Genomic DNA, 72,089 nt, shown 5'->3' with positions numbered 1-72,089 from the left:
CTTAATTAAGAACGGCTTTGTGATGAGGTTCACATTGCTGAATTTTGAAATCGAAATCTCTCCCCTGGAAAATTTTCCCATGTCGCCAGGAACTAACTACAAGAAATATAGATCAACCTTGATAAAATTCCCCTTAAACTTCGTCCTAGTTATGTTAAAAGATTCGTCTCCGAAACTCCTCCAGCACGAAAAAATTCTCTCCTTGAAGTATCGCCTTAGAATATTTAACGCCACAGAAATGTTAAAGTACAATCCTTGAATACCTCTTTAAATTCTTAATTTTTAATAGATTCTTTTGAATTCCTTTGAATCAAGAAGAGGAAGAAAAAGAATTTGGAATGAAAATGATCTAAAAAAGGTCAGAAACACCAAGAGGCAAAAGAGGAGAAGGATCTTAGACTTTTAGAGCTTTCCAAAGCCTTGAATGCAGTTCTTAAAAATCTTTAACACGTTTTAATTAAAAACACTGGCCTTGAAGAGCACTTATGAATGGTCAAGAGCCTCGCAATAATAACTTTTAGTCAGACAAACAGACTGCCGCTTAATAAAACACGAACTAAATCATTGCATTTAAGTTAAATCTTTTCCGGGCAAAAATATGCACAAAACGCGGCGAATTGTAAACTACATGGAGCACTTGCAAGATGTCGTCCATTAATTCACTCGTACAAACTTTAAATCACCTGGGATTATTTTATTTTGCCCACTTTTTCTGTTTCGCTGGACGTGTACCCTGCAGAATCTTGTTTAAAACCGCTAAAGCTATACTATTTTCTTCCATTTCTAAAGGTAGAAAAAGCCCACTCGACAAAAGTAACGATAATCGGGAAAAATTTACTCTCTCGATAAGCGATCTTAAATAGAGTGGATCTACTCAAGTTGTTCCTTTTAATATTTGTGCCAAATGGATTTTTAAGCCTTTTACGAGTAAACTTCCACTAGATTTTGCAACTAAAGACAACTCGGTACGCTTTTAGTAGTATAAAACTTAAGCTCTTAACTTTACAAAATGTAAATAAACCTTAAAAAAGTAATCGGGATTTGTTTCTAAAAGTTGTAACGCTCGCCATATTATGTTTAATGTTGTTGGGATAGCACGACAGAAAACAACATAAAAGTGGAGACCTCGACTCACGAGGACACTTTTGATGTTTTACGACTAAAGGTAGTTTAAGCTATAAACTATAAAGTTATAGATGTAACAAGACATGCAAAGTTTGGACGCAATCCTATTACGTGGGGATTCAGCAAACACCATTATTGATGGATTATATCGGTTGAAGCATGCTGCGGCGAATGCGGGGGGCAAAAGTCTAGACAATTCTTTCTCCAAAGTAAGTGAGAAACAATTTAGTACCCAATCGAAGATTGTTATAAACCGCGACATCTTCATTTTCATCGCGTTTTAAAGAGATTGAAATGTTGCCGCTGTGTATGCAATATTGCGGAATAAAGATTGAAAAGTCGTAAAAATTGCGACAACGTAAACGTGTGCATTGATCGACGATTTTTCGATACAATTCCACTCGAAGTCGCCGCTTGCATTACAATTTTATTGCATATTAAATTGTGATTCTTAAGAACCGCCGTTCAACAGTCTTAAAGGAGGTCATTTTATTGTTGGTAAGCGAGTTTTCCGCAAAATAAAATGTTGCGATTTCTCGACAGTTTCATTATTTTGCTAACAAAAGATTTTGCATTCGAACATTTCACCGTCACGTAAACCACCAAGCTTTTAGATTTCAATATCACGATTTAAGATTACTAAGATTGAGAAACAAGCCAAAAGAGGGGTTGAGCTGGAATAGTAAAACAAGATATGAAGAATCGCATACGATTTTCAGTAGGGGAATTTGATTTCACTCAGCTCGTATTCGGAAACCAGACTTTTGATTCGGCTCATATTCAAAAGAATTGATCCTTAAACTCGTAGAAATCGATTGACGTAGGTTTGACATCGCTATCTCTTTTCGTTCTCGGGTTAGAAAAGGACCAGACAGGCGGACAGACAGACGGACAAAACCATCACATAAGGGGAATTTTTTTCTTTCGAAAAATTCTCCTACAAACGCTATCGATCGACATAAACGTGTACCCTCAACCAAAAAATGCATTAAATCAACAATAAATTCCTGGAATAGATAATTTTTTTTAGAAACCCTAAACCAAAGCTAAAATAAGACAAAATCTTTCAAAAAATCTTAACCCCTGGCAATTTTGTGAATGGTCTTGTATTATTATTATGAAAAGCTGGACAAAGTTCAAAGTAGTGGAAGGATTTTTGTATTCATATTGCAGTCAACAAATGGGTAAGGAGTGTTTGAAAGAGACAGAATTTTCGACTTGTTCAAAGTTGTGTTTTTAAAATTTCGATGCTAAAGGCTTTAGAAGAGATTTTCAAGATTTTAAAGAAGCAAATAGACAGAAACAGACAGAGAAATTAAAAGCAGAAAAGGGAAATTGCTATAAATCACACATATTTCGTTGTCCGCAATCAATCAAATAAATCCTTACGGCAATAAAGACCAATATTTGTTTGGGAAAACACTTTAGAACCATGACATTTTTTTCAACTTTTAAATTCTATTTTACTTACTTCAAAAAACTAAACCAAAACCTTAATGCTCTCGTTACACGTGCCGACACCAATTATATCAAATGTTGCCATATACAGAGTGTTTTTTGCAGGGTTTTTTTGGGGTCTTTAGTTAAATGTTTCTGGTAGGATTTTAAAAATTTGTACTTATTACTCTGAAGGCCGAATCGATGTAAACTATTTTCAAAATTGTTGCACTTCCGGAAATAGCGGAAGTAGTTTGTAACTTCGTTATTTTAAATAGCAATCCCTAGTTTTTATTGCATTTTTGGGTTCTACGTGAAATTTCAGTTCGTTTGATACCCCCATATCGAGATCTAACATTTATGGTTTTTAAGTTATTTTGACTTTAAGAAAAAAACTGTTGAGTAGGACCGCACCTAGAAATCCAAATTAAAAAAATTGCAGACTCCGTTTTTTTAAATGAAATGACCATTTTCTTACTATTGCATTAGATAGAGAATCGAAATTGGCCTATTTTGATATTACGATCTCCATAAGTACACTAAAAGAGAGCCCTATTCTTTCTCTATGCACTGGAAAAAATGAATTACCATAACTAGAACAGTTTTCAAGTAATCAATTATCAAAGTATCGTCTGGATCCGCCATTTTTGTTGTTAAAGTCAAAACAACTTAAAAACCATAAATGGTAGATATCGACATATGGGTATCAAAAGAACTAAAATTTCACGTAGAATCCAAAAATGAAATCAAAAATAGAGGTTGCCGTTTTAAATAACAAAGTTACTAGCCACTTTCGAAAGTGCGACCATTTTGAAAATATTTTACATCGATTCGGCCTTGAGAGTAACTCCTAAGTACAAATTTTCAAAAACTTACTTTATTTCACTTTAACTTTAACAAAAGCTCCCAGAAAAACACCTTGTATAAAAATGTTGATTGATTAATTATTCAGGATCTTGGCCTGCAGTTCCCATTTTGGGAAGAGGGGCGAGGAGGTAGTTAAAACTAGTTAAATTCGAATTAACTTTGCATTAGATAATAATAATAACTGGAAAACTATTAGCATTACAAAAAAATGTATAGAACACTTTTTGATTAGAATTAATTGTCACATGTGGTGAACTTGGAATACAAAATTTCCACCAGATGGGGTGGCAACCACCTCCGGCGTAAAGGCGCCCTTTGGCATGATATAGATTTTGATCCTAGGCTATTCTCTACCTACTGTCAAAATTTCATGTTAATCGATTCTTTCAATCTGGCGACGGCCCTGCCCCTGTCTACTAATGAGTCGTCTAATTTCGCATGTAATTAATTAAAAATGTCGGAAATAAAAAAATAACGATCTTCGTCGTAGAAATGTTTTTAATTTTTGCTTTTCCAAAAAGGGCCTACCCTAAAACCTAACCAAAGACTCTTATGGTTGCTGAGAAAAAAATAAGAAGAAATGCAAATTTTACCATTTTTTTGAGAGTGGCTGCCGAAACACGTTGAACCCTCGGTTTATTTGGAAAAAGTGCTTGTTTTGAACCCCTCTACCAATTTTTGTTACATATCTATATGTAACACCCTGTATAGTTTAAAAGTAATCGATTTTTGAGTTAGGTATGATTACGCTCTACCGACGTACCACAACCCCAATGCAATTTTAATCAAAGTAGAGAATTGAAAATACATTTTTTGTCGACTCCCCATATAAAAAGAAGCGAAAATGGCTTAAGTAAATTGAAAACACTGGGGAATGGTGGAGATATGATTTTCGTGAATCGCCCCGTATATTTGTTTTTTATTTGAAGATCAAGCACATTTGACAATGTAAATGAATGACTTTTGTACTAAAATTTGGTGTTAATTTCGTGCTACCATTGAATAAGATTACTTATTCAATGGTGCTACCTAAAAGAAAAATTGATGCACACTAAACTTTTCTTTTGAGTAGTCTCACACATTTTGGGATATATCTCCATTAATTATTAACTTGAATCTGGTAAGGGAAGGAGGTTGATCGGATTCTCTTCATAATTGGTTATTATTAAACATTCGTGCCATTAGAAAAAGGTCTCCTTGACGAAAAAGTACATTAAAATAATCATTTTTAACAAGTGTTTGTCGACATAATTTTTGATTAAAATATTACTTCTGCGCCAGATCATTTCAATTTAAATTTTAATTAAATTCCATTATTGTTTTATATTAAAATTATGAAGCAACAAAATTTTTTTGGCGAAAAAAACGAAGGATATGCCGCCGTTCCGCCGCTGAAAACGTGAACGTTTCTTTGTGTTTAATTTTAATTAACTGCTCGTGGCGCAAGTTGAACCGAAACTCTTACAGCTTCCATTTCGTCGATTGTTAGGATCTTGCCCATTTTTCCGCCAATCATTAATCATACAAAGTACACGCAAACCAATAATTTAGCCTGTTGTAATTAGGAATGTGTTTTTTTTTTGTGTGTGTGTATGTAAACTGTAAAATTACGAGCACGCCGAGGTGGCAAGTGTGGGAGGGCGGAGGGAGATATAAAACTATTTGAAACGGAAGTTCAGCTGAGGTGAACTATTGAGTAACATTCGTACTAAATGTATCAAACTCCGCCTTTTACATGTTCGCCCTAAATCTAAATATGAGCTTTCTAAGCTCAAAGCATTTTGGAAAACACTTTTACTACTTGCTCTAGCCACTTGTGTCCCTTTATTGTAAATTTATACAAGGATGAACGCCTCGAAATCTTGTTGTGGTCAGCAGAGATGCATTTGCGCATAAAATTTTCTTGGGGAATTTTTAATTTCGTCAATATTTCCGTCAAAGTTAATGATGCATGAAAGGGCGAGCGGAAGGTGAGAAATATGATCGCGCAGGAAGCATACCCTCGAAAGTTCTGAGCGATATATGTGTATACTTCAAACATTATATTATGTATGTGTACGCTAATACATCTCGCAAATGTTTCCGTTGATGACTAATCTTGTGGATGTTTGATAATGGATGGCTCCCTGAATGTGCAATGGGCACATAATGGCTTGCTTTGATATTGTAACTAGAAATTAACAACGATTACTGTCATATATCAGTTGGTACAATACTGAGGATGGATGTGCATCCGGTCATGCCACGCATTTACTTCTGGTACTGTTACTGCCGGATCGAAGGACCAATCCATCCTTCTCGTGCACGCGATATAATTTCATAAACAAACACAACGACCCTTAGTCAATAATAATTTTCTTAATTCATTTGAATTTAATTGTTGACGTTTTGACGTGTATATCGCCCGTTGTAATTACACTCGAACGAATACCTCCCTAATCGCACAAAACGAATTTTTTTTCATTCGGAATTAACTGTTTGTTTAAAAGCGAAACTTTCGAAAACAATTAAAAGTTTTAAATTCATTATTAGATAAATTTACGGTCGAGCGCATAAACAGTACGTATTACATACCGCATCCCAAAACTTGAAGAAGTGGCGTGCGAGTTACTCACAGTTTCATCCGCTTAATTACGTTATTTTGAGCTTAATTGTAATAATTACGTTAAATTAAACCAGTGCGTTTTGTGTTCGCTTCGCAATTCCCAACTTTAAAACTTGCCCGAGGTTTGCAGTTTTCTGCTTATTCTCGCTAGAAAAAATTCATCCCTAATTAGGAAATCCGTCAAATTTAAATAATATAATCGACTGCTCGCAAACTTCTTAATTTAAACTAATCTACGTTTCCAAAGTGCTTCGCTATTTAAAAAGTAATCCGATTTGAGATTATTATTTAAATTGTTGTTCGCGATTTTTGCGTGGACATTTTATGCTATGGTTAGGATTGTCAAATATCCTTTATGTCCTGTTCGCCTTGGGCCATTCCACCCGAGGGAAAATTCACTAGACAGGTAACGTGCATAAAAAAATTCCCATGCCACCGAAAGTCAAAAGATACCCTGACATACTAGACATTTAATTGAAATGTGTATCTCTAACCAACATTTCTCTTGTGTTACCCTCCAGTGCAAGAATTTTCTTTGAAATGCCCTTATTTTTAAAAATTCATCATATTTTACTATCCATTCTGAAAATAGTGTTATTGTAAACTACGTAATGGGGACGTTTTTATAGGTAAACAGCACCTACAACAATGAGGGGTCGCCCTGTATGATTAAATCTCATTTTAAGGTTAAATGTGGTCGCTAATTTAGATTGAACACAATGTTTTGTTGTATTATATTTCGATTGCTTTTATGTTAAAAAAGATGAGGAGCATCTGGAAGTAATTGCGTTGTGTTATTTAAAAAGTTTATCTCATTCCACATTCGGTCTTGCGATAAGGAGATCGTTATCGCTGCGTAAATACAAGTTAATTTGTAGAAAAGCAGGTGTTCGCCGAAAATAATACAGGTGCGAGTTTATCGAAGATACATATTTGTTTGCATGCAGTGAGGGATCGGGCCGTCTTTTCTAGTGAATTTGATTGGTACATGTTGAGAGAATGATCAAGAAGCAGCATCATTTTCCAGCTGCGGGCTATTGAACGTGAGTAATTTTCAAAAAAACTCACGTTTCCGGTCGAACTTTTACTTTAGCGTATTACCTGTTCACTTTCACCTTTCACTTCGCTCACGTTTTAAGTGCCCGTAGTCGGAAAACGACGCCTTTGTCCGAAAAGTGTAGAAAATTTCATGAGCTTTCGATTTTGATAAGAAAATTGTTTCTTGCGACCCATCAATTTAGAGGTATATCCGAAAAACCGCCTTGGTGCCTTTCTTTCTTGCTGCTTTATTGATTGAGTTTATAGTCTAGGCGATAAAGACATCTAACTGGACATTTTGAGGTGGAAAAGAAATGGTGGAATATGCTCAGTTAGGTTCAGGTTCAGGTTCAGTTAGTAAAATATTTCATCTAGCCCTGAAGGTCGCGATATATTTGCAAAAAACCGCAAAAAAAACACGAAAATGATGATTTTCGCCTCCTTTTATGAATGTCCTAGGCTAAGAGGTACACCTAGGCTAACTTCTGAGTATCTACCTTGTAAGAAATTTCACGAGCAGCATTTTCAGCTAAAAATATTTCATCTAGCCCTAAAGGTCGCGATATATTTGCAAAAAGCCACGAAAATTGATGATTTTCGCCTCTTTTATGAATTTCCAAGGCCAAGGGGTACACCTAGGCTAACTTCTGAGTATTTACCTTGTATGAAATTTCCCGAGAAATATTTTCAGCTAAAAATATTTCACATAGACCTCATAGATCGCGAGATATCAGCCAAAAAGAGCGAAAACACGGTTTTTGGGGGATGGTGGGGTGGCTGGAGCCTTTAGCACAGGGTCTGGAGGGTGGGATTTTTAATATGTTGTTTTTGACACCTAACTGAACATATTCCACCATTTTTTTCTTTTCCACCTCAAAATGTCCAGTTTGCCAATTTTACAGTCTCTATCGCCTAGCTAGACTATTAGTCAAATAAATTTATTTTATTTGTCAAGGATCAGCTGAGTTTAAATGAGCCCAAATTACCACCTCAGGATATAAGATCCCTCCAGGTTTTAGTCATATCCAGGATTTATGTCGGTGTTAATTAAACATTTACCTATGAAATAATTTTGGAATTGTGAAAAGTGATCTAAGGCTGCTGAGTCTTAAAATAATAAAAACTTGAATGTATGCAATAATCGAGATTTTCGCCATGGCCGAGGTTGGGACCTAAAATCCTAGGGGAAAACCATTATTATAAAGATTTAATTCACTCATACGGACTATAATTCGTTCCTTCCCTCTTTTTCGGACCCCTCTTCTACTTGCTTCCTTCACGGGTGCTTTAATTCCTCTTCCCTTTTTTTCCCACTCCTCCTTTCTCAAGACCTTTTTAAGGTCCATTTCTTCTGGGAAGTACCCCTTTTCTTCCCCACCTCTTTTTACACCTCATAAACCTTTTCACTTCACATTTTCCTTTATCAGAATTTTTTACTTTAACACTTCTTTCGCCCCACTCCCTTTCACGCTTCTTTCCCTTACTAACACGCTTTTGTCGAGCTCTTTTTGTTGTTAAGTCTCCTTCCTCCTTTACCCGTTTCTTCGTGCCTATTCTTTCACGCTTTCCCTCAAACCTACTTATATTTGGGGGTTTACCGCTTGACTCTTTCAGAAAACTCTTTCATGCTCTTTACTTCTTCACGTCCCCATCTCAACAACCAAATTCTTACTTGTGACCTCCAACGGCTTTATTAGAGGTTTTTTTTCGTCGCGCCTCTTCCTTTCACATTCTTTTTCTCGTAATATATCCTTCATTATTCAAGCCTCTTCGTTCATCTTTTCACTCCTCTCTCAAGCTTTCCTCCACGTTTCCCTCAACTCAATTTTTTCATCTATTCCTCCTTTTAACAGCTTTATTTCGTACGTTCCTTGCACATTTGCCTGCATGCATTCCATGTTCCACTCTTCGTTTCTCTGATCACCCTTCCCGCCTCTTCGTTTTCTGAGTGCCTCAATAAAGTTCTGTCTTTAAACCTTTGGGGTGCCTCCAAGCCGGTTCTTTATTACCTCATTTGCTATGTTATATGCGTTTCCATTTTGGTTCGATCTTCTTCAAAAGTATTTAGATGGGCCAATAACGTAGCCCGTTGCGTCAGTAACTACGGACCTTAATTTAAGGGCCAATTAATTATTCTGGAATTGAAATTGGGAAGTCCTTGTAAATTTCAACTTAAAACAATCATATTTCCATCAACACGTTCAGCCTCAAGAACTCTCGTGACGGCCTTTGATAAACCATTTAAAGTGCCAAAAGGTATTGGGTGTGTCTGGGGAGTATGGACTACCTTCCAGTACACGAAGATTAATGAACATTTAATCTTTCCCTAGAACTATCATAATGCCGTGATATACTGGGATACCCCCCAGGACCCCGGTGCTACACTCTGGTGATACCTATAGTCACTTGCAAAAATTATGACGTGGGGGGGGGGGGGGTATAGACAGCCCCTAGTATATGACGACATTATTCTAGGGAAAAATTCAATGTTAATTTCCATACAATTATCATATGATCTTTGTATACGAGAGAGTAATCCATCTCCCCTCCATAAACCACCAGTTCTACGTCCTTCCCCAAAAGGATTACTGCCCTAAACTACCTACTGCTATTCTTGCTAACAAACTACGTGCTGGGGAATGTCCTACACAAATACTGGGGGGTGGGTCAACAAAATTCCTAGTGTGATAAACCGATGCGACGACTATGTCACTTTCACTTTGATGTCATAACTAAACTGTACTGCCTTGATATCACGACAAATGTTAAAATAGTCGCCATTTTGTAAAAAAGAAGTCTGTCTGTCTGTTTTATACTGTCATCTTTGGATTTGAAACATTTTTGCCAAATTTCATTAAAATAACGTTATAAGTTATACATACAAAATGTAGTCGACATCTTGCCTTTTGATTGTTTTCTTGGTCCGGAATTAATGGGAACTTTGCATATGTTAAAATTGACACTCTTCACAACAAAATGCAAAAAGAAGCATTTTATTGTTTTATATTACATTACAATGTGTATTTCGTGTCAAATCAAGATACTTTGTGTTAAGAAAACAAGCAACTACAGAATATTAAAAGCGCTCAGCAGCAACAGTTAGCCAGGCACAAAGGACGGGACCAAATATATTAACCAAGAAAAAATTGGCGAGAAAGCTCTTCGCAGATTACTTGTAAGGGGGTTGGTTTTTTTTAATGTTTAAAATTACGAGACCAAAGAGTGTTTCTGCCAGATGTTGAAAGACATTAGCCGGTGCATTAGATATTTTTTTTCTCGAATAAGAAATTATATGCAAATTAATGGGGACGGCTTTTATCTTTCGGGAAAACACGTATATAAGAGTGCATTAAAGGGATTGAATATCCCTTTAGAAGGACGGAGAAAGGGAGAAATAGAAAAAAAGGAAGTTTTATATCAAAACATTCTAATGCAATCATTTGTATTCTACATCTGGAAAAGTTAAAAAGTATCACTGTAGTTTAAGGGATTTGCGTACTTGCCGAGACAAAAGTTATTTGCTACGCTAGCGTTCGTTGCTTGAAGAGGGTAGTCGGGGGAGGAGGTGGTGGATGTGTAATGAGAAAAGCAAGGGCTCGTCACTACGCCAGCCGTGCCGAGACTGCCATTTAATGAGCATGAAATCCAAATGGTAATTTGATTTGGACTTAATTAACGCGGTACTCTACGGAAGTAGGCTGTTACGAGGTCTTATACGATATGACTGAGCTTCCTTCTGGAGAAAATTTTCTTGGCTTCATATTTAAAACGTGTTTATTCGGCCTTCCTCCCGCCGATGATAGTCTGACGTTTTTAGTGCACGCCGAAATTACCTCGGCTTTAATCTGAAAAGTTGCGGCGAATGTCGTTTTTTTTTTGCTGAAATTGCTGACACAGTAATCTACCCGTGATTTAGTTGCTGATATGTTAATAGCTTGTAATTTCCTAAGTTATTGGGAAAGTTGGAATTGACGCGAGGACTCTTTGGAAAGCTTAATTTGACGCGAAGGTTTTTACTAAACGTCGGCCCATATTTCTACCCCGGCCCCCCTTCGCTCCTCATCGCGGCGTAATACAAATCAGATTTACGCACGACTTCATTGTAAACTTTTTTCCGAGAACGAAATAACTCCCCCGAAAAAGATGATAAATTTTTTGTTCACAAACAAACTGCACAAATATACCGAAAGTGTTTACATAGATAAATATTTGTCGTCACTCTTTTATTCCCGTTTTTTATTGAGCCGTTTTTTCGTGAAAGCAAAAAATAATAATACACGTTTGCTTTTGGACGGCGAGAAACGGAAATCATTGTTAAAGGGAGAGGGTGTGGCGACCTAGCCTTTTGCACGACAAAATTCTAGTGGTCTGGTTTGGTAGACGTCCATTAAACAAATAAAAAAATGACACAAAAAGCAATTCATTACGTGTTGGAGTATCGATCAATTTCAGACAGGAAATAGCGCGTTAAGTTAATTCCGTTAACTATCCGGTGTGCCACAAGGATCTAATCTTTGGCGTAATTTCTTTTTGTTGTTTAGAAATTATTTATGCGATGAACTAGTACATTTTGAATCATATTCTTTGTGCATTACAGATTTCGATTCCTTGAGGTGTGCCGTAAAAATTTGTAAAAGAATGAATTTAAACAAAATTACCGATTAATCGATTTTAATTCTCTAATGGTCTACGAAAATCCAGGATTGAAACCGGCAAGGTCGTGGAGTTTGCAGAAACTATTAACGTGATAACCGATTGTGCCGCTTGACCTTACATTCCAAGGAACTGGAACTGGAATTCAGAATTTGGAGATTTAATTCCAACTAATTGGAAAGGTATAATTAAGGATTAACATTTAAAAGAGTTACAGAAAACCCGTCCGTTTGAGCTGCGCCTTACTTCAAAAGAAGCGTGCATAAAAATCTTGAAGTTTGACATCGATCCCATATTTTTCCAATATCGGGGAAAGGAGTAATTAATTAAAAAGGGTTACGCGTACGAAATGGGTATTCCTGTTACCCCATACCCGAAATGGACGTTTCGATAAATAGAAAACGCACAAGGAATTTGGATCTTTTGCCTTTTTACCAAGAGTTTTGAGTAACGTAACTAATAATTTTGAATAATTTGTATTTGGAGGATACGCTGTCCAATTAATGAGGCAATTTTGTTTTGCAATTTGATATTGAGAAAAAACTAGTATTTCTTTTGGTACCTGAATTGATTTTGCTGTTATTACCACCCTCGTATCTTCTCAATTTCATACGGGGTGAGTTAAAAGAGAAATTGAGTGGCGCTCAACCCTATTGGTAAGTGGTAACGGAATTAAGAAGATCATAATATGCCCAGCACGAACTACCCCTGTGGAAGATCTCAAGCTCTTATTGTGTGTTCCGGCCCTGAGTTAGGTAGCCGTTTATGTGGCAGGTAACTCAGCGCCAAGGAGTAACTATGACTCTCTTAATAACATTGTAGCACGATATATTTATCGAGAAGAAGGAGGACTATGGTTGGTAGAAATTAATACCTTTCAATGAAGACCTTTCATTAGATTACCATAAAGTATGTTCACCCCCGCCCTACCCCCTTCAAAAGTTTTACTTGACACCACTAAAGTTATGCACGTTTTACTTTAAAAAATCGGACTTAATTACGAATTTAACATAAGGAAATCATATGAATTTCATCATGAATTTAAGTGTAATTCCGCAGAAATTCAAAGATATCAGAGAAGATACCAAAAAAATTTAAAATATGAACACCAATGAGAATTTCACACAGCGCGATTAGTAAAAATTTAATAGACATTTAATGGGAAATAGAGGTGGAGTATAAATTATGATAAAAAATCAAAGAACTTCATCAGGAACGATTTTAAGATATGCAATTGTAAGAATTTGCAATATTCTAGTTGCAAGTTCTGAAAAAATGGTACACAAAAAGACCATAATCTAATTTCTACCAGAATTTTAATTAAAGGGCATGTCAGAAATGATTACTTGATCAAAATCAAAGTCTAAAGCTAAGAAAAGAACCCATTTTACTTTAACCAAGACAAGAACCACTCACAAGGTCACTATTTAGTATGCAACAGGGAAAGTCCCGATTTTTTAACCGCCACGAGTTTGCACTCTACAAAACAATCATTTTAGGTTAATTTTTACCACCCGCATGTTAGTCACAAGTATGGAATTGCGGTAAAAAATGGCCGCCCACTTTTTTAACGGAAAGAAGTTTGGAAGCACTAGGACGATATGCGATATGCTTGTCTTTACTAGAAGCGTCTAACGTTAAAATTTCAAAAAATCTCCATAAATATAAGAAACATGACATTGCGTAGTTTCCACATGCGCACATCTAATTTGTTACAATATGCGACATGCTTGCCTTTACTATAAGAATCTTTGGTTCAAATTTAAAAAAAAATATCCGCAGTTTGCGCATGCACACATTAATCGTCACGATATTTCTTGGTTGAGGTGCCAGAGCGATAAGCTACCGAATGCAAAAAGAACGAACTTAATTAGGTCTTCGGACGGAAGTACGGAGAAAGTCTCCATAATAGTACCTTCTAACATTTGGTTGGTTGGCTGGAAAATGCGCTAAAAATCATCGTTCATGTATGCTTGTGGATTTAGACTATAGCTATCAGTTGAGGTATTTGGCAAAAAACCAGTGTTCTATTGTCTGCACGTACCGCATAGTAAACGAATATTGATCGATTCCAATCGATTTATCAATGGAATCTCGACCAATGGCGAAATTAATTTGCAGGGTTAAATCTTATTGTGACTAATGCACTTAATTGAAAGTTCTCCACTAGAAACCGGGGCCAGCGTAGTTTAAACAAGTGATAAATTGAGGAGTAGTAATCGAAAAGTCGAACTCAAATCCTGACTAGACAGTTCTTGCAAAAAAAGGCGAAAGCAGCAACTCCGATATGATTCAATTTTAATTGTCTCGCTTTCTCGCAAAAGGGTCCAAAATCTAAACGATAATAATTATGCAAATGAACTATCCGAAGGTTCACATTTCGATATTCGCAATTTTTGACACTAAAAGATAAGAGGCAATTCAATCCCTCGTCTTCTCATAGTACACAGTCGACAGTTTTACCCTACACACTCACTATATACAAGGAAAAGCGATGACGAGGCAAAATCCCTCTAGTGCGAGAAGGGGCGAAATCGTCAAGCCCTTAACAGGTAATTATTCAATGTTCTTTAACAAAGCGGAGTGTCCGATGAGGTTCTTTTAACTGACGAAGCGACGGTGAATGAGACCGGTAATTGAGGAATTAATATTTGAAAGCTATCCAAGTTGACGGCGACGACGGAAGGGCGAAAAGAGGGCTGCGTAAATAGTTAACGAAGGGAGCGACTGTAATACTTACAATGCTACCAACTGTAACACGCCGGAAATTTAGGTCAAAAGAAAAGAAACTGCTAAACAACTTTTAAATGCTCAGCGCGCTTATTTACTTATACATAACGAGGGTAAAACTTTCCCCCAAACTTATTTAATGTTCATACACTTTCCCTTTTAAAAAAGACAAAAAAAACTCACCTTTGGATGTGCTCTTCGTGGAAATGCTACTTTGGGGTCAATCTGTAACAAGAAACAGAAGGGTTAGAGGACATTTAGTCAAATAAATAAAAAGAGGGGTTAGTTTAATTATTCACTCTGTTTACGAGAGGTAATAAACGAATTGCTTGAATTATTCTCTTCTATTTCCTTCCGTCTTCGAGTTCTAACAGCGGTATTATGGGCAATCAAAAGTCGGCATTCGAGCCACGCACAATTACGACGCTCGCACGACACGCGCGCCCCCTTCGCGCGCGACACATACACTTATAGTTAAGAAAAGGGCCCCCTTTACAACCCCCCTTGAACGAATTTATTGTTCCTTCGATTTACTTTACAAGATATTTCGAAAGGTTACATCTCCGTTTTACAGCGGATCAGTTTCGACAGTATAAAAGGAGTCGAGGAATTTTTCCGAAAGTCATTTTACGCGGTCGCCTTTCGTACATAACTCGATGCATTATTAATCCGGGTTAATGAAGAATCGTAGTTCGTCGGACATTTTGAATACAAATGGTAAGACTAAATATTAAATTTATGAAGTTCTCCAGCAACACGTCATAGATTAACAAATATAATATATATATTTGGGTAAAGCGCGGCAATAATAATCAGTATCGTAGCGTACCTATTTACTCCAATTTTCTAGAATACTCTGGAACAATGCAGTCAAATATCGAATGAAATTTGTGAGTCTTTTCCTATCATGATTTGATTTCAGGTATATAATGAATTTATTTCCAGGAGTCGGAAGACGAATATAAAAAAAATGTTATTTTAAATGTATTTTAAGTGGACGGGTTTTTAATAATATTGGCGATCTATGTTTTACGCGCCAGTCTGGCGGTCTGTAATCCAATCTTAATGTGTTTAAGCCCCAGTGACACCAACAAAATTAAGCCTCGCTTAAAGTTAAGTCGAACTTAAAATTAATGGCAATGATTATTACGACAATCCTTGCTATGGTATTTAAGTTATGCTTAACTTTAAGGGATACTTAATTTTGAAGGTGCAATAGGCCCTCTGTGACCAAAACGGCAAGATTAGGCTTACTCATGAGTTCTAAGAGCTGCGTGAGAAGCGATGAATTTGTCTTTTAAAACGGCCGTTGGTTTTGATTGATGGCCTTTACGCACGCATGATTCGTTGGGATATAAGAAGCCAACTGGATAATGGCTAAAAAATGGCCGCTTAGCGCCATGTCGGTAGGCTTAGTAAAATCGCAAGAAGAGGGACGCGTTCCGGAGATATAACAGTAAGGTATTCTGTTTTGGTCCACGAGAACATCACGTACGTGGTCCGAAATAAATAAAAGTTAAGCAGTCGGATGAAAACTACGTTTTTCGTATGACCCGCGATTTTCATTTGCGCGAATAACCCGCAACATTCACCAGAAACGACATTATACTGGGGTAAAACGTGCCACTCGCTTCTTGGATTGGTTCAGAAAGGATTACAGTAAAAGTAGACGTTTTAATGCTCAAACATTCCGAAAGGGTAATTGTAAAACCAATTCCCCCTTCCGGGTTCCATTAATATTGTCCGCTCTAATGCACCATTCCCTCGAGAAGTGCCCTACCAATTTGTACCGTGGGAAAACGATCGATTCGCGAAAACACCATAAGTAAAGTAAAGCAATTTTTTGATTTGTATAAAAAATAACGATCGGTTCTCTTTAAGAAATTGCGTTAAATTTTTATTGACAGTAACCAGAAAGTTCTTAAAAGAATCGATCTTTGTAAATTGGGTTGAATGGAGGCGCATTGTAATATGTTTGAAACCATTTAAAAAGCCTCTTGATATGTTGCTCTCCCTTGAATTAAATCTCAGATTCAGTATGAAAAATTTAACATGAAATTTGGATCGATTTTTATTTGATCAATATACAGGCTGTTTCACGCAAGCAGTGACCTCAAAGTATGTAGACTTCCATTAATAATTTAAATCGGAAAATTTGTATATCAACATAGTTTTTTATGATCTATCGAAAGAAAATGTTATGAAGATCTGTTCTGTTTAAAATAAGAAAGTTGCTATCCACATCCGGTAAACCGGAAGTGAAATGTTCATGATAATATTTTCCTTCGATAGATCATAAAAAACTATGTTCGTATGCAAATATTCAGATTTAACTTATTAATGGGAGTATGAATCCTTTTAGGTAACGGTTTGCGTGAAACAGCCTGTATACAATATGTTTGAGAGAACCACCTCAATATTTCTTTCATTTGGCGATATACGAAAAATTTGTCAAATATAATTTTATAGGTGACATTACGATCTATCTGATCGCATATTCAAACTTCCAGCATCGCTTCCGGTGTCACCGAAAATCGATGCAACTTTTGTTTTTCAAATGCAATGCCTACGTTTTTTTACTATATTTGAAACGAGCAAACCTTCTAGCGGGAGGGGATCAGGAGAATATGACCCAAGTAGAAAACCCCGTTTTGAAAGTGTTCCTGATACAATTAATTCCGCGTTGGGGTAGCGAATTTGTGGTACTAAGAACGTACATAGTATGGAGCGACACTCGAATAGTGTGTGTGCTAATTTTTGAAACACTGTTTTGAAAACTCCCCTTACATGCTCCGTTTGTGTTTTCATTTGTGTGTTCCCCGTTAAACTGAAGAGCGAATCGATCTCAAACATTCGTGAGCCGATTTGCAAGAGTTCTAAGTGGTATTGAATATGAGCCGGATTCTCCTCCTGAAAATGGTAAGTTTACCTATTGCTTTTATTTATTTTTTTGAATTTAATGTCACAATTTAATGTGACATGGCAACATATAATTAATAATTGTAATTCCTAATTAGAATTAATTTAATTTTGGCGAAAAAAGTTTTAGTTTTTTACTTTGACATTTTTTTTCTCAATTTTTTTATATTAAAACAGAAAAATAAGGTCTTTCGAATACCTTAATAAAAATTGTTGGTCGCTCCAAAATTTTTATTCAAAAACCGGTCCGTTATTTTTCGTTTCCGTATTACCAACGTACACACGTACATACAGACAGAAAGTTGCTTAAAATTATGTAAAACGTCGACATTTGATGTCTAACTCCTGCCAGGTAGCTTAAAATTACTGCTACACCTTTTGTAGGGTAAAAATGACTTTCTGACATTTAGGATTCCTATATTTATGTTAAAAAAAATTGAAGTGTAATTAAAAATTAGTTGCAACAGAAATTTAAGTGGATGATCCATTTAATTCCTTTTTTGGGATGTAGAATAAATAGGGTGAAGTTTTTTTTGCAAAAACTACGATTTCAAAATGTTTCAAAATGCATGAAACTTTTTTTTGGAGAAGCTACGTAACACAGCTAACTTCTTACACCATCCATTTGAGGAAAAGTGATGCAGTAAAACATTAAGCAGTACATTTTCTGAATTTGGTTAGGATGGATTTCCTGACTTTTATATAAATGACTATTACCTGAAATCGTATTTTAATATAAAATTTCAATTTTCATAGAACTTTTGATTCATGTCAATCTGTCAGTGATGACAGGGGACATTTAGCAATGTGACAGGTGCGGGCGCAAAAATAACAGGTGCGGCCGGTAAAGTGACAGGTGGCAGGTCATAATTTATTTATAAAAATAGCTATGAAATACTATATCGTCATGTACATTGAAAAAATTCCGTTAAATTTTTGTAATTGTTTCACGAATTTTCGTTGTAAATATGATACATTTTGAGTTTCAGGATAGATCAGTGGCGGCTTGTCAATAAGTGCTGCAGAGCTGCAGAACCGCCAAAAAATATGACAGAAAGCAGAAATAATCATACAAATATCTAACATAAAACACAAATCTTGAATAAGAAATAATTAATTTGAACGGGAAAATAAAACATATAATTACGCTAATGCGGCAAGTCAAATAAATACTAGAAGCGTTGTAACTACCCGTATCTTTAGTGATGATTATAACTTAGACGTTCAACTTGGAGGATCTGGCAGTATTTTGACTTGCTGTTCGTTCTACTCCGCTTGTAATCGGTCACTTTCATAATATCGTTAAGTAAAGGAGAACCGTGCTGCACGGAGTGCAGATCGTAGCTTCTTAAGCGCACTTTTCAAATTCACGTTTTCCTTTTGATTTGCAGTTATCACTGTAACTGACAACTGTAGTTCATTTACCTACTTCAGCTCGTTCGGCTCGGCGACCGCGTATTGTAGTATTACATGACTATATATATAAATTATTTTTTTTCCATATATGCCATTTATTTTCTTAAATCGCCTACTCTGCAGCACACCCAATCATACATCTCACCAGCCGCCACTGGGATAGATCCGTTTGAATTTTGAATATTATTGGCAATGTATGGTGTCGAAACTTAGATTAAATTGTCACATATGGCGCATCATTCAAATTTCAATGCCTCTTTTGTCCTTCATTCTTTTACCGCACCGCGATAACACGAGTGGATCTCAAATTCAGTCTTTTTAATTAGCTATATATAAAGTTCCAGTCTTTAGCTATTCATACAGTATACGTTTTTTGAATTTCGGGGATTTTGGAAAACAACAGGGATTGGTTGAAAAAAGAACTTTAACCAATGGAAATTATTTAATGGCCGCTTTAATTAACAATTCGACATTGTGGCGCGTTCAAAATTTTACTAATTATCTAAGACGGGATTACCTTTGGGTAGCTTAGATTCAAGGCGACCAAATTTGGTCCTAAAAATTCCTGATTTGGCTTTGAAATGGGCGGATTTAAGTTTTCGTCAGTGTCAAATTCAAATCAACCGAAAGCACCAATTTAAATATGTGTCATATTGCACACTAAACTGTAAATATTTTATTGGCGAAAGTAAACTTCGTGACTCTTTCGGGGAACTACCATTAATCTGCTGAACTGATCACGAAGTATAGATTTCTACTTTCACCCAAACTATTCCTGAAAATTTTGAACCCGATTTTATTTGCCAATTTCAGCAATAAATGGTAACGCTGCGTTAATTTTCACCATCAAAACTACATCTGTCCAAAGTTTTTACAGTATTTTTACGACCCTCCCAGACAAACACCACAATTTACCCTAATTCAATGAAACGATTCCTTTTCGCTCTGGTACCAAGCTCTTTGTTACAATAAGGATCCTTTGGAGAACATGTATTTAATTATTTGGTGTTGAGGTACAGAAGCTGCTTAATTTTCGCGATTTTCGTTGCGCTATCGCAAACCATTTCACGTTCAACTTCCGAGGCCCTGCTAAAAAAGTAAAGCAGCAATAAACCTAAAAGGTTTTGATTTTAATCCCTGAAAGAGAACCGCTGCCACAATCCTCGATTATTTATCATTACGTGTTACATTCTCAAGCAGCAAAATGTTGTCGGTCAAGTTACAAGTATATAAAAAATTCAACGCCATCTCCAGGGATATTTTATATATGATTCTATCTATTTGTTCCTTGTTATTTTTCGTGCTCGGATCGGAAATTGGCAATGGGATTTCTTTTGAACGGCTCCACTTCCCCACGGTTGTTTGAACATTTGTTTGAGGTGTGACCTCGTCTCATTTAAACGCGCGACGCCCAAATTGACGTTTCGATTTCGGCCGGCCTTCGATTTTCTATTATCGAAAGTGAGTGCTCTAAATACTGTCACTCCGCCTCCTCCCTCGCGAAAAACTTTCGGACAAAAAAAAGGGAAACTTTTTTATCATAGAGAACATTAAAACATTTTGTAGGGAGTGTTAGAGAAAAAAACTTTTCTTTTATGTCATCCGACATTGGAAATTGATTGCTTCCATCCAGTACTAGAATGAAATACTTAAAACTTATCTTTAGTTTTGATATAAACCATTCAGATGTCAGCGAAACAAACTTTTTCCCTTTTAGAGGTCTTCGAGGGTCGGATCGTAACAATCGGGCGGAAGGTAAGTAATAAAAGGTTTGTTTCAAATTACTTTTTTCAAAGTTTCGCATAACATATTTTTAAGTTTTCATTATAAGTTAATCATACTGGATTTGATGCGGAGATGATGGAAAAGTTTGCGATCGCATTTTGCATTATGAAGTATAGTATAAGTTTCGGTGATGGGCTGCTGAAGTTGTGTTAGAGATAAATGCGACTTATTAGAATAAATTTCGATCGAAACTAATTTAAACTTGTCTTAATTTTTTACCTCACAAACTAAAGCGGTCACCAAAAATAAAAATATTGTTCAAGAAAAACTGGAACCCCCATCCAACATAATTTCTTCCAAAAGAGTTTCCTTAACTTTAGAAACGAGTTACAAATCGAGCTGTTACCAGTTTGCAGCCTTGCATATGATTGTTATCTTGTTTTACAACAGTCGTTGTACCGGGAAAATACCAATTGGGCCTAGGTGTTAATGGGATTAATGAGTATTGAAGTTTGAATGCGCCTAATTGGGTAAGAATTGTTAATGACCGACGTTTTAATAAGTTGCAGTGAACGTTATCAAAAACGGTCGTCTTCGGATGCGCTGTAATTTTTCCAGGAGGTTGCAGGTTGTTCCATATTTTTCCGATAACTACAGAATTTGGTTAGCTTTCGTACTGAATACAGCGAAGAGCTGGATTTCCCGTATTCCACTTCCCTAAGAGCCCGTATGTACACATTAATAACAGAAATTAAAGAGAAATTTAAGACAAGATTAATTGAATGTAATTTTTCCGAGATTTTAATAGAACTAACTTACCAACAGAAATTCGGGAAGAGTTAGAAGAATTAAAGAGAAATTTAGAAAGTATTTAATAAAAACTCTTGTTGAATTCATTCTAGTCTAGGCGATAGAGACTGTAAAATTGGCAAACTGGACATTTTGAGGTGGAAAAGAAAAAAATGGTGGAATATGTTCAGTTAGGTGTCAAAAACAACATATTAAAAATCCCACCCTCCAGACTCTGTGCTAACGGCTCCAGCCACCCCACCATCCCCAAAAAACCGTGTTTTCGCTCTTTTTGGCTGATATCTCGCGATCTATGAGGTCTATATGAAATATTTTTAGCTGAAAATATTTCTCGGGAAATTTCATACAAGGTAGATACTCAGAAGTTAGCCTAGGTGTACCTCTCAGCCTAGGAAATTCATAAAAGCGGCGAAAATCATCAATTTTCGTGGCTTTTTGCAAATATATCGCGACCTTTAGGGCTAGATGAAATATTTTTAGCTGAAAATGCTCCTCGTGAAATTTTTTACAAGGTAGATACTCAGAGGTTAGCCTAGGTGTACCTCTTAGCCTAGAAAATTCATAAAAGGAGGCGAAAATCTTCATTTTCATGTTTTTTTTTGCGGTTTTTTGCAAAAATATCGCAACCGTCACGGCTAGATGAAAATGCTCTTCGTAAAGTCATCTTTCACCTTCAACTTTCATGTGTGAGGAAATATTCATGGTAAAACAAAGTATTTCTATGTACCATTTATTCACGTAAAAACAGTATTTTCATATTAAAATATTCACACATTCATTTATACCTCAACGTAATCATTATCCTTATACTGATCCAAATCAATTCGTACTTTAACTGTTGAACTAGTAGCCCAATCTTGGAACTGTTTGAAATTATGGATTCTACAGGCCACATTCTATAAGAAAATTTTTTTTCCGGGTCGATCTGAGACAATTTTTTTTTCGGGGCTCAAAAAAAGGCAGTGTATAACCTTCCTTTTTTACCAAAAATCGACTACACCAAAATTTCTCGGGAAAACACTTTTTCTTATTAATTTTGGTGCGTAGAATCCAAAACAATTCGTACTTTTTCGATCAGACTTCTCAATCAAAAGTTATAGACTAGAAACCAATTTCGAAAGAAAATTCAAAGGGCTGTAACTTTTGAACTAGTAGCCCAATCTTGGAACTGTTTGAAATTATGGATTCTACAGGCCACATTCTATAAGAAAATTTTTTTTCCGGGTCGATCTGAGACAATTTTTCTTTCGGGGCTCAAAAAAAGGCAGTGTATAACCTTCCTTTTTTACCAAAAATCGACTACACCAAAATTTCTCGGGAAAACACTTTTTCTTATTAATTTGGGTGCGTAGAATCCAAATCAATTCGTACTTTTTCGATCAGACTTCTCAATCAAAAGTTATAGACTAGAAACCAATTTCGAAAAAAAATTCAAAGGGCTGTAACTTTTGAACTAGTAGCCCAATCTTGGAACTGTTTGAAATTATGGATTCTACAGGCCACATTCTATAAGAAAATTTTTTTTCCGGGTCGATCTGAGACAATTTTTTTTTCGGGGCTCAAAAAAAGGCAGTGTATAACCTTCCTTTTTTACCAAAAATCGACTACACCAAAATTTCTCGGGAAAACACTTTTTCTTATTAATTTTGGTGCGTAGAATCCAAAACAATTCGTACTTTTTCGATCAGACTTCTCAATCAAAAGTTATAGACTAGAAACCAATTTCGAAAGAAAATTCAAAGGGCTGTAACTTTTGAACTAGTAGCCCAATCTTGGAACTGTTTGAAATTATGGATTCTACAGGCCACATTCTATAAGAAAATTTTTTTTCCGGGTCGATCTGAGACAATTTTTTTTTCGGGGCTCAAAAAAAGGCAGTGTATAACCTTCCTTTTTTACCAAAAATCGACTACACCAAAATTTCTCGGGAAAACACTTTTTCTTATTAATTTGGGTGCGTAGAATCCAAATCAATTCGTACTTTTTCGATCAGACTTCTCAATCAAAAGTTATAGACTAGAAACCAATTTGAAAAAAAATTCAAAGGGCTAGTAGCCCAATCTTGGAACTGTTATTGATTGAAAAGGAATTACTATAACACAATAATTAAAAATCAATTTAATAAGAATTCATTTGCAGATCAAATGGGAACCAAGAGAAGAGAAATTTGGAACAAACTTAATTAAAAAATTATCACAAATGAAAGTGTAGAATTTAAGAATTGAACGGAACTCAAAGACAATTCACGACGAGTTTAAAAGGCTTTCCGAAGTAATTTAAAAAATGTACGATTTTCAACAAATTGAAAAACAAGTTTAACATCAAGTCGATTGCAGTTAATAAAATCTCATGATGAAGTGAAGTGGAATTCAGGTGTCTTAAAGAAGAAAAATTCAAAATATGAATTCCAATGAAGCTATTTGATAGAGATGCCCTTGGTAGAAATTCAAATTACGTTTAAATGAAATTCATTAGCGAATTCAAGGGAATTTTTAAGAATGTGAAGAGGATTTTAAAAAGCGTTCGAGATATTTTGCGTCATTTAAAATGTGTTTATGAAAAATACTGGAGAATAAATAAGGAATTTTGGAAGAGTTTAATAAAAATTGAAAATTAATTCATGAGCAAATAACAATATCATCAAGAGGGATTTTCTACGAATACCGGTGGAGTTCAGGGCGATCCAAATTTCTTTCTTATGGAGGCACCCTTTATTTTGATATTCTATATATATTTTGGCAAAATCTTTGATAGATTACTTTTTTTAATGTAGAATCCATCGCGATACAAAGTTTTTATACAGGGTTTTTGGTTTGCATTGTATACACTAAATACTTTCATTACAGAAATCTACTGGTTTCCATGATGAACAAAGAGAAATGACTGGATTTAATTAACACGACAATTTCTTGGTTATCTGTATTATTTATTTGTATGTTTATTTTATTCACATATGTTTTCATGTTCTTTGTTTTTTGTTATTTTTAATATCGCTTTTTTAAATCCCAATTACTGGAAAACAATCTTTATCTTTACCTGTTCCGAGTCCTGAATTTTGACATTTGATTCTCTATTAGTAAAGCCTAAATCTGAGAGTTTTTGGTTCGTAGATTTGTGGTTCAAATCTTTATTTTTAAACATTGAAACCCAAAATGACATTTAACTTCAAATTCCTGTTCTAACGGTATCCAAAAATCCAGGATTTTAACCGGCATAAAGAACAAAAGGGAATTGCTGGACTGCCGAATTTGGAGATTTCATTACGACTATTTGTTATTTTAATAATTAATTACTCGAATGGGTTACAGTAACAATCGCCGATTAAGTCGAGATTACATCCGTTAGGTGCGCGCTTAAAAAACTTGAAATCTGCCACCGGCCCCACATTTTTCCAATGTGGTGGAAAGGCGTAACTAATTAAAAACAGTTTTAATTTGTTTAAACGTATCGAAGGTACAAGGATGGGAATTACAGATGTCGCTACCCGAAATGGATGTGTAGATAAATAGAAAACGGACTATGAATTTGCATGTTTTTGCATTTGCATTTTTGCAAGCTTGTAAGTACCGAAATTTTGAACTTTGCCATAAATTTACTTTTTCAACCGTACCGCATTTAAATATTTTTGCCATTTGCATTAAGTTATTCATTGGATTTGGCTTTTAGCGAATTTTTTGCTACCGCTCCGATAATTTCAAGGTAAGCGTTTTGTTTCTTTCAGTTTCACTAATTATAAGGGCAGGGGGGGGGGGATAGTGTTCGCTTTCCCGCATTTCGCTGAAAACCATATCGCTTAATACTGTGCGGTCAAAAATGAGTTGCTGTCGAGTCACCTTTGGAACTTTTGTTTACATAGGATATCGTATTTAACTTGAACTTCCAAAGGCGACTCGACAGCAACTTATTTTTGATCGCCCGTTACAGAGAGTGTGGGATGTAGGTACCGCATGATATCGAAATGGTTCTTATTATGTGAGACAATGGTTATTCCTACGTAAAGATACAATTTCCAAACGAGCCCTTGGGGCATTTTTTAAAACTCGCCCACTCCCAACAACATTGAAAAGCATCATAGTCTCCCTCTAAATCAACGTTTTGATGTAAAATTCTTTCAAGCGGTTTCTCTCTTTCGTGGAAATTCTCATAAATAGAAAATGCACTCGGCCATTATAAAAGAAATTTCTTTTTAAATATGTAACTCGGACCATTCGAGTCAAAGTAAACATTTCTCGCAAATAAATACAAGGCGCCCCCGATCTTCCTTTCGTGTACGGCCCCCCGCCCTCGTAAACGTTCTTTAATCAAAGGGAATGGTTTTAAATCAGCTTAGCGAGTGTCCTGGGCTTTGTGCCTTGCTACGTTTGAACCCATCTCGTAGGTCCCGTCCTCATGAATAAGGACTATAAGTCAACATATGGAAGTATAAATCTTTTTTTTTTCTTTTCCCTTTTCGTAAAAATAACGAGAACCTCGGCGTTATTCGTAAATTAGGACGGGATCTTTTTCGAACTTTTTTTTAATAATATGTATGGAAAAGGCGTTAACACTTCCTTTGAGCGAAACTCTCGCTAAAGGACTTACAGCTTGAACGAATAAAGAACTCTAATCACACACGATCACACAAAGTAGTTCGACTCTCGTGCTTTTGCCTAACAAAGGGGGTTTGTGCAAAGAAAGAATTCTTAAATCTACAAAATGAGAGAAACGGAGATGGATCCCCGTCATAAAGTGATGATAAAACCCTGGGTAAAACTGTATACTTACCGAGTCGTAAATTTTTAAGTAGGAACGTATTGCGACCGAAACGGATTTAAATTAAAGTGAAATTCTAATATGCAAACGGAAAATACGTAAATATCGCGCGCTCGTTTTCGAAAACCGCGCCGAAAATAATAGGGGGTGGATAATCGAAACTGGAAAACTTAACATTGCGCCCGTTTTAAGCTGTCAAAATTTTAACGGAGAGAGAGAGATGGATCCCCGTCATAAAGTGATGATAAAACCCTGGGTAAAACTGTATACTTACCGAGTCGTAAATTTTTAAGTAGGAAGACGTATTGCGACCGAAACGGATTTATTAAAGTGATTCTAATATGCAAACGGAAAATACGTATATCGCGCGCTCGTTTTCGAAAACCGCGCCGAAAATAATAGGGGGTGGATAATCGAATGGAAAACTTAACATTGCGCCCGTTTTAAGCTGTAAAATTTTACCGGAGAGTTTATCTTTTCTTTTAATGACAACTAAGTGTTGAGAAACGACGTCTTACTCGTTTTAGTTTCCCCGCAGCTCTAAATTTTATTATTAATTTTAAAAGCAGCCGCGTGGAAATGGAAGATAACCTAAATTGCGTCGGAAGGTATTATAATACCAAGTTCGGTGGAACACACTGTTAATAATGTGTCTTATTGTTTAAAAACTAGAATATAATTCGATTAACGGTTCTGTGACTTCATCGCTGATTAAGATTATGTCTTTCTACTGACTCAAACGATGCCAAATTAACAACACTCTGTATTAAAATATCTAATTTTATTTATTTTATAGGTACCATTATGTTAAATTGACATTTTAATATGTTTGAATGAGTAAGCCGTTCTTTAACCAAGGATAGATAAAGTGATCACTTTAACCATAAGGGTAGATAAAGGGAAACAAATGGTTGTGCATTCTAATGACATCTGTCATTCTTATTTCAAATGCACGATATAAAATGACGTTCAGAATATCTGACAATTCTATTTCTATGGAAACGATCGTGACGGTAGAACCTAAGCTTGCTATTTTTGACGCCTTTAAATTAAATTCAGAATTGTCAGAAGCGTTACAATGATTTATATGGCTTCTGCTATGAAATAAAGTTTTCTATTATACACGACGATAAATGGAAATTAACCATCTCGTGGAAGTTGATTAACATTTTTCACTCAATGGTTAAAATAACCCTTTATGGTATTGTATAATAAATAACTATTTCTTAGTCTTAGTCTTAAATCTGAAACAGGCAATGTGAGCTTGAGATTTGAAGGTTGAAATTTGACTATGGAATATGAAGTCTGAAATTTACTGTTTGAAACTTGATAACTGATTCTTTAATTTTGAAGCGTGAGGTTTACATTCTGAAATTTAGCACTTCAAATCAGTATAAGAGTTTTGTTTAAGACCTTAATTTTGAAGCTGCATTGAAATTTAATTAAAATCTCTCTCGAAGTCTTCCTAAATTCTAAAATTTTCTTGAATTTCTCCTAAATATTTCTGCTAAAAAATTCTTCTAGGATTTGTAATAAATTTGTTTTGGGGATTTCAGTACCTGTTCTATGTATTTTAATTGAGTCTTCCTAAATTCATGTTTTTATTTCTATTCTCCTAAATTTAGTCCCGTTCATCCCGTCGAAGTCTTCTTAAATTCCTTTATTAACTTTTACAATTTGCTTCAACTCCTAAGTACCTCATTTATTTCTGGTGAAGTGGTCTTCAAAAAACATTTTAAATGACTGACAAATATCTCTCACGCAATTTGAAAGCCTCTTTCCTTAAAAAAAGTTCTTCATTATTTCCTTGAAAGTCCCTTCTCAATTTCTCCTGCAATCCTCTTGAATTCTTTCTGAAACGCCAACGAATTAACTTATCTTGAATTTATTTTTATCAAATTCATCTCCACCAAATTACTACACTAAAATTCATATTTTGAATTCTTATTCTTTGATACCATTGAATTATACTTTAAACTCTTCGTGAATTATCTTTAGAGTTCCATTCAATTCTTGAATTCCACAATTTAATTAAGTTTTTATTCCAAATTTCGCAGATTTTTAGAGCCATTTTGCATACTAAAATCGTTTATTTTGTATTTTTCTGCAATTGTTGTAAATTATGCATCTTGAGGTCCTCCATCATCCTTTTGGTTCCTATTTGATCTTCAATTGAATTCCTATTAAATTAACTTTGAATTGTATTTCGATTTTTTTTTAACCTCAAAGAATTGATATTGAATTCCTATTGTGCTTTTCGTGAATGCATCTTCAATTCCTGAATACCTGCCGAACAGCCCCTTATTTTCATCATCAGGTGGTCTTCAATTCCTTCAGAATCCCACTTAAATTCTTCATAAACGGCTTCTTGAAAAAATAAAACGTAGTAAATAAAAGTGTTCATGTAAATTCCTTTTGAATTCTTCTTAAATTCCTCTTAATTTAGATTTATTTTGAATGAATTTCTTTAGTAATCTTATGGAATACTCTTTGGAATCCATTCTAAATTATTTTCATTTTTTCATGAATTCTTCCTAAATATGAATTTCTTCCAATTATATTCTAAATCCTTTGGAATTCGTCCAGATCCTTTCTTATACATACTCCTTTGAATAGCACTTTCATTCATCTTCAATTGTTTTTCAAGAATTCCTTTTACATTACTAATAAATAGAATTCCCTGTCTATTCGTCTTTTTGAAACCACGTTCATTGCCTTCCTTTGGAGTTCCATTCCTAAACTTTCATTGAATTCTTTATGAATTCCTAAGTTGCATATTATCGTTCCCGCTTTTATGCATTTCAGTGAAGAAGAAAAACGCATCCTACACCACTGGAAATCTAGGTAAACGTAGCTTTAATTTTTTCTTTTGTAATAATTTATTAGCATAGGATGTAGGGTAATTATTTTGTATTACTTGATTGCCGATTTATTAGGATGTTTGAATTTGCAAGGGCTTACAAAAAGTTTATAAAGTCAGTTAACAGTTGAGGTAAGGGACATATTTAATGGTAGGGGACTTTGTTTATTAATTAGGGATGTTATATAATATGTAATGCTTTCTCATGTACGTAGAAGTTTAATTTAGAACTCAATTAAGGTTATAGGAATCGCGACTTTATGACAATTAATTTTTTATCCTGTTCTGATTTCAGGGGTTAGATTGATTACTTGTTAAGGAAGGATTGAGAATTAGTACAAGGTATCAATACAATTTGGAGCACATTGTAGTTTTTTACATAGTGACTTTTTTTAACGAAAAATCGTATGGAAAGTGGTACTTTTTTTTTCACGATTAGTCCTGTCTATGAACAATAGCATCCATTTTTTAGTGACAGTTAATCGCGAGTGTCAATAAAATTATTCAATTGTGGGTTATTATGGATCACTATGCAAAAAAATGTCGTGTACAACACGTGTTGAAAGTGTCTTTTTCCATGAATTTGCTTGATTAACTCGGGCTTCGCCCTCATTAATCAAACTGCAAATTCATGAAAAAAAGTATCACTTTCAAAACTAGTTGTACAAATAACTATTTTGATACGTGGGTCGTTACAGTGGATCTTTCCACAGGTAGGTGGCTTTCATTTGAAATTAATGTACACGGTGTTTAAATAATTTATGGTCTCTAGGAAATTGTGTGCGTGTTACATGTATTTTATATTTTCACCATTCGCAGGAAGGTGGTTTTGGAATTCAAGTACGATTTTGTTCTCGACTTGTACGATGGGTCGGGTCGTTTGTTATTAGGGGGCGTAATAGCCTCTCCTGATTTCATTAAAACTACTTTTCATTTTTCTTGATTACCTTCAATTCATCCTAATTAATTTCTTTTAATGATCGATCCTGAAACCATTTAAAAATTATATAATTAATCCGCAATTTCTTTTGCCATAGTCATGAACGAATTCCTATTAATTCCTGTCGGAATTGGCAGATATTCATCTTGAAGCTGAGATGTCTGCTTTCAAATTTCAAACAAGAAGTTCCGTTACCGTATATTGAGACACCGTTTAAGCTACCGTTGCCAGATACCGAGCCACAATTCAATAGCGTTCCCATGAAAAAACAATCGGTTTATTATTCAACAATGTATTCAGTCTTCAATGTCAGCAATTATAACAATGGTAGTCTGTATAGGGAGGAAATGGTGGATAGATTTAGTTTTTGCCGAGTTAGCTTTTTAGAGCTCCCACAGGTTCATTTTTGTCTTTGAGTTCACTTTGCTTTGGGTAGTTAGTTAGTGTGGAGCTCATTGTAACAGAAAGGTAATGTACTTAGTTGTAATTGATTTATATTGTAGATTATGTTGCCTTTAGCTAGTTGTAATGCAGGGTAAAGTGATTCTTGAATTTGGTGTAATTTGCTTTCATGTAAAAGTGGTTCCTGTTTGATTTGTTGAAGATTGGCCAGTTATCAATTTTCATGTGTTTGTTTTGAACCCATTTAGATTGATTAGCGACTTCAATTCTTTGTGTACGAATCAGCCTTTTTTGAGTGTAATTAACCGTTTCGCCCTTGCAGAGGTATATGCCGGAGTGATAAAGATACTTAGCGGCATGTATTTCGAACGACAACTTTAGTCTAAGGTTACCGTATCCAGGATCTTAGATACCTGCTAGATTGGAGGAGGTCTGGCTAATTAATGATGTTTATTTTATGCACTTTATGTAAAGAGACTTCGGAATGTATCTTTCACACATGAGAAAGGATTGAAGGTGCTTTTTAAATCTATTTGTGATGGCCATCCTTTAACTTATCAAGTTTGTATTGCACTAACGTCAGATTTCAATCTGTCCAATTCAAGAATTACTTACTCGGATTATTATTCTTTGTATAACTATTGTAGCTGTGTTGTAAAATGTGTTTAGCGTTATCCAATGTTACCTCTCATTCTCCAGATTTTCCCTCTAGATTTCACCTCTGTGAACAGTGAGTCGGAATTTTCTTTAGCACGGTTCTTTTGTCCGATGAGTTCTAGGGGAACCTGGCACTTTTTGGCTTTAAATGTATTCTGTCTAAATTTGTAGGATGTCTTTCGGCCTTTTGATTCATTTTTACACTTTTGATCAGTTCTTTAATAAACTTTATTTGTGTTTCAATTTCAATTAAGCGTATTATTTGCGTTCCGCCTTTCCGATAATTAGCATGGGTACGAGTGAGTGCAACCTGGCCTTCCACAACGTAGGTGTTCCGGACATTGTCGAGTGCGAGGTTTGTGTTACTACGCAGGTGTTCCGAGTTCGTGTTTTTCCCGCTTTCGTTAGCGCGGGAGCTGTCGACTTGGGTACATCACAAAGCCTTAAATATATCTTCAAGAACGATTCTTTAATGACATATATTATTGATTTTTATTAAGTATTAATTACTGTTTAGTATTCGATTCCCCAGGTGTCAGACGTTAGAATTGCTTACGCAATATTGTATGTGCCGCGCTATTCACTACCCCTCTTATTTGTTTTTTGTGTTGTTATCTGTTACAGATTGGCAGAAAGCGTCCTTCTGATTTCATACGGCCGTTATGACCTGAAGTTCAAAGGTACTTTTTTTATTTTCTACGATTCCTTGATATAACGTTTGATTATACAACTAGTTTTCGATACAATCGAATTGTAATTACTACCTGTGTTTGATATTCATTCGATTATAGCTCCGTTGTTTTCTGCGGAAGCCTGTTTTGATATTAACACTTACTCTGACTACGTGTTGATCCCCTTTTTACTAAAAATACTTTTGTCTTTAGCTTTGTTTTGCTAGCGAGAACCCCGATATTCACCCCGATCCACCTCTACTTTGGCCGAGCTTACCGCGTGCATATCTCATAGTAATTTTGTTACATTTGCCCAAAGTGAACGGATCATGAAAGTTGAACTTCAAAATCAAAAGCTAAAAATCTATCTATCTTAAAATTGAGCCGTGCCTCCAAAATCGATCAAAAAAGGACTTGTATCGCTGAAGTGAAAACTTGACATGCAGAAAAGACCACCAGGAGTCCACAAAAGAGACAATTTTGCAGATCGAACAACTGGGTAAATCAACAATTATTTTTAAATAAAAACAAAGAGAAATAGCTCCATAATCCAGCGAAAAAAGAGGTTAACTGGGAATCCAACAAAGGAAAACTCGGACAAAAAGGCTAATGAAGTAAGATCGAAGTAAAATGTGACGAAAGGAAAATTAAGACGAGCTTAAAAAAGGTATAACAATACTTGAAACGAAAGTAAGGTGAAGTAAAAAAATTGACGCATTGATCCGTTAAAATCTGATAGTATTTTCAAATCCCGTACTCAAAGGCAAGGTCAAGTTCATGATAAGGAAAAATGAACTTCATGTTTACAAAAATACAGAAGAAATGGAAGAAAGTGATTAAAATCAATGATCACGTGACTGATTGCCTTCTGTTTCGATACGGCGAAATAACAATTTTGGCTTTTCCACCGATAATTGCCCTCGATGCGATGAATTTTTCAGAACACTTTGCCGACATCACAAGTGGGTAGAAATAAATAATTATAATTCACATTGAAGTTGTTGACAAGGATCGACACGTTCACCTTAATATGTTATCGTCATTGAACTCTGCTCGATACATTGAATAATAGAATCTCATGCATATGCGATGTGTTTATTCGTTATTTCGGACACGAACGTCCCAGCTAATTCCGGAAAGACTGCGGAAAAACACCCGCACGAAACTGGATTGTGTAAGAGGCGCACCGCGTCCGAAACGCAACAAAACGGCAGATTACGGCAGCCGTGACAGTTGCCAGAGTAACCAACCGCATTCGAGCTTTCAAATGACATTTTCCAACAGCAACAAATTAAATTTTGTTTGTCCAACGAAGCCTTTTAGAATGTCAAGCCACAGGAAGAATTACGTATGCTGTATAACTGATAATTGAAATAATATCCTATTCAAATAGAGAGGAAGAATTTAATTTCAGGCTGCACCATTTTTTAAATTGATACACGCTTCACTCGCTCTGTATACACACTCGCAATTATTTTATCCAATTACGTCGGATATCGGATGAAATGCGGTATGGGAAATTTTTTTCCTTTCGCCGCACCCTCTCGGCAAAAACTCAAGAATACGGAAAAGCACAACTAGTCCAAATCGTATCTCCTCAGAATTTACTAATGAAGCTCCGGCTCGAAAAGCACCTAGCACCCCCTTTTCACTACGTGGTAAACGCATTGATTTTATTCTCGCTAAATATTTCTTAGCGCGCCCAGATAAAATAAAACATACGACCGCACTTTGCTAAAATAACAGTTCATTCATGAGCAAAGAAATTTATGTCGACAACACACGCTCCACCGTAAATGAAAGAAGCTAAAGTTAACTTGTGAGGTCAGAAGAGAACGTTTCTTATCAATTGATAGCATTCTCTTCCTTTAACTCCCGACTCGGACAAAAAAAAATTAAACGCTTTTCTCTACACAACAGTTTCAGTCAATTACCGTAATTGAGCACTTTCGCAATTTTACCGACATTGTTAAACTGGTGATTTTACCGAGTTTCGTGTTGGGAATAATTCACGAATACCCAAACTATTATTTATACCGGATCTTTTCGAAAGGGGCACGCAATTTAATTCGCCGCATCGCGCCCTGTAAATAATAATATTAAAACGGGGATAACCTGCATTAAATCTAATACACACTTAGAAGGTGCCATAATTGTTTGAAGTCATTAGGTAATACCCAAGTAGCTTCAACCTAGCTATGAACTACACTCAACGTGGTAAATTCGACAGCTCCCTTTAGGATCATGTGGTGCTGGAGGAAGATACTCAGTTCGAACCCGACAGTTTAACACACAAGTAGCTCAAGATCTATAACTGCAGGACCAGTGTATTGCGGAAAAACATTCTCTAGTGCGAAGCAGATTATTTTTTTAAAACGTGGAGACTTTTTATTCTGAATTTAACCGTATTTTTAAAAGTAAACAATTATGGGAGAAGATCCTTTGTTCTATATTAAAATTTAGGCAAAATAAGAGGACATTTGGAAGTAGAGAAAATTCTGGTATGGAAATTTAGGAGGAAGTAAGGTGAAATTATGGGAAATAGTAGCAACTGACAAAAACTGTAGGATTTAGTCAATTTAGAGGTCACATTAAAGCAAATCGCAGGAAAATCAGTGGGAAATTAACTTATTTCGTATAGTAAGTGTGGAAATTTACCTTAAATAATACGAACAATATAAAAAACGTTGACGAAAGCAAGGGAAATAGTGGCAACAGTCCTTCGTACAAGAAATTACTGGGAATTAGCTCAAAAATGCGTGAAAAATGATCACAATTAGGAAAATTTAAAACAATGCAAAACATTTATGGGAAATTAAATACATTGTAGCAATTCTGGAACAATTATGTATGGAAATTTTGAGAAAATCGATGGAAAAAATTCCATAATATCAAAGAAATTCAAATATGGAAAATAGGCGACATCAAAAACAACCTTAAAAGGAAAGTAGTAAGAAAATATTGGCGAAAGGGAAAAATCGTGAGAATTAAAAAAATTTTGGAAAAATATACGGAAATTTGGGAGCAACGAAACTAGAGGAAGTTTAAAAAAGGCAACCTTAGGAAAACTGCAAACAATCTTTCAGAAAACTTACTTTAGAAAATGCAATTTAAAAAATGAAGAAACTTCTTGTTCATGGTACGTATAAGAAATTACCAGGAACTTAGCTGAGAAATATTAAAATAATAATTTGTAAAGTAATTAACTGAAAGTTTAAACAAATTACAACTTGTTTACTTCGCATGGAAAGTGGGGATATTTACAAAGTGCAAGCAACATTTAATAAAGTAAAGATCAAATCGCAATTTTAGAACAATTATGTATGGAAATTTTGAGAGAATAACAGGAAATTTTCACGAAATCAAGGATAATTTTGAGGAAGAATAACATATTTTAATAACATGCAAGAAAAGTCTGAGGAAATGAAGAGGAAAGTCAATTAAATTTCAGAGAAAGTGATATAGAAAATGAAGAAAATTGTAGGACTCGGAGGATATTTGACGTAGTGCGCGGAAATTCAGGGGAAATAAGGAAATTTTATGAAGATAATAAACTGGGAAAATGGGTGGAAATTTTGGAGAAACGAGAAAGTATTTTCGGAAAGTTCGAAGAAGTTTTTTGAGCACATGTAAGGAAATTCTGTGGACGGAGGAAGACTAAGAAATAAATACTAAATTTTTAAGAAAACGTATGAAAAAATGAACGTTAAACCTTCTCCTACAACTATCACATATACCCTCGTAAACTGGGGGGTTTTCCATATCCTCAGACCCCCCGGTGGTACGTTCTTACGCCAAAATGTTCACCCCTAAAGACTCTCGTGATAGTTTTTCATAAAAGCCAATCAAACGTATCCTTTCCTAACGAGTATACGACACCCTACAGGCTCCATACCCCCAGACCCCCCGATGGTACGTGCTCCATCAAAACCTTCACCCCTAAAGACTCTCTTGAGCTCATAGGAATAGAATTAGTGAGCGAAAGAAGGCGGAGTTCTCTCGTAAAACCAATCTAGAATAGGTTATTTTGTTTTACGAGAGAACTCCGCCCCCTCTCTCTGTCAATAATTCCTATGAATTCAAGACTAGGGGCTCTGGTGTTAAGGAAGTTCAACGGGCTCTTTCCCAAAACAAGTAGTAATGCCACTAAAGAAGAATGTAGAACAGTATGGAATACCTCGGTGCTACGGCCTCTCTCAAAACGTTTACCCCTAAAGACTCTAGTGATCGTTTTTCTGAAGGACCATCGAACGTACCCTTTCCTATATCACAGCTCACAGGCTCCTGGTGTTAAGCTCAATGGACTAAGGACACTAAACGCTTTGGAGAAGAATCCAGAACCGGGAGTTCTGGGGTAAGAATCTAGAACCGAGGGGTCCGGGGGTATGGAATACACCCCCAACAGCATCGCAGACCATAGTAATTATATGGAAATGAACACTGAATCCTTCCCTAAAACTACCAGGGCATTATATGATTTAGAGAATAATGTAGAACCGGATGTTCCGGGGGGGGGGGGCAGTATACACAGTTCATAATATTTGTATTGAAATGAACATTGAATCTTTCCTTACAACTATCATAATACCCCCAGAACTCTTAGTTTTACGTTTTTTTCACAAAACGTTAAAGACTCTCGCGATAGTTTACCATAAAAGACGAACGTATCCTTTCCGAACCAGTATACCATTCGCACAGGCTCCTGGAGATTCTATTGAAGTTCAATAGAGCCTTTCCTAAAACAAAAGTACTAAGGGCACACTGATTTGGAGAAGAATGTAGAACTGGGGGGTCTGGTCCCTACAACTATTATGATACCCCCGTATACAGTGGGTATCCCGAGAGGGAAACAACTTTGAATTTTTGGGGTACACCCCTCTGAATTAATTTGAATTAGCGTGAATTTATTTGAATTAACGAGAATTAATGTGAATTAACATGAATTAAAATAAGAATAACTAATTTCATTTTACGTGTGAATATGAATTAACGTGAATTCATTTGAATGAACGTGAATTAACTTCAATACACGTGTATTAATTTGAATTAAAGTGAATTAATTTGAATTAACGTGGATTAATTTGAATTTAAGCGAATGAACTTGAATTAACGTGAATTAAAATGAATTTACGTACATTATTTTGAATTAACGTGAATTAATTTGAATTTGAATGGTACTTGTTTCCCCCATTCATCCCTAAAGATTCTCGGGATAGTGGGTAAACGCCTAACGAGTATACCACACCCCACAGGCTGCTGGTGTTAAGCTCAACGGACCTTCCTACAACAATTCCTCAAGGCAGTAAACGATTTACAAAATAATTTAGGCTCGTGGGGCCTGGGGGGTATGGAATATCGCTCAGTAGGCGAAACCATACCAAAGGGCTCTGGTGTTAAATTCAATGGGCCCTTTCCTAAAACAAGGTACCAAGAGCACTAAACGATTTGGAGAAGAATGCAGTTCACCCCTAAAGAATCTCTTGATTTCCTAAGGCGTGCCTTTCCAAACGAGTCTACCATCCATGACAATATACTCCAGAGAAAAAATTGAATCTGCTTGTGTGCACGGGGGGGGGGGGGTCAGTGGGTAATATTCCGTACTCCTCAGAACCCCCGGTGGTACGTCGTCCCTCAAAACGTTGTTGATCCTTTAAGATCCTCGTGATACTTTTTCATAAAGGACCTCGTAAGGGACCATCGAACGTATCCCTTCCTAAAAGTAGTACTGAAGGTACTAAACGATTTGGATAAATTTTGAACCGAAAGTGCTGAGGAGTGTGGAATGCAAAGTATACGAAGACCATAATAATTGTGTGGAAATGAACATTGAATCTTTCCCTAAAACGCTTGTGATATCCTCGTATTTACCGGAGGGTTTCCATACTCCCCAGACCACCCGGTGGTACGTCCTCCCTCAAAACGTTCACCCCTAACCCCTAATGAGTATACTACATCCTTGGTGTTAAGTTCAATGGGCCTGATGCACTTATACAGGGTGTTTGTTAAAAACGCGGCAAAAATTAACAAGGTGATTCCTTGGCCTAGTCTAAGTATATTTTTTAGCGAAGATACAAGGCGAAACATTTTTCAACAATAATAATAATTTATTACTCAAAATCTTCATCTACAAAAATTGTTCAATATGGCTACCTCCAGCTCGAATGCAACTGTCTAATCTTCTCCTCATCGACTCGGAAAAATCAACAAAGGATAAGATATCCTTAGAATGGTCCAAGGGATAACCTCTTTAATTTTTGTCACGCGTTTACAAACACCTTGTATAAGTAGCGATTGCGAGATGCAATTATTTAGGAAACACAGTGCCATTTTTTTCGGAAACGAAGGTCATTTTTCTAATCTTAAACATGCCGTAATTACACAAACTCCTAGTTATTTGGGAAGTAATCAAGGGGTGAAGATGAATAAATGTCATTTGGATGGATTTGCGTTATGTAGGCATATGAAATTAGCAAACAGGAACAGTTCCCGATTCAAATCTTTGTTTTTTTTGGGTAAGTGTGTGCCTTGGCTAAAATCCCCACAAGTCTTAAACAATAATTCACCCTTAACCGGTAGTAAATATTTCACGGTTCCTAACAATAAAAATTGATTTTTTAGATTGCGCGATGCAGTTTTGAGTAATTCAAAGTAAAGTTGCCTTACAAAGGGTGCGTGCGGGTTTCATTTATTGAGGGCCAAGGTAGAGGACTTCACGGAATTGTAATTCTTCCATGCATGTGCTCCGAAAACTCCGTTTCTGACATACAAATGTATTGCTGGAATGCCATTTCGAACTTACTTCATTTATTTGATGGGAAACAATACAGCAAGACCAAAAACCACAAAACGAGCTAACTTATGTTTATACCTAAATTGTTCTTAAAGTTTTTCTGTGTTACTGGTATTTTGTTTCCGTTTTAACTGCAAATTCAAGGGAAAATAGTGGCAATAAATCTAGAATCGTACATAATAACCAAGTAAATTTTCCCATTTTCCCTATGTCAAATGGAAAGCGGCGGAATGCAGAGCATTCGACGTAGCGTACAAATATGCACGCGAATGCTGTAGAGGTACGTACGTCACGTGCAATTATGTACAGATATCAATTTAATGATGCATCGTTGTCACTATTTCAATGCATATGAATATCCATTTGGGAGGTTATTAATTCTGCGGTAATGCGATCCTTGCATTCGAATATGCAAAACCGTGAATTAATTTCGTGTTCATTATGTCAAGAATGGAAACTTGTTTTAATTATGCGTTTTCTGCGGCTCGTTAGTAAATACGTTAATTGAACGCCACTATTGGAGACACTTCAATTAAATTACAACAACGAAACACGTTGCTTTAGAAATATCGCTTATTATTTCGTAAAATTGGGAGGCTCGCTGCGACCCCCTGGAAGTTCTTTAAGTGGAGATATAGACAGCTGTTACGTTTAAACTTTCCGCGAGTTTAAAATATAAACTTTTGCGCGAAACACGTGGATCGCGAATTATAATTTCATTACGGGGTTCGAAACCGTTCGATTTGGGTTCTTACACCTAATTAAGAGTTCGGGAGATTGAACTTCTGAGGTAACGGCTTTGGGGGAGGAAAAAGAAAATAACGTTAAAACACATAATGAGTCCAGGGATTAAAATTTCCCTTTGAATTCCTGCATGTAAAGCGAAACCAACTTTCGCATAATTTGAAATTCAACTCAGCTTTAAGTTAATGAAGCAGGAAAATCGCAAAGTTGAACGTTTCCATTTCATGGAAGTTTTTGAGAGAATGTCAGAGATGACAGTAGACAGTGACAGGTATGGTTTTGTAATTGTAGCTCTAACGTGCCCGCTTTACCTCAAAAGCTTAAAATCTCGTATCTAGGTACACGTTATCCGTTCCATTTATTTAATGCGAATTGTGCCATTTAGTTAAAAATTGTATTGATCACACTAAAAAAAATTAAAAGGTGCCCTTAGTTGCTGCAAAAAACAAAATAGTGATCAGTAATAAAATAAACGATAAGCAAAAAGCTCCCGTGAATGGGAACGTCGGAAAAACCTGCTCCAAACAGGAAGTATCTTTATCGTTAAAAATTTTCCGGAAAATGAAAATAATGCTACATTTATAATGTGATAAAGACGAACACCCGTTCGCGTATAGTAGATTTATTATAACATAAAGGGGTCGATACTCGCCAATAAGCTCACTTCATGGTTGAATTAATTTCCTAAAACCCTGTTTAACTTTTACTTATAAGTCCATAACAAAACTCGTGATCAGTGTATACTGAAAGATTAATGATGGCGTTTAGTAATTTTACTAAGTTTAATTTGTTCCGTATTCGACATAATGTACTTCTTTGCGCGCCGTCCATTAATCACTAATATACGTTGCATTTATTAATAGGTACTGAGTCTGAACACTACAACACGATCGTTACTAATGACACCAAACAGGTGTCTTCAAATCTGGGTAATTTATTGACTGGACAGTAAGCAATTACATTTGAGCTATGGAGAGTTTTGATGCAGCAAAAATTAGAGAATGATGATAGAAACACTATCAACACTGTTAGTGTCGCTACCTCGAGTCTTTATCTACCAATATTGTTTGAGTGAAAGCTCTTTTTATTACTAAACCATGTTCTTCACTACATCCATATCATTTGAAGTTTTTGGGTTACCTAAAAATGTACCACCATAGTGTAAATTAAAAGATCACACTGCTTTTTAATACAGGCGATGTATATTGGACTTTCTGGTTAGCGTTGAATTTCCTCCAAAGCGATGGTATGTATCGATTCAAGATCAATCACAAGATTCAAAATTAATACTGTAGAAACACCCCGAATTTGGGCTTATTCGTCTCTACCACGTGTACAAAAAAAACAAGAGAAAATTTGAAAATTTTTTCCTACACAATTTAGTGTACCTGTTTCAATTTTGTTGGTTCACATTAAGGGAGAACACCCTGTAGGTCTCTACAAGCGAATATTTGAAAAATTGAAAGCGTGGAGTTTAAAATTAAAACCAAAAGTTCCAGAATTTTCAGGGCAGAAGATACAGAACAAGTGTTTCAAGCCTCGATCGTGAAACAAACCGCTTAGAAGACCATGGCAGCTTCGAATTTCAACTTGAAATCCTTAATTTTAAAATTGGGGGCATCAAGTTCGTATATAAGAAATCAAGCAGAATTAAAAAGTGAAACTTGCAAACCATTCACAGCTTTGAATTTGTAAATTTGTAACATGAAGACTGAAATTGAAATATTGAAAGGGAAAATTTTTGATTGCAATTAACAAATTCAGAGATTACGCAATCCTTGCAACCGTCAGAGACATTGGAAATGACAACAGTACAACGCCATATGTACAACTCCTGATTCACTTGCTCCACCCGCTCGCAAGCTCGCTCGTGTCGCAAAACGTTCTGGATAATGAGCGTCATAACGTGCTCGTAATCCGTAATTCCGTCACCTAATGATCACGGCCGACTATGTTAAAATTGGTCACTTGAAGCGACACCGTTGTCTTTTGACCTTGAACGAAACTCAAAACTTTGTACTACCCATACCCGAACATAAACATTTCCAATGTTCAAAGCAAACAGTTGCACAGTTGCACAAAAAAATAATCCAGGATTATTGTTTAATCCGGTATTAAGACATTTGATTGGCTTTATATTGCAGTAGGCAGCCAATCAAATGTTAAAATTCTTGTTTAAACTCAGATTTGGCAAATAATGTAGGATTTTGATTATAATTCGCTTTCCTGCAACCGGCCGTCAGAATGTTTTGGGATTTAATTCCGAATTTCAAAACCATAATTTGGAGGATGAACGGTTTAAAATCTTGTAGGTTGGGAGACTTTGGAAACTTTGAATTTCCACTGCAAATCCAATTGTGAGCCAAATGCAATTTACAATTTTCAATTCTGCAATTTCAAAATTTACTCAAGTGGGAGCGTAGAACCAAAATCATAGTAGGTTTAGAAAAGTGAGGTAGCTTCAAACCCGAACTTGAAGCTTAAATTTAGGACAAATTCTGACAGGAAATTCCTCAGTGAAACCTGAATAATCTTCGTATCTTTAAATTCCAACAAGAATTTTGAAACCTGGGACAAAATTTGGACAAGATATACTTTCAAATTGAACCGCCCAAAAGATTTAAAATTTAAAGTGTGAAAGTATTCTCAGCTGAATATTTGAGGGTAAAATAAGGCAAGAAAAATTCAAGCCACGGCCCTAAAAGAAAATCTCAAATGAAGGCTTGTGGAACAACTTGAAATCCTTATTTTTTTATTCGGGGCATGACGTGTACATTCGATTCTAGCCAACAACGGAGCATTCCTGGTACAATTAAAGCTGGGCAACCAAAGGTATGAAAGACGACGAAGATTTTTGAAACTTGAACATCGTCTGATAGACAAAACCATGAAAACCGAGCTTATCTTCAGCTTGCTTCAGCTTAATGTCATGATTAGGGATGATGGAGTATGAGGTACAAAGAGAAGCTTGGAAGGTCAAAAAAAGCGTCGACTTTCCTCTAATATCGTGCATACAAAATTGTCGCAGATGCCCACAAAAAATGACCATGCCGATTTCTGAAACAAAGTCGTGTCTCTAAAATCCGACGACAACAAGTTTTCAATCGGTCTAGTACATTTTGGCTTAAAAATCACAATAATAACAAACAAACAAAGCCCCGCCTCTGAAATGGAGCGAAAAAAAATTTGCTGTGGCTAGCACAGATTCGCATGAGCGATTCTGCCCTTTTATGCCTATGAATCTGTGTACAAGATTTGGTTCCAATCGGTTCAGCCGTTTAGCCGGAAATCAGAGTACAGACAGACAGACATCATCGAGATTTTGTTTGATTCAGATTCCTGATGTTTCAAAACGTGTATTTCCATAAAAAAAGCGGGGGGGGGGGGGGTTTTTTTTCCCCAATGCAATACCTCCCTTACTAACGTGGTAGAAATTGTAGTAGGCCAACCGCAAAAAGACACCTTCCAATAAATTTTGAGCTGTGGACCCAAAAAAATCACCACGCCACAGTAAAACATGGACACATTATATCGATCTCCAAAAAAAAAGCTTTCCTCTAAAATCGACCCAAATAAAGTTATATCAGATCGAATAAGAAGATGAAAAATGGCGGTAACTAGTAAGTGCTCATTATTAGTTATAGTTGACTACCGCTTCATTATTCCAGTTCCAAGTTCCTTTGTTATTACGAATTTTTCAGTTTCTTGCCAAAGGTTTTTCCTGTACACTTGCCGAATACGATTTTGTCCCCTCACAAAGGTTGAGCGAACGGCATGAATGGCGATTGAAGTTCTGATTATATAATATACAGTGCGTTAATTTTAACTCTGAACATTATTTTAACTATTTTAGATACGTACTCGGCCGATTAATTTATAGCAGATTTGACTGATAGTGATTTTTCAGTTTCTGGAATTTTACTTATTTGCTGTGAAATGCCGAAATCAATACGGGCATTTGTGGAATTTCAAATTCTCCAGCTAAATTACCGGCACTTATTTTATTGTATTTTCTTCTATATAACATGCTCAAATATACTAACTTCATTTCTACAACTAAAACAGGGGCAGTTCTTTTTCTGGTGTAAAGTTCATTAACAATTGTCATCAACTTGAAATTTTTTAATGCTGTTGCAGAGTTAAAATTTACGCACTTTATATACGAGTATTTTGATTAGATTCTCCTTGTGTGAAATTCAGCACATTAGCAAATATCTAGGACCATTTTCCATTTTAGCTTCATCTAATCACGGTGTTGAGTAAGCTAGTAAGCCAAAAAAATGTTGGAGGGGGGGGGGATATGTTTACCAATGATTGTGCACTCAAAAGTAAATTAGACTACTTCAATTGAAACACTAAACGCAACTATTTCCCTCCACGCTTTCCTCTTCTTACAAAATTTTACACGAAAGTTCTCCTCTTTTCCACAGTTTCCTCTCGGTCAGGACACATCGCCATTGAAACCTTTATCAAGTGCGAAAATTTGAGGATTTTTCCCGAATCATGAAGTTACAATTATTTTTTTGCTTAGAATATATGGCACTCGGCAATTGAAGTAAAGCAATTATCGCATGCAATCGAAAAGCTTCATTTCTCGATCTACTTTCACATTCTCCACTGTGGTTTACTCACAACGACAACATCACTATTCTACCACCACAACCTTAAAAGCTCTAGCAATAAAACTACAACACATACGATCTGTTTAAATGGCACTTTTTCCTTCATTATTTTAATCGTTTCATTTGCAATTAACTAAATGGCACAAAAGAACCGCGCGTTAAATCAAGGCTCTCGATGGTATTTGGAACGGACACGTTCATAGATAGACTCTACAAAAAGAGTTTCTAAAGGAATAAAAAAACTAGCCTACCTTTTTACCATCTAGCTCGTGAGTGCCTTGAGCTAATACCTTATCTACGCTAGCTGGGTCGGCGAAGGTGATAAATCCGAAGCCCCTATAAGACAACATAAGATAACATTACAAACTAAGTTCGAATGGTGGGGGGGATGGCTACGGCTAACAGAGAAAGAGAGTGGGGGCACTTATTTTATCTTTCCAAAAAAAAAGAGACTACGCGAGCTACGTGAGTGTTATAAATATATACAGCACAACAACAAGCAAACACATACCTGGGAATAAGTACTCGTGGACCGCCGACCATCCCTAAGGAAGCCGCCGCCTCAATCTGGCTGAAAGAGACACACTCTTCAAACCTTTCTCTTATCAGTGTCGTGCACTTCTACCTCTATTAAAGCCACTAACAACTACACGTAATTACATGAGAGAGATGCTACCGGGAAAGTTATTATGAGAGGACTTTTATAACCAACCACATGAATTTGTAAATCATTTCTAATTTAATCAACTTAATTCGGAGACAACCGCAAGTCCGCTCTCTTACCTATGAAAGCGATGTCACTTTCACACAATTCTGTTCTTGTTTGGTTTCGTTTAAGTTGTAATGATTTATGAAGTTATCTGAAGACGAAAATGCTAGGGGTTGCACTTTTTCAAACACAGCATGCAAGAATTTTAGGCTTTCGTTGTGATTTGTTTAGAAAATGGTGCCTATAAAATATTCCATTTGAACAGGGAAGTGTACGTTTGGGGCCTTGTAGGATTTGAAGCTTACGAGTCATATGCCTCAAACTTGCGATTTTAGGTTCAAGCTTTAACATTGAAATTTAAAGTTTGAGGCTTTGGCGACTTTACGCAATGAAACCAGTTGCGTCCAACCATGCAGCAAGTTGCGAACGCAACTTTACCTATTGAGACACGTATGTGCTTCCACTTGCGCGACTGCAACCTATATTTGACGCTATCTATACGAAACTTGTCTCATGAAATCAAACATGTCTATCGTGCATTGACCAATTCCGTGCCATCAATGTACCGGAGTGGTTAATCGGTGCATTTTTTAGTAGTTTTACTCGAGTTTTGCTAAAATAACCTCTAAATAGGTTGCATTGGTTTCATGAAACCTGTTTCACGCAACTGGTTGCATACAACCGGTTGCTTATGTGGATGCTCGCCTTAAACATTCTATAGCTTAATCAATGCGCCCCTAACTGTCCCGTTTTTAATTCCTAGTAATAAATTCGTTACATTTCGCATTTTTTCCTAGCTTTAAAAGTGATATTAACAATTTTCCAACTTTAGAATCACAACGAGGTACTTCAGACTGCGCTGTCATCAACCGTTATTAAAAATGAGGTTTCATTTTTAATATACGAGAGCACGACAGCGTTTTGAGAGGTTCTTTATTGTCGGTTGGCCGATTTTTATACTATTTTGCGTTCGTTAATACACAGCGTTAACGTTTTAAGCCAGTTTTTGTGAATTTGTTACAAGATCTCAGATCCCTTTACGAATTTACATAATTATTGGTTAATCGTGTGAAGTTGCAGCTACAGATTTGCATATTACCAGTAATAAATATGCAAAAATATGAACACCATACAGTGACATATCGATAGATACAATTTGCACTACCCCCATCCTATGAATAAAAATCGTGAGAGTAATCCGCCCCTGACATCTATTACTCATAAATTTATCAACCCTTTATGGGGGGCATCTAATAAAAATCCACTGTTTATAACCGAAAGGTGAGCTTGTATAATGGTTTGAACTGAACTTTGACTTTGACTTGGAATAAGGTAGATTAGGGAATAATAATTATTTGTTGCTCTTGCTTGTTTGTTATCCAAAACTGCGTCAAACAAAATGTGTGCATTCAAAGCAAAGTTGCACCGTTAAAGGTGGGGGTAGTTTACAGATGTGCAGATCCAAGTTAAAAATAAATTGAGCTAATCTGAGAAATTGACAAGTATTCTAGGATAACTTTAAGAAACTTGGAATGAGCATAGGGACAAATTGAGAATAATTTAGAAACTAAGGATAAGGAGCTGGAAAACTCAATAGTCAATGTGAAAGTACAGTTAGTGAAATATGAGGAAAACTGGTTGAATCTACCACGAACGATTAGGAACAATTTTAGGGTCGGCTGAGTGGAAATATAAGGAGCATGAGATTGATGTAGCTTACAGAGAAATTGAGAAGTCGGCCCGAAGAATTTGATGGGAACTCCGAAAAAGTGTAGGAAAAACCTGAAAAAGGAAAGCTTGAGTGGAACATGAAAAGAACTTGGGAACTTGAGAAGAAAATAAGAGACAAAAATTTGGGAATTACTTATTCAGAACTTGAAAGGAGAGTGTCTCTAGACTAGAACTATTAATATGCAGCGTCACAATTTAAAACCTACAAATAAACTTGCAAATACTCAAAAGTGTTTCTAGGGTAGAAAATGGGAACTAAAATGAGATAAGGTAAGAGAGAATTCATCCACATCAACTCTTAAGGCACCACCTGCCCCAATCCCTACTTGTAATATATCGTTGCAAAGCCTATAAAAGATGCTATCCAATTGCACAGTAGGTATGTAATAATAATTACCAAATTAAATATTTATTAAATTTAAAAAATAAAAAAGAAACGGTGTAAAAGGGTGATATAGAAAATTTACTACAAACAATACATACACATGGAAAATACTAAGACCAACAACCCCTTGCCTAATAAATCAACAGACAGCAGTAAAAACCAGGTGCCAAATTCTTGACAGAACAGCTTCCTAGCTTAAACAAAAAATAAGGTCTTCCAAATAATAGAATAAAAATTTTAGGTTGCTATTTGAAAAAAAAGTCCGATGCCGTTACGGCGCTCCAAAATTTTTTTTCAAAAATCCGGCCCGTTATTTTTCTGTTCGGTATGCCTAAAACATATACAGGGTGACAATTTGAAAACTTACCACCCCCCATATCTTAGTAAATAAACGAGGTATTTAAAAAAATCAAAATCCGTTTCGGTAATTCGGAGGGGGAATCACAATGACATAGTTGGCGACGCACCCCCTCCAACCCCCTGCGCCCCAGCCACCCCAACTTTTAAATCTTAAATAGTGACCCCCCATGTGTGATACGTCGTTGGAAAGCTCTGAAAAAATGCTTTCCAACCATACCAAATAGCATTACATTTAGGTTAGTAATTATCGCGTATTTGTATACAGTGGAGCACCAAAAACGAACAGCGCAAGGAGAAGGGCGTATAATTAGAAACAAATACCTTCTTAAAACAAAAACAAAAACTTAAAAGCATACACATAATGAAACGAGGGCGAAACATCAATTATAATAATGTACTGTCCAAATGGGGACGAAATATAAATAAAATCTTCGAATACTTGGGGGGGGGGGCATTCCCTACTCCTCAGACCCCCGGGTACTACGTTTGATGACGTTTTACCGACACCTGGAATGAGAGTGATCAAGCATACAGTTTTGGGTGAGAATGCAACACCGTGAGGTCTGTCAGTAAAAGGTAAATTCAATGACTATTTCCCTACAATCATCATTACCTCCATGAAGATACGTAATTCGTATACTCATATACATAGTCTTCGTATAGTGGGGGGTACGGTTCTACGTTCGATGACGTTTTACCGAAACCTATAATCAGACATACGGTTCTGGGGGAGAATGCAATACCAGGGGGTGCGGGGGGAACACTCCCCAGTAAAAGGAAAATTTAATTACCGTCATCATTATCACCACGACATCATTCGTATACTCATATAAGCAAAATGTTCGTATACTGGGGGGTATTGGAATCACCCCAGACCCCCGTTGCTACGTTCGATGACGTTTAACCGAAACCTTGGACGAGAGTGATCAGGTAGACGATTTTTGGGGGAGAATGCCACACTGGGCGGTCAAGGGGATATGGAATACTCCCCGGTAAAAGGAAAATCCAATGGCTCTTTCCCTACAATCATCATTATTACTATGACTTCATTCTTATACTCATATAAATAACGTCTTCGTATACTTAGGGGTATTCCAGACTCCCCGGTACTACGTTCGATGACTTTTTACCGAAACCTGGAATGGAAGAGGTCAAAGAGATGGTTTTTGGGCGAGAATGCTAACGAGGGTCGAGAGGGTATGGAATATCCCCCAGTATACCGGGTAGTAGAGTTTATTTCTATGAGTATACTAATGATCTCATGGATCAAATGATGATTGTAGGGAAAGAGGCAATGAATTTTGTTGTACTGGAGTACTCCCCAGACCCCCTGGTTTTACGTTTATGACTTAGGATAGATTAGGGATTACTAATTCATTGTGGTCCTAATTATATCCGGCAATATGAAAAATAAACTGTTATCCAAAATTAAGGCAAACAAAATTTGTGTATTCAAAGCAGAGTTGTACCATTAAAGGCGGGGGGTAGTTTACCGATGAAGTGCTGCTAACATCATATTACATATGCAAATCTATTGCTAAATCAAAGCAAGTTTAATGGAGGATGAGGACGGAGACTAAATCTATCTACCCCCCTCCCCCAATCTAACTGTTACTAAAAAAGCGATATCCATACAAGAATAAGTAACCGATATTTCACCCTGACAATTTACTGTACCTAGATCTACATTTTCGAAAATCCGAGGGATGATCCCAATATTTTGAGTGGGTACTCTACAATTCGACAGTTATTCCGAATTATTTCCGACATTACATAGAATTTCTCGGATATTCCAAAGCATTTCGAGCTATTCTTAAATATTGCACGGTTTTATTATTCCCTTTTACTAGGTTTTTCTGAGCAATGGAACAAACGAAACCTAATCTAAGCGGTAGTAGGACATTTGCAAAAAAGTTTCTAACAAAATTCCTGGAATTACTAAGTGTTGAACAAGATTTTTTCTAAACCGATTTCTAATATCTTTAAGAAAAGTTTCTAGGAATTTTCTATTACTATACTAATAGTCCAGGAAACAGAGCTTAAAACAGTACAAAACCTAGCAATTTTTTCAAAAAGTATCGATTTGCATAATTAACCTCAACTTGCCCTCCACTTCAAAGTCTATATTATTCCAATGGGCGCTCTTCATTTTTTAGTAGTAAAAACTATTTTTACAAAAACCTATAAAACTGTATTATACTAAAGCTTAAGGTGAGTAAAATCTGGTTCAAATGAGTTGAATAATAATTTTTAGATGCGTTGGAACGTTATTTCAGAATATTTAAACCCTTAAAAATCAAATGTACGGAATACCCCCAGCCAATCAATACTCCCCAGAAAATAAAAATTTGATAACGCTCTTTCTTTACAAACATTATCGTCATGAAATCATTTGTATAGCAAAAATGTTTGCCTCATAACGAATATTGTTTGAGTACGCCCCAATCTTGCATTGGCATTTATTGGTAATTACATATCGCAGTTGGTATCCTCCCTGTCATTTACACCACCGTTTCTTCAAGTTGGGAAAATCTTCTAATCCCTCAATTATTCCCCTTTCGTTACGCCCTTGTATAGTTCGTTTTGTATTGGTCATAGAGCAATCTTTAAAAACCATATTTCATCCTCGATGTGAAGTGGCAACCACCCACATGGCGAAAGCGCCCTTTGGCATAATAGGTTTTGATCCTTAGGCTATTTTAATGCTTACTGTCAAAATTCCAAGTTGATTTTGAAAAAAATTCCAGGTCAAAACCTTCGTTTTCTGGACTATGACGCTTTTAGCAAGTGATTATCATTTCGACATCATATTGAAACAATATGTTTCTTTTTAATTCGATTATAAAGAGATTATCGACGATTACTTAAAATCTACCTGCTGTAGGGGTAGTTTCCAATGAATAGCATTTCTGTAGAACCATAGCGCAATCAAGATTTTCAGATTGGTTGAGATAAAAAGCTTCAGATTTCACGGTTACGATAGATTTATCCAGTTAAAGTGCTTTAATAGTATATTGAAAGACAAGTGTTACAATGCGACCTATTGTAATACGACTATCTTGTGGCACGAGTGCCGACGCGAAGCGTAGCCACGAGTGTCCGCAAGATAGGAGTATTACAATAAAGCATTGTAACACGCGTTTTTCATACTATTTTTTCTATTTCGGTGCTTTAATTTAATTAAAAAAAACATTATCAGAAACTATAGGGAACATTAGAACTAACATGTTTTATGTTGGGAACACTTTTTATGCCGTTAAGTTTTAGGTTGGCAGCGTAGTAAGACTGACATTTTGAAGTTCAAACATGGAAGTACCCAACGAAGTACCTACTTGTACTAACTAGTAACTGCCAACTTAAGAGATGAGTTACCAAAAAAAACGACTATAATCACTGTCTTTGTACAACTGTTTTCGGCCGAAAACAGTTGTACAAAATCATCATTGTGACACCGAAATAGAAAAAAGTATTTATCTGTATCATCTGTATTTCAGTTACCTAACCTCCTATGTGAATATACTTGTTTCCATGGAAATTAACTGTCAAATAAGAACGTAACTAATAGATGAACATTTTACCCTTAAAGCTTCTTCCGAAATTCAACCATCAAGCTTTAGAATGTATTAAATCGAAGTAAATGTATTCGAGTTTCCAAGTGTACAAAGAGAGTTCAGATCTTAGTTCAACAAAAATCTCAACTACTAATAAATACGATTTTATTTCTCTGACCCCCCCCCCCGCCCCGCATACCTATTTAAATGTAAAAATGTATCTCATTCAAATTGTTTCTTTTACATCCACTGAAAAGGTGACATTTTTGCACTTCATTAAATATTTTTATTTTTTTATTTATCCACCCGTAATACTATACATATATATGAATATAAAAATGCGTGATCTAACCATTTTCAAATTACCTTTAGATTTAAATTTAAAAAATGCCATTTTGCGTCGATACATTCGAAAATACACTCAAAATTAAATTTGAATTGGTCAACAGACTACTGAGCCCGTAATAAATGAAGCCTTTTGAAAATAAAACCGCATATATTGGCTAACGACCATTTAATTTGATGCATAAAGATTATACGAATTTAATTGATGTAGATAGAAAAAAACTTTATCGCATGTTTGAAAGCAAAACAATATAATAGAAGCTATAGAAAACTGTTATTGACAAGCAATTAAACGTTTTATTGGCAGTGTGGTTGCACCAATTCAACCAAACGACAGCTGCTATAAACAAACGAAACTTCTGATCATTAAATGGGCCGCCGTCATAACTTAAAAGAATCCCAAAAAGTAGCCCTTCTATTGACAGCTGTGGTAGACAAAGCAATTCAAAATTACGCTGGCGATATTATTGGTTTATGATACGATGCTGGGTAATTACAGGTGGTGGATTTTGTAAAAAAAAAAGGCTTAGGCAAGACAATTTATGTAGGGCATCAAATTACAATTATCCAATAATGGAATCCGTCAGCTACAGGAGCGTAACAACGTAACGCACCGTCGAGTTATACGATCATTCCGTCAGAGAGATATAAACTAAATAGTCAAACCACATGTCACTCAATTATTCCATTTTGAAGACCTTCCAGTAATTTGCCTATTCGGCCCTCTCGGAGGCCCGCTTGTAACAAACGTAATCATTTTATGGAAATCCCGAATACGTCTAATTTAGAGCCCATAACGACCAAGTCATTTGGTATTTTAGTTGATAGATAGATAGTTGTTTGAGGGGGTTGGGGGCGGGGTGATCGACGGGGGGGACGGCGAAACAATAATGTATAGACAAGCGACCCTTTTCCTCGGTCAGCCTAACAACCCCGAAACTTGCGATTAATGAATTTCTGAAACTGATTACTACAACACTTTACAACGACCGAGGCAGCGAATCGATTTCGAAATAACGATTATCATAATTAATAGGAAATACGCCAATTTCGTTCTGCTACCCGAAACGGGCAAACCGATATTGGTTGCGATGGTAACCTTATATGAATTTCCGAATTGGCAGAGTTAAATTCGTGCATTAGCAGGGTAATGTACTAATTTATTGTTGCGCAAATTGCATTCTGTTACTTCGTTAAGCCCTTACTTTTACGTGCACAAAGTTGGTCTCTATTCAAAATTGGACAAGATCAATTATAAAAAGGTATTTATTTCTGTACTGCTCCATAATAATAAATTGTAATCCTTATACGCTTAATTGTTCCGGTTATTTATATAAAATATACTAAAACGATAATTAATTTCCTCAATGCATATCCGCCATTTAATCTTCATTCGTTTAGGTATACAGAGTGGCCCAACGAGAAGTATACAGAGGGCTTTTAGAGTATTAAATTTAGAAATTTTGAAAAATCCTCGAACACGTCAATTTTGTATTCGAGGGGGACAACTTTTGGAATACAAATCACGAACCCAAGTCTTCACCCCTCTACGTAGGGAGCTTAACCCCTAAAATTTTAAATGGAATCCTATGGCAAATGGCACATTATTTGAAAGCCAATTTAATCGTGATTACTAATCTGCTTTGCTTTTTAAATTCTATTGATTCGTTTCGGAGATATTCGCATTTGAAATGGTTTTTTTCTAAAAAAACCAAAACAAATGCGATCTAACTCACCTTGTATTAAAATTTTTAAATTTTAATACAAGGTTTTTAAATTGTGCAAAAAATAACAAATAACTTTAAACACACAACATTTATTTCAATAAATGCTCGAATTGCCTTCCGCCTGCTTCCATGCAATAATAAAGATTTGCTTCAAAACCCTGCCGTACATGTTCCAAGATTTCAGGGGTAATCGCTCGAAATTGTTGAGTTATACCATAGTGTATTCTATTCTTACACTATGGTTATACGTGCTCGCAACCCTTGTAATGTTCCGGGCGGAGTAGCATAAACTTTATTCTTTAAATATCCCCACAAGAAGTAATCTAAAGGACTTAAATCAGGGGAAAAAACCATTTCAAATGCGAATATCTCCGAAACGAATCAATAGAATTTAAAAAACAAAACAGATTAGTAATCACGATTAAATTGGCTTTCAAATAATGTGCCATTTGCCATAGGATTCTATTTAAAATTTTAGGGGTTAAGCTCCCTACGTAGAGGGGTGAAGACTTGGGTTCGTGATTTGTATTCCAAAAGTTGTCCCCCTCGAATACAAAATTGACGTGTTCGAGGATTTTTCGAAATTTCTAAATTTAATACCCTAAAAGCCCTCTGTATACTTCTCGTTGGGCCACTCTGTATATTTCGTGACAATCTCTCGAACCTCTTGCTTCTTAGGGTGAATGAGATCCCAACAAAGCAAAAGTGTCAAAGAATTATCAAGAACACCTCTCATAAGACTGAAGATAAGGAGGTCTCAAACACCTGAGGAGTTTTCTATAATTTCGAAAACGATTACCAGCAAGGTTTCAAGAAGCCTTTTCAAGAAGTGTTCTAACTCTATGCAAAAAAAGGCTAAAATGAGATAAAACGGTTTTTAGAAAAGTTTCTATGAAAAATTTTAACTAAGTATACGAATAACATCTGAATTTTGAAGCTTGAATGCAATAAACTTTTTACCCATTTAGTCTGAAGCCTGAAATTAAATTTAGAGCTTCGGATTAAACCTTGAACTGTAGGTAAAATCTGAAACATGAAACCGAAAATTAAAAATCTTAAGTGCTGCCTATAATCAAAACCATAATGTTTTGGCTTTATTCAAATTTGGCTTTGATTGGACGATTGTTTACGAAAACCCAAAGAAGGAGATTTTTAAGGTGGAAGAGAGATCCTTTAAATACGAAAAAAAGGAGGCTCTTTCGGCGGTGGTCCGACGGTACCCTGAAGTTTAAAGTCGGAATCAGAAACGTACCTTACACCCTAAAATTTAAATTCGAGATTTTACCTTCTGAATGTTACGGCGAAAAAGCTTGCAATTTTACCCTATCCTACCCCTTGCAGTGGACAACTACTAAGAGCGACTTCTTATGAACCCTTTTAAGTGATAGAATCAAGTTAAATCGGAGAAATAAAAATATTTGAAGCGCTCCAAAAATGCCACCCCTTGCAGAGGATGAATGAAACAAGAGAGAATTAAAAAAAAACACAGAGGTAAAAATTTTTTCAGTTGTATAGGGATGCGGATCGATCATTTAAGCATAATCAATAAACAATTAACAAAAGTAAGCTACCCTTGTAAGAAACACTACTTATGAACATAATTTGAAAACAGCTAAGAGATGCATTTTTATCATCATGTATGTAGTGTTGTTCGCGGGCTCTTTCAGTATAAATCCAAGAAATAAGAATATTTGGTGCACTGTAAAAATTCCACCCCTTGCATTGATGTAGTAAAAGTACCTCAAAGTGACCGGGGAAAAGCTGGAAATGGTTCTAAAACATTAAGATATTCCTGAAAACGTGTAGTTTGAGTTTGTACGCCTCCTGAAAAATGAGTATAACTTTTGGTACAAATCTTTCTTCAGTTTTTCGCATCTTGTATGCAAAATTATGCAAGTTTGTTGCATAAAATCTCGGGAATTTTATTTCAAATAGACACAGAAATGGAAAAAGTTGATGAATTTTTATCATTATAATTCTGGGAAATAGAGACTGAAAATGGGGCCATTTCCTGAAAAACGAGAAGTAGTTCCAATTTTTTTTTGCATGTCTGGAGGAATATCTGATGGTTAAGAATCCAAGTTTTCGACCTCCCACCCCTTGTGCTTCCTCCGTACCGCCCCTAAAACCAAAGAAATTTGGTTGGTTTTTTAGTTTTCCAATCATATCTTTTGTATAGGTTCACTTTACAAAGAAATATTGTTATTAGAAATTGTAGACCATCAAATTTTACACATTGGTATATACTTATTTTTCGTAATTTTTTATTTCAAAAGATACAGAGGTTTAAAGTTGTCTTTATTTTGAAGATACCGAAATTTCGATGTATGTATATAATTGTATAATCATAAGATTCATATGAAAAAATACCTCGATTATAAAGTTATGGTGCTATTAATTTCCGTACCCTGCACTCCTATCAAAGGGGATGATAGCACTTCAACCCCTTGGTCGCAGTATGACGCTTTGGAATACAATTAATAAGAAAAGTGGTCTTACTTCATTTTAACCCTTTCCGTCCCCTACAAAAACGGATGATTATTTGATGATTATTTCAAACCCCTATAGTACTGATTGTTCGACTATCTAAGATTATATCGCTTTCGAACATAATTTATAAATCATTATTTTATATGAACATGAATAGTAAACGTCTTTAGCGCCTTTTTGAAAAAAAAAAAGTAGCGCTTATAGAACAACAGAAGAATAAACCACTCATTTCAGTAGGGGGTGCATAAACTGGAACAGAGGATTAGAAAATATAAATAATATGCGTTGTACTCTCTAACTTATTAAGGGGGTTGAAATATGCATTCCTTCCGGTGGGGAGGGGGGGGGGGCTCACAGGGATTCAAATATCCCTGTTAGCACAGATTTATAGTATATTTATGTACATTTGTGCTATTAGCAAGAGTTAAAAGTTGAATTATTATGCATCCTCTTTGGTAAGGATGCAGGGTAGGGGTAGAATTCTTAAAAATATAAGCAACTTTGAAGCTCTATATCCTTTTTAATAAACATTTCACAAAAAAGTATTTTATATCGAAGTTGTGTAGAATGATCTACAATTTCTGATAATATTTTTTTCCTAAAGTGAACCATTAAAAAGATACGATTGAAAAACTAAGAAACCAACCAAATTTCAGGGGTTTTGGGGGTGGTACGGGGGAAGCACAAGGGGTAGGAGGTCGAAAACTTAAATTCTTAACCACCAGATGACTGTCTATGACATGTAAAAGAAATTGGAACTACTTCTCATTTTGCAAGTTAAAACCCTCTATTCCCTGGGCTATTAGTAATTGTTTAATTAATTTAATGCTATTTCTAAGGGAACATGTAATTGAAATTTAATCGTAATGTGAAAGTTTAATCTGATCAGGGGGTTATTATCGAAAAAGTTAATTGGATCTGTGGTCTCTGGTCTCTACTTTAAATACAAAAAATAGAGAAATAAACTTGGATGTTTTCGGGTCGATTTGAGTAGTGATCTCATTGGAATTTACAGCAAAGAAAGCAACCCCCTGCAGTGGAAGAGAGAATGTTTATTTAAAAAATATCTAATTTGAATATTGTTAGGGGATTCATTTTTATGTTGATGTAAGTAGAGTTTCTTGTACACCATTTCAGTGTAATAAATAAAAAAAATAGATTGATGATTAAAAAAATAAGTAAGGACATAGAGGAAATACCATCCTATATAGTAGGGGATTCTTTATGTTTGTGTACATGCGGGCCCTGAACATTTTCACTGGGCTAACAATATAAATTCGCTTAAGGTTTTTTTAGGAAGTCTCTATAAGGGCCTGCGTCCAAAGTTTGGACCTTTTGCAGTCGATTTTTGTAGACTTTCCTAGGAACCCCTTTGAAATCGCGTTAAAGATCTTCCTAAAAATCCACTTAATCGTAAGTCATTAGATTTTACTCGACACTTTTCCTGGAAGCATTATTCTGCTGTATTCCGGTGAGGAGCAAATATTACATGGACACTTTTCCTGGAAGCATTATTCTGCTGTATTCCGGTGAGGAGCAAATATTACATGGGCTGCAAATGACGATAGGTAACTGTATACACCTGCCATTTTAAACCAATTTCGAAGGTCAGATTTTTTTCCCATACAGAAAATTAAATTGACGAAGAGGAATGAAACGAAATTTTCCTTAACAAAACATTTTAGTTGGCAGAATTTAATTTTGTAATGGGAAGAAAATACGGTCGGTCGAGTCGGCAGCTTATTAATTGAATTTAAAAGCTCTAGTCTAGGATATATATTTTCAATAACGTTTGATCTAAATCTACTCTAATTAAAGTTTGTTGTGTAACTCGATAATTATTACTAATCCATTCAAAGCTAGCGCTTGTAAATAATATTAGAAAGCCATTAAAACTAATTAATTGCTTAGAATTTCTGATTACAAATTGGCTTCGAGAGTAACATTCTGAGGGTTTAACGGCTTTCAAAGAAGCTCATTGCATAAAGTTTTAGATGTGTACGGAACAGAATAATTCGTAGAACTATGCGGGTCAAGTGTGTATAACCGAACTTAGAATCTTACAAGGGTTGAATTCCTAATTAATTACTATAGACGTCAATTGAATTAATGTATTTACATCCTAATTGTGGTACTAAATGCGTAAATAGCAACCGAGTCGAAAGTTAAACTCGCCCCCATTGATGTACGTGAATTAATGTCTCATTTAGCGGATTCGTTTCCCTTTTTTGCGACGGTGTGTAAAAATTCGGAAGTTTCTCGAAAACAAAGGGAGATTTTCGCAATTTTATTCCAATTACACGTACAACAGTTGTTCCCGATTGCAATTTTAAAATGTTATTAAACGATTGCGAAAAGAAAATTTGTGGAAGGTGAATTTCGATTCCGAGATTAAATTTAAATCGGTTTACAGATGTGAGAAGTACGAATTCAAATCACGTGTTCGAATCAAGACAGTAGCGGCACATAGAGAGGCTGAACTTAATAAACAATGACACAGTTTCTCGTTTATATGTGGAGGGTGTAAACGCTGTGTGGGGTGAAATTTCTCTCGAATAATCCAGTTTCGCATAGATAACGCCATGATGAACCTTTATAATGCCACCGCGTAAATAAAATCATCTACACTGATAAACTTTCGACTAAATAATCAACGTCTTAATTGAAATCTCTTGTATCCATTTTCGCTAATTTGAGCTTTAAAAGTAGGCTTTATCAGTTAAAACGCCGACCGCATAAAGGGGTAGCTTGTACAATGACGTTTTCGCCGAACAGGATTTGTATATCAGCGATACGTTAACACCCTTCCCTTATAAAAGGGCTTACTTGTACAGGAACTCGAGCGGTCAGTGTTAAACTACTGACAAAAGTCAACTCCAGATACATATCCTCTAACTAACTCCCCCACATCGCACTACCGCCACGGGATAACGGCAAGTTTAAGGATCACGGAGTCAGCAACAGCAGTTGGATGTTAAATGTGTGTTTGCTTTCCACACCAGATATCATAAATATAAATGTCTAGTTCAGCTCAGTGGAGCAAAAATGTGTATTTGTCTTCAAAATTTGACCATTGTGGGAGATTAGACTCGTTACAACTCCTAAATCCGAATTTATAACCTTGTCATACTACAAAGCCCTCCAAATAATTCTCGGCCGCCTAATTTCGTTTCCCGATATCGAAGGGATACGATTACTTATTTGCATTTGCCTCTTTTGTATTGGATTAATTGGGTCACGTTTCACGACCTATTTTTTTTGGACCGTGAAATTTTTAATACGTCTCATTTGTACTAATTTGTAGCGTGGATTATCCTTTTGTTACCATTTCAAAATAATTGAGATTCAGATACGTACCTACTTAGAATTTCGTGCTCAAATCCCACGTTCTGATTGGTAACTGAGTTGATGTTAATTAATGTGCCCCTGAGCAACCGAAATAAATAGGGAAACGATACAGTAATGTACTATGACAAAATTTAGAAAAAAAATGAGTTACCAGTTTTTCATTACTTGCCCCACACAAGGAGAGGTTGCCCGTTGTCGGAAGCAAAATTAAATTACATTACGGAATTGTACTCCGCTTTTGCTTATATCGTATGTTAACAGGATTGCATATTTTTTATCTACTGCTGAATAGGTAGTTACTCCTAACCTCAAATAAAATAAAAGTTTCGCTCAGAATTTTGGTCGTTTATATGCAACCTAAACGGATCTTTTGGAAACAAAAGAGATAAGTGACCAATAATAAACAAATTTCCATTTTCTGCAACCCTTAAACCCTTAAATTAAGGATGCACTTGCTGCATAACATCTCCGGAGCTCCTGTTAGGGTACTAGTTTAAAGTTGGCCCAGTTTTTGAGCGTCAGCAGCCAATTTACCGAAATCCAAACGTCCAATCAAACGCTCTTTTTAAAATTCAACGTAGGAGAAACAAAAAAAATGTGCGCATGACGACAATAATAATTAATTTAGAAGTGAGAGGGTAGATCTAACCCCCTTACGACTTAGTGCAAGATTTTGTTGCCTCTGAATAATAAACCCACTACCTTACGCTTAATTCTAAACCACGTTTGGTCGTGACGTTTTGTTAACTTCACCCGATATAAACACATCACTGAAATAAACCGGCTGCTAACGCTATTAAACTGAATGCTAAAATTTTTGCTGCCAACTCCACACCGGTTGTTAAGGTAGTAAGATTACTTGGTATATAAACAGTGGGTAGTATATGAATTTTTCAGACAATCAAATATGGATTGCCATTAGGGAACGGTAATTTGCTTTTGATCCGTGTCTTTCAATACGATTGCATATCTTTGCGTATTTATTGTTAATGGTGGGGGTAATGGCCTATGAATCTTTTATGTACAATCGAAGGTAAACTACAGGTGTCATTTCTCTAGGTTGAAACAATGCCGAAGATCAAAGCGAGCCCCCTTGTAGAGTTTAATTTATTAAATTCTATTTGTTGTATTTAGTTTGTATCATAAATTCAAAATAGGAAACTTAGAGAACGTTTAATGGAAATTTTTACGGGAGTTTGGTCAAGTGTTGATATAAAGTTGTTGTCGGACAATAATTAATTGATTTTTTGACAAACAATGTCACGTGCGAGATAAACGATGCAGGTGATTACCAGTGTTACAGATTTGTGTATGTGCTATATTATTAACGACAATTAAGGCTTACATCAGATTGAAATCAGATCCAAATAAGTTGAATGAAGCTAGTTTGATTGTATGGAACATTATTTATGATTTTTTAAATAATTTTTCAACTTTCAAAAACCACCCCCTTGCGAAATTACACACATTTTTCCTCTGCGGATTCTTTCCGTTTGTTTTTGGTTGAGATATATTCAATGTCTAGTTACTTTTCACCCACACTTTACAACACCCCCACGAATCTAGATCAAAATTGCATTTTTACGGAAGAAGATCCAATTTACAGCATTGAAATCAATCTTTTTATCCCGGTTTTTATAATATTTTCAGATTTTCTAATTATAGCATCACCAGAAGAAAATATTAAGTTGACGACTCTAAAAGTGACCATCTTCGACACTCACGTGTCAAAATGGGTTCTTTTAGAGTCGCGTGCACTCAATTGAGACTCAAAAGAATAAACCAAGACAAGAAAGAACATGTAATGATAGAAAGCGTACGATATTGATCAGAAGGGAGGGAGAGGGTGGTGATGGGCTACCGATCAGCAGACGTAACAAATGTGACATCATACAGTTCACTGGCGCTATCTATAAAAGGGGAGAGAGACAAACAAAAATAGTTTACTGCTACGTTGGGAACTGTTTCAAGCAGACAATGAAAAATTCCGCTGAATTTGGAAATCGAAATTGTTCAGAACTGGATTTCGACACACAAAGGTTGAATATTGTAGCGATTCCGATAGTGACTGTAAATGGATTCTAAATTGTTTTTGAAACGCATCGTTTGAAAAATACGGAAAACGAAATTTTCCTTTTTCCATATTACCTAACGTCTCGCCCTTCCCTTTCATATCGTACATGCATTAGGGCGAGACGATTTAAAAAGCACTCGCGGAAATATAATAAGATTTAGACGGTCTCCGTAGCAATTAAAATAAAAAAGGGGGCGATCCAATCATTTTCGTCATTATGACGAGTAATGCTCGAATTTCGGGTCGACGTATAATCGTTAATTTTCCTGTAGACGACGTCGATTTCGCGCCAATCATCGACTCGTTCGCGAACTATTAGCACAGGTGAACGAGAGCGAGGGACGGGCAATTAAATCTAATTACATTATGAATCGTAATTACTCGGATTAAGCCATAATTTGAGAGGAAATCGAACTCAGATTGCATCGCGAGGGAAAACAACAATCCGGCCCGTCGTCGTCATTAACGCATAACGACGTTCTTCATTTATCGGCCGAATTTAATTGAGACGCGAGACGGACGTTTGATGGAAATCCCTCTCTACGTCGCGATATAGTACAACATGTGTGAAATATGATGGCTACAAGATTATCCTAATCCCAGGCGACCTTAGATCAACTTCCCGCAACTACCAGATTGGTGGGATGGAGAAATCCCCCGAGAAGATGCCGTAGACCATCTTCCAGCTTGCCTTCAAAATGGAATAAATGTATAGCAAATACCCTTCTCCCAATTATTATTCTAGAAAATCCCTCGATGCTCTTAATCAAATAACTCTCAAACGTATTTTGAAGACTTAATATCCGTTTAATAAATCGAATTATGTATCGACATCGTTTCTATTTGTGCGTGTGCGCAAAATTACTTTTTCTCCTTGAATTTTTCGCATTTCCCATTTCTATAATTAAACTTATTTATTTACTTCGCTCACGGAGATTGACTGAGGGGATGCATAATGTAAAAATTGAGTACGCATACAAGAAAATAGAAAACAAAATGCCACAAGACGAAATTCAATTCCTTCACAATGTAAGTAAGCCAAAAGAAATTGTAGAGCAATCGGCAACACCTTCACTGTAATGCTAAAACTACAAGAATTTCCGAAAATCTCTCCCTTAAAAGTCGTTCCCAAAACTGAGCAGTAAACTTGCCCATCATGAAAACACGTTCGCAAGAAGAATTTGGGTCTTCGAGAGAATGCAATGGGTCATCTTTCTTTACGTTTGATTAGACTTCGATTAGACTTCTCAATCAAAAGAAACCAATTTCGAAAAAAAATTCAAAGGGCTGTAACTTTTGAACCAGTAGCCCAATCTTGGAACTGTTTGAAATTATGGATTCTACAGGCCACATTCTATAAGAAAATTTTTTTTCCGGATCGATCTGAGACAATTTTTTTTTCGGGGCTCAAAAAAAGGCAGTTATTACCTTCCTTTTTTACCAAAAATCGACTGCACCAAAATTTCTCGGGAAAACACTTTTTCTTATTAATTTTGGTGCGTAGAATCCAAAAGAATTCGTACTTTTTCGATTAGACTTCTCAATCAAAAGTTATAGACTAGAAACCAATTTCGAAAAAAAATTCAAAGGGCTGTAACTTTTGAACTAGTAGCCTAATCTTGAAAGTGTTTGAAATTATGGATTCTACAGGCCACATTCTATAAGAAAATTTTTTTTCCGGATCGATCTGAGACAATTTTTTTTCGGGGCTCACAAAAAGGCAGTGTATATTCTTCCTTTTTTACCAAAAATCGACTGCACCAAAACTTCTCGGGAAAACACTTTTTCTTATTAATTTTGGTGCGTAGAATCCAAAACAATTCGTACTTTTTCGATTAGACTTCTCAATCACAAGTTATAGACTAGAAACCAATTTCGAAAAAAAATTCAAAGGGCTGTAACTTTGGAACTAGTAGCCTAATCTTGGTGCTGTTTGAAATTATGGATTCTACAGGCCACATTCTATAAGAAAATTTTTTTTTCCGGATCGATCTGAGACAATTTTTTTTTCGGGGCCCAAAAAAAGGCAGTTATTTACCTTCCTTTTTTACCAAAAATCGACTGCACCAAAATTTCTCGGGAAAACACTTTTAAAAGGTAAAATTTTTGAATTGATTCAGAGTAATGGTTAAAGGAGAAGGGAGGGGGGGGGGGTGAAATTACAAGATGGAGGCAAAAAAAAGCTTAAGGATAGTCATAATGTGTTACTTTCCATAAGGCTCATTAAGTTTAACAATTATTTTTAAAATTAAAAAAAAATATCTAATATTGTTTAATTCACTTGTAACTACCCCCTTATCGCTTTCAAGACGTACTCCAGTTAAACCTCTACTTAAATTCAAATAATTGCCCGAAGTTCGACTTGATTACGAATGGCAACTCAAAATTTACTCGAAACTTGCAACTTTCCGTGGTGCAGTTCGAACAAGATTAAATTCCATACCAAAATTAAACTTAATTAAACCAAAGTAATGAGGGTCATTATATAAGATGACTAATTCATTGTTTAGAGTGTTAATTATTATTAGAAAGTTGCTTATGATAATGTGATAATTAAAATAATAATCTCAGCCAATATCATAATTAAAAGTGGATTACTCGATGAAGCAGGCCACTTTAGTCCACTTCCTTGTACACTTAGCCACACAAGACCATTTAGAAGATATGTGCAGGTTAGCCTTTTGGGCTTGGGTTGGGATTTGCTACCAGTTCAAACCGAAAACAGGAATTATCAAGGAAACAACTTGAAGCAATTCGCAACAGTGAATTTCCAACAAAAATTCCAAATCCAAAATCCAAAAATCCAGACTTTAAAATGACATCGTTTGCGCCCAAAATTAGAGCCTCTTCTTTAATTTTCTCCTCAAAAACAGAAACACAAAGTATGATAATTCGTCAGGTATGATAATAGAGCATGATCAACAGCTTTTTGTCAATCAGTTAGATGTCGCTTTTCACGGAAATCGTGAATATTAGTCAGTCAATTTTGTCTGTAAGGGGTGGAAATGTGGGAAAAAGAAACGAGAACCAAAGAGTATGCTGCTAATTTAGCCCTTGAAAAATAGGAGACCAAGACAACACCTTTTTTTTTCGTTTGCGAGTCTCCACAAGTCTTTATTTTATTTCTTACAACTAGGAATAGATCTATTATCTTTGGTATCTATTACTTTATTTGGGAAAAATGTTTATTTTGGTCCTTTCTACCAATTATTTTTTTACATACAAAAGCTCTTAAATAATATATGAGAGAATTTAAACTGCCAAAAAAACTATTGGGAGGCCCTTAGAGATTGTTTGTGACTATTTAATGCCTTTAAAGTTTATTAAACGTTTTTAACGACTCCAAAATGCTCTTCAAGATAAACTCTGGAACTCTAGGATTGCTAAACGATTGTAAAGACTCTAAAAAGGTAATTTCTCAAAGCCCCTAGAAGACCCTTAGATTTTCTTTTGAAGACTCAGAAATCGGGTTTTTAAAGGATCTAAAGCCCTAAAAGTTCATTTAAAAACCTCCAAATGCTCTTAAAAGCTAATAAAATTTTAGCCCTTAAAAAACCTCCAAAAGTTTTCAAGTGACCTCAATAGAATTGTTACTTAGGCCGGCTATTAAAGTTTAACGCAAAAGTGATGTCTTAAAAGCATTTCGGAGCGAGCCGAAGATCAAGTTCGGCACAAATCTGGACAGAGTAAAGGGCCAAGAGTCAGCACAGGAACACCTTGGGCAGACTTTTGAAAAACTTTGGGAGGCATTTGGATACCTTTCAAGATTCGTAAATGCCGTAAGACTCTGAGAGTTATGAACATGTTTTAAATGCTAATAAACGAACATTCTTTAAAAGCTCCTAGAAAGCGCTAAAAATCTCTTGGAGACTCTTACACACTTTTGAAAACTGTGGGAGACGAAATATAGCAAACGAGCTCCTGGGTATGGCTAAGAGAATTATTTAGATGCCAAAAACATGAATTTGATGCATTTTTGGCGATCACATGTCAAAATTGCTATTCATGCACCAAGATCGTTGGGAAAAAGATCAAAAGCATTATCTCAATGTCCAAGACATGAATTTGATATGTATCGAAGTTGCATTAAGGTCGATAAAAAATGATGGTAATCTAGTATCCTTCAGCAGCAACCGTTAGCAGGCGCAAACGACGGGGCCATGTATATTAAGCAAGAAAAAATTGGCGCGAAAGCTCTCTTCGCAGATTACCTGTAAGAGTAAGGGGGTTGATCACTCCCAACATGTTGTCATTATTAAATTGAGAGTAAGCTGCAAATTCTACATAATTTAACACACTAATGCTAAATGAACGGTTCAAAATTAGATATGAACACTGGCGTAAACTTTGAATAAGTTTTCCCAAGCGAAAAGCGTACGAGTGAATAGTTGATAATGCCTAAAGTTTCAATTTAATATTTTTCGAAAGGATGGCTGCTTTATACACTTTTTTATACCGACAGAATGGATAGGCTCGCGCATAAAAACGGTGGAAGAGAAGTGTTTACATTAAGATAATACACTCCTATCTTGAAAATGAAAATATAAAAAATAAATGAAAGTATTTCATACGTCGCCGTCGGTAACACCTTCCCCAAAAGAATTTTTTTGTCATATCTTCTGCTGAAAGATTTGCCCATCTTCGACGCGGACTGAATTATAAATCGATGCACGTAATAAAGTAGGCACTATCGGTACCGATCGCCATTATTTTTACATGTTTCGTTAATTTGAAAACACGTTGTACATTACTTGTCGGCACTGTCAAAAGAAACGCTCACACGCAAAGCACCTCACGCTAAGCTGATGAAAGCTAATTACAGCAACACTTATGAAAAATACGTTGTGCCGTCCGGCCAATTTACAACGAAAACTACTTAAACTACGGATTTAAATAAATATACGTTAACGCAAAACGGACCGGTAAACGGTGATGGCTTAACACGCATTCCGGATTAGACCCCCACGCAAATATATAAGATTCCACCCTAGCTTCCGGTTATTATTCCCCCACAGAAAAATTACATTACACGAAAGCAAAGGTATCATTACATTCAGCTCATTACATTATAAACGTCTTACAAATGTACAAAATTCTTCACAGCTGAACGTGCAGCTCGAGATGTGACTCGGTTGAGTAATATTTATTAAGTAGATTCCTGATGAGGTGCTCATTACTTTTACCGACGTGAGGGTGAGCGAAGATATGAGGATAAGGGGGTGCTTCGTTTATTTAAATTCTTAGCTTTAGGTAAACGCAGACAATTCAAGGTGACCCAGTAGGCATTTCGCATATACGGATTACCTTACTAAGTGTAAATACCTTCGGGATTAACTGGCCCTTTTCTATACATTACACGATATCCCCCAGTGCTTTACTGGGATTTTGCGAATGGGAGATTAGATGAAATTTGAGGCTATTAATAACAATTTTTAGGGATTTAGACAATTGCGCCAGACTGCATGTGATTGACGATTGCTTCCTGCTCCCAGCAATCTACTCATTGCAAGCAGTTTGTACGAAATTCTCGTGTGGTGCCTAATGAAGTAGCGAATTCAATTAAATGCGCCTCTTCGAATAATGGCGAATTCATTCGTTCGAGACTGACTTTCAGAACGCGAAACAAAGCAAACATGCAAATAAAAAGTTTCGGGAAAGTTTGACACGAAAAGTCTCTTTTCGGTCGAAACGAGAACGTTTATGAATAAGACATTTATATAGTTTGCGATTGTGACGGTAATCGATTTCAATGAAGAGGTACCGAGGAGAAAGAACCATACCGAAAAGGGAGATTAAGCCGAAATTGTAATATTGAAAATCGCGAAAGGGAAATATGCATTACGCTGATCAATACACCTCGAGATATTAATGCGGCGCGCCTTCGCCAACGTGATCCATATACTCCTCGTTCATGCCACGTCACGAACCAATCAGTCGATGGATCCAGTTATTAGATACTCGGCGAATCAATCGGCGAATGCAGCTCGAAAAAAAATATTGCGCATTTTGCGGTACATTCGACTATATAATCCTCTCTCTATATTTCCGGCTCCCATTTTCATGCCAAAGATATTAAGATCTCCAAATCCGGGGATAATAGAAAAAGGTTATCAGAATTTACTAACCGCAATAAACCAGACATTGTTCCACTTGAAATTCGTTTATATAAAACGCGCGACCCGAAGAAAGCGAAAATGAGCCTTCGCGACCGATGACGCTTCATTACATTTCAAAATTTTAGGGGATGTTGTGAAGAAACGAAGCTTGTACGTTTTCGGTTTTAATTCTTCTAGGCAAATCCACCTACTTCAACGAAGCCATTTATTTCCGGGTGGGATATTGGTATTGTTCTCTGGGACCTAATGTTTAGGTCGCTTGAATCCTTTCTTGGAGCCGTATGTTTTAGGCGATAACCGTGGCCAGGAATAGGTTAAATACCTGCAGGCTCCTATAACCTTCTTGGACAAGGTTCAAAGCCAACTTAAAGAGCTGCAAAAAGTATGGTTTAAAAAACCGAGCTTCTTAAAGCATTAAGAAATGCAGAACGTCCCTGAAGTACACACCGTCACAGAAGAATGGTAATCGCCGCGCCATCCAAAATAGATGAGAGATTGAGATATTCAGACAATGAAAAAGAGACTGCCTTCTTGGACAACACTGCGAATGACGACAAAAAATATACTGAATTTGCAAGATTTAGGATTCTGATGGGTTTAAAAAATGTTAAAATTGCTGTCTTAATGGTAAAACACCTATAAATTCTAGAGTTTGGCCTTAGAAAACTCTGGAATTTTTAAAATGCAAACCCCAGAAGCCCTAATTCCATATTAGAACGTTTTTTGTAACCAACACTATGATTTTCTGAATTTACAACGAAAAATGCAAAATTTCGAAGATTTACGATTCAAAAGCTTTTAATAAATCTTAAATTTGCGGTCTTGATGTTAAAATTTTGATTACTTCAGACCCCGGAAGCCTCAATTCCACATTTTGATATTATTTGTAACCAGAACTTCATGAATTACGACGGAAAATACCGAATTTGCACGATTTAGGATTCTGATGGTGGATTTAAAAGTCTCAAATTTGAGCTTTTAATTGAAGAACAACTCTAAATGTAGGGGTTTGGTCTTAGAATCTTAATGTACTGAAATTTGCTATATTAATGGTTAAACAGCTTTGAATTTCAGATTTTGGCCTTAGAAAGCTCTTAATCTGTCTAGAATTTTTAAAATTATTCAAACCCCAGATCCCCCTGATTCCATATTCTGAAATTTGGTTGTGACCAACACGATTTTCTGCATTCAAATTTTCAAATGCTTTAAAAAATCTTAACATTTTCTGGATTTATGCCGAAAAATACCGAATTTGCAAGATTTCTGTTGATTTAAAAAATCGGAAATATGCGCCCTTAATTAAAAAACATCTGCAAAGATAGGGGCCTTAGAGAGCTCTAATTGCGACAAAAAATTTTAAAGTTCAGACCCCGAAAGCCCAGGTTCCAAATTTTTTTGGTAACCAAGACTTCATCAATTTCTGGATATACAACAGAAAATTCCGAACTTGCAAGATTAAGGATTCTGATGTCTTTTAAAAATCTGAAATTTACACTCTTAGCGATAAAACAGCTCTGAACTCCACACTGTGGTTTTAGAAAGCCCTTAACGTTCAAGAATTAAGCGGGGTCTGAATTTTTAAAAATTGGAGACTACATTTTTTGATTGTTTGTATCCAACACTTAACTTTTTTTTTTATTTACGGAAAATGCCCTATTTGTAAGATTTATGAGTACGAGTACCTTAAAAAACCTGAAATTTGAGCTCTTAATGGGAAAACAGCTCTGAATTCAACATTTTTGTCTTGCATTCCAAAAATAGGACTTTTAGAGTACGAGTCTTAATGTGCCCACAATTGTTCAAATTCATATCCATATTCATATCCACGATTCCTCATGCAGAAATCTTTAGCGCATTTTTGAAAATAAGTAGCGCTTATATATTCACTTTAGCTGTTCGGTCGGTCGGTTGGTCCGTCCGTCCGTCGGTCGGTCGCTATATTTCAGCGCTAATAAAACCTCGATCAGTCGCACCAAAATGCGCTTAAGTAACTCGATGAATCGAGTACTTTCCAACTAGTTTGTAATCAACACTTCATCATTTTCTGGATATACGACAAAAAATACCGAAGTAAGATTTATACGGTTCTGATGGCTCTTAAAAAATATGCAATTTGCATTTTTAATGGTAAAATATCTCTAAATGAAGGGTTTTGCTTTTAGGAAGCTCTCAATGCACCCAAATATCTTAGAAAGCTCTGCATGTGGCAAGAATTTTTTTGAATTCAAGTCCCAAACATCTACATTCGACATTCTGAAATTTTTTGTACCCCATACTTCATGATTTTCTGGATTTTTACGACGGAAAATGCAAAATTTTGAAGATTTGGGATACTGATGCTTTAAAAAACCTAAAAAATTCGAGCTTTTAATGGTAAAACAGCTCTACAAATTTCAGACTATGGCTTTAGAAGGCCCTTAATGTCCATGAATTAAAAACGCACTCCAGAAATGGGTCTTCTAGAGTTTTTAAGTTGTTTGTAACCACCACTTCATGGTTTTTTTGAACTTACGTTGCGTTTGCTCTAAAGTCCAGCTTTCTTCTGAGAAATCCCTTAATATGCCGAAAATTTTAAAATTCGGACTTGTAAAATCCCAACCCTACATTCATAATTTTTTGTAACCATCATCTCGAGATTTTCTGAATTTACAATAGAAAATTACGAATTTGAAAGGCCTAAGATCTCCACGAATGACACTCTGAAATTTGGAAAAATAGCTATAAATTTCAAATTTTGGCCTCAGAAAGCTATTATAAATATGCTAAGAAGTTTAGAATTTAGAAGTCCCAAACACTGCATTTTTACAACCACTACCCCATGGATTTTCTCAACTTACGCCGGAAATTGCTGAATTTGAAATCCAAAATCTTTAAAAACCAGCAATTTCGTAATGGTACACCAGCTTTAAAAGGCAGGGTTTTGGAATTACATCTTTTAATGTACTGAAATTTACGTTCTTAATGGCAAAAAAGAACCGTAAATGCCATCTTTTGACCTACAACGCTCTAAATGTACCAAAAATTTTACACTTTAGAATTAAGTCTTTCTGTAACCACCTCTAAATTTTTCAAGAACTTGAAAAAGTCAAGCTTTAAAGGCCCACGAGCTTACGTTCTTCATTTTTTTAACCACCACCTCATGATTTTGTGAATTCACCGCGTAAATCAGCGAATTTGGACAATTAAAAATCTCCACAGCGTTTAAAAATCTGAAAACTGCTTCTTAATGCTAAAAAAGTTATAAATTCCAGACCTTGGCCTTTGAAAGGTGTTAATGTGCAAACAAATTCTCCCGACATGGGGCTTCTGAAGTGTGAATTTTTAAAACTACTCGTAACCACCAGTGATTTTTTTGAATTTACGACCGAAAATGCCAAATTTGTAAGATTTACGATTCCGACTACTTTCAAAAATCTAAAATTTCAGTCCTTAACGGTAAAGTAGCTCTGAATTCAGGATATTGGTACTAGATCGCTCTTAATGTGGAACAATTTTACAGATTCTTTTATAATGTGCTAGAACTTTTAAAAATTAGACTCCAGAAGCTCCAACATTATGAAGTTTTTTGTAACAAACGCTTCATTATTTTTTGGATTTACGATAGAAAATGCCATACTTGCAAGATTTATGATTTTGATTGTTTTATAAATCAGAATTTTGGGCTAACGGTAAAACAATTCTAGATTCAGGATTTTCGTCTTCGAAAGCCCTTAATGTACTGAATTTGGCCTTTTTAATGCTAAAACAACTATACATTCCAGAGTGTAGCCTCAGAAAGTTCTTAATGCAATTAGAATTTGCAAAATTCGGACCCCAGAAACCCTGATACATAATTTTAAAATTTTGTTGTAAGCAATAAATCATGATTTTCAGGATTTACCTACGTCGAAAAACGGAATTTGCAAGATGTATGATTCTGGTAGATTTTAAAAATCTAAAATTTGCGCTCTTAACGATACACCAACTGTGAATTCCAGACTTTGGCTTTAGAAAGCCCTTCATTTGCAAATATTAAAAAATTTACAAGCGAAAATGAAAGTCCAAAAATCTCGCATGGCTTAAAGAATATTTCGAAATTTGCGCTGTTAATGGCAAAACAGTTATAAATTTCAGATTTTTGGCTCAGAAAGGTATTACAAATGTGCTCAGAAGTTTAGAATTTACAATTCTCTATATTTTAATTCTTTTTGAAATCGCCTCTAAAGTTATCAAGTATTTTAAAAAGTCAAATTTTAGACAATCAGTATCCTTAAGATTATTTTGTAGGGAGTGCCATCAAATTTTCTTTTTCTGGGACATATTCCAACCACAAGAGAGCTCTAAAGGCTGGACATTTTGGGTTAGAGCGTAATACCGGGGGGTCTGGGGCTATGGAATACCCTCCAGCAAAGGAAGGCTTGATGATCCTATCCCGAATGCAACGTTATGCTAGTTTTCAAGAAACAGTCATTTCCTTTCCTCTTTTCCTGAGTGAATGATTATAGGGATTGGGTCATCAAACCTCGCTATGCTGGAGGCTATTCCATACCCCATAAACCCCCTGGCATTACCTGTACTCCGAATTTGTAAAATTTAGGATTCTGATTACTTGAAATGTGAAATTTACGCACATAATGGCAGAGCAGATCTAAATTCAAGATTTTTGCGTTAGAAAATTCTAAATGTGCCAAGAAATTGTAAAGGTCCGTACCTCAGAAGCCTCGATTCCACGTTTTGAAATTTTTGTAACCAACACTTCATGAATGTCTGGATTTATAATGAAAAATGCAAAGTTTCCAAGAATCCAGATCCAGATACTTGAACAAAATCTGAAATTTGTGTTCTGAATGTTAAAAATTCACAATTTTAGTCTTGGAAAGTTCTTAATATGCTTAAAATCCAGAACCCAGACGCCACAATTCCAAATTTTCTGTAATTAACACTATTTTCTGGATATACGACAAAAATGCCGAAGCTTTTTTGGACTATGATGCTTTAAAAGATAGGCGAGGTTTTGGTTTTAGAAACTCTTATACGCTCAAATTTGCACTGTTAATTGCAAAAAAAGCTATTAACCCTAAAATTTAGCCTTAGAAAGCTCTAAATGTGCTAATAATTTTCAAAATGTAAACAACTCTACATTTTAATTCTTTTTGTATCCACCTCCTTATGATTTTCTCAGTTCACAAATGAAAATACCGAATTTGGCAGATTTAGTACTCTGATGATATGAAAAAATTTGAAATTTGCGGTGTTAAAATTCAAGATATTGGACTTGGGCAGCTCTAAATTTGTCAAGAATTTTAAAAACGAGAAGCCTCCAAATCTGCATTCATTTTTTTAACCACCTCACGATTTTGTGAATGACGGCGGAAATTTCAAAAAATTCCCACAGTATTTAACAATCTGAAAATTGTGCTCTAAAACAATTTTCGCTAAAACGTCCTCGCGCCGAAATGACTTCGTGTCGAAATGGAAGTTAAAATTTCTAATTTTTGGAAAATTAATAAA

General features: G+C 35.8%; 1 long non-coding RNA gene across 1 annotated transcript; it reads right to left on the bottom strand.

The window, feature by feature from the left end:
• Nucleotides 1-14,587: 14,587 nt before the first annotated feature.
• LOC116176780 lies at nt 14,588-44,371 on the bottom strand. The gene is made up of 3 exons (XR_004146521.1): nt 44,275-44,371; nt 44,015-44,099; nt 14,588-14,680 (listed from the first exon to the last, which is right to left on the bottom strand). It is a non-coding gene; the product is annotated as an uncharacterized LOC116176780 (long non-coding RNA).
• Nucleotides 44,372-72,089: the final 27,718 nt, after the last annotated feature.

The sequence above is a fragment of the Photinus pyralis genome, unplaced genomic scaffold (genome assembly GCF_008802855.1).
Source record: "Photinus pyralis isolate 1611_PpyrPB1 unplaced genomic scaffold, Ppyr1.3 Ppyr1.4_LG7, whole genome shotgun sequence".
NCBI lineage: Eukaryota > Metazoa > Arthropoda > Insecta > Coleoptera > Lampyridae > Photinus > Photinus pyralis.
This window is presented reverse-complemented; position numbering and strand designations above follow the sequence as displayed.